Consider the following 72,089-nt stretch of genomic DNA (forward strand, 5'->3'; position numbering starts at 1 on the left):
CTGAGGAACTTCATTAAATCAGAATTGGCAACCATCTCTGAAAAAAGAAGACAGCGACCACAGAAACAATTATGCAATGAACAAATAAAAACAAAAACAACAAAGACTGCCTTATAAAGAAGTCGGGCGCTACCTAATTCAAAACGAAGGAGAGAAGGGTCTCCTAAAAACTTCTTCGTGTCCAAATGAGGAGGCTCTCCCCAGTGCTCCTCCAAGACACCCACAAAGGCGGGCACAGAAAAAAATAATAATAATAATAATAATATGACAAAGAAGAGGGTACAGAAAAAAATAATAATAATAATATGGATCCTTTATACCACGGTATTGGGATCCCTTTGTGAATGGAAGAAGAGAGGGAGACAAAGAATGTAATGTAATGGAAGAAACACAACTGTGAGGAGGGTAGAGATGTGAGATGAGATGTTAGTAGATGAATAAATAAATAGAATAAGATGGGAGAGGGAGAATTTTCGAAAATAATTTTTGAAAAAGGGTTAGTGATTTTCGAAAATAGTTTTTGAAAAAGGTTAGTAATTTTCGAAAAATTTTGAAATCAAAAATAAAAATAATTAGTTAATTAAAAAGAAATTTTTGAAAAAGAGGGAAGATATTTTCGAAAATTAGGGAGAGAGAGTTAGTTAGGTAGTTTTGAAAAAGTTAAGAAACAAACAAAAAGTTAGTTAGTTAGTTGAAACAAATTTGAAAAATACTAAGAAGTTAGGAAGTTAGAAAAGATATTTTGAAAATTTTTTTTTTGAAAAAGGTATGATGAGAAGATATTTTTGAAAAGATATGATAGGAATTAGTTTTGAAAAAGATTTGATTTTTAAAATCACAATTAATGACTTGATTCACAAGAAATCACAAGATATGATTCTAGAACTTTAAAGTTTGAATCTTTCTTAACAAGCAAGTAACAAACTTGAAATTTTTGAATCAAAACATTAATTGTTATTGTTATTTTCGAAAATTTGATATAAAAATAAGAAAAATGTTTTTGAAAAATATTTTTGGAATTTTCAAAAATAACTAAGAAATTTGAAAAAGATTTGATTTTTGAAAAAGATTTTGAAAAAGATAAGATTTTCAAATTGAAAATTTGATTTGACTCATAAGAAACAACTTGATTTTAAAAATTTTTGAAGAAGTCAATCCAAATTTTTGAATTTGATGAGAGAAAAAGGGAAAGATATTTTTTTGATTTTTGAATTTTTATGATGAGAGAGAAGAACAAGAAAAATGATGCAATGCATGAAAGTTATGGATCAAAACAATGAATGCATGCAAGAATGCTATGAATGTCAAGATGAACACCAAGAACACTATGAAGATCATGATGAACATCAAGAACATATTTTTGAAAAATTTTTAATGCAAAGAAAACATACAAGACACCAAACTTAGAATTCTTTAATGCTTAGACACTAAGAATTCAAGAATGCATATGAAAAACAAGAAAAGACACAAAACATGCAAATGCAAAGATCAAACAAGAAGACTTACCAAGAACAACTTGAAGATCATGAAGAACACTATGAATGTATGAGAATTTTCAAAAAATGCAAGATGCACATGGAATTGACACCAAACTTATAACATGACTCAAGACTCAAACAAGAAACACAAAAAAATATTTTTTATTTTTATGATTTTCTTATTTTTTTGGAATTTTTTTTTTCGAAAATTTTTGTGAAAAATAAAAATAAGGATTCCAAAATTTTTAATATGAATTCCAGGAATCTTGCATTCTTAGTCTAAAGCTTCAGTCCAGGAATTAGACATGGCTCAGTAGCCAGCCAAGCTTTCAATGAAAGCTCCGGTCCAAAACACTAGACATGGCCAATGGCCAGCCAAGCTTCAGAATGTAAATCAGACATGACATGCCTGACATACCCTACAGTCGTGTAACAGCTGATGGTTGGAAGCCTCAGTCCAAACGAATTTAGACATGGCTTTATAGCCAGCCAGGCTTCACATGCTTCATGAAACACTAGAATTCATTCTTAAAAATTTTGAATCAAAAATTTTTTTTCGAAAACAGGTGAGAAAATTTTGAAATATTTTTGAAAGATTTTTTTGAAAAGAAAACAAAAAAAAATTACCTAATCTGAGCAACAGGATGAACCGTTAGTTGTCCAAACTCAAACAATCCCCGGCAACGGCGCCAAAAACTTGGTATGCGAAATTGCTACTCAGGTTGTGAATTGTTGTTCGAAATTGATTCCCTGGCAATGGCACCAAAAACGGATGCACAGAACCATGGTCTAAACATATCTTCACAACTTCACATAACTAACCAGCAAGTGCACTGGGTCGTCCAAGTAATACCTTACCTGAGTAAGGGTCGAATCCCACGGAGATTGTCGATATGAAGCAAGCTATGGTCACCTTGTAAATCTCAGTCAGGCGGATATCAAATGGTTATGGAGTTTTCGAAAATAATATAATAAAATAGGGATAGAAATACTTATGTAATTCATCGGTGAGAATTTCAGATAAGCGAATGGAGATGCTTTCGTTCCTCTGAACCTCTACTTTCCTGCTATCTTCATCCAATCAGTCTTACTCCTTTCCATGGCTGGCTTTATGTGATACATCACCATTGTCAATGGCTACTTTCGGTCTTCTCTCGGGAAAATGATCCAAATGCCCTGTCACGGCACGGCTAATCGTCTGGAGGCATCACCCTTGTCAATGGCTTCATCTTATCCTCTCAGTGAAAATGGTCAACGCACCCTGTCACGGCACAGCTATTCATCTGTCGGTTCTCGATCATGCTGGAATAGGATTTACTATCCTTTTGCGTCTGTCACTAACGCCCCGCAATCGCGAGTTTGGAGCTCGTCACAGTCATTCATTCATTGAATCCTACTCGGAATACCACAGACAAGGTTTAGACCTTCCGGATTCTCTTGAATGCCGCCATCATTCTAGCTTACACCACGAAGATTCTGGTTAAGAGATCTAAGAGATACTCATTCAGTCTAAGGTAGAACGGAAGTGGTTGTCAGGCACGCGTTCATAGGGAATGATGATGATTGTCACATTCATCACATTCAGATTGAAGTACGAATGAATATCTTAGAAGCGAAACAAGATTAATTGAATAGAAAACAGTAGTACTTTGCATTAATCTTTGAGGAACAGCAGAGCTCCACACCTTAATCTATGGAGTGTAGAAACTCTACCGTTAAAAATACATAAGTGAAAGTCCAGGCATGGCCGAGAGGCCAGCCCTCAAATGTGATCTAAGATAGCATACAACTGATCAAAGATGGTCCAAAAGACTTCTAATACAATAGTAAAAGGTCCTATTTATAATAAACTAGCTACTAGGGTTTACAGAAGTAAGTAATTGATGCATAAATCCACTTCCGGGGCCCACTTGGTGTGTTCTTGGGCTGAACTTGAGTGTTGCACGTGTAGAGGTTCTTCTTGGAGTTGAACGCCAGTTTTTGTGCCAGTTTGGGCGTTCAACTCTGGTTTTGGATCCTTCTCTGGCGCTGGACGCCAGATTTAGGCAGAGAGCTGGCATTGAACGCCAGTTTGCGTCGTCTAAACTTGGCCAAAGTATGGACTATTATACATTGCTGGAAAGCCCTGGATGTCTACTTTCCAACGCAATTGAAAGCGCGCCATTTCGAGTTCTGTAGCTCCAGAAAATCCACTTTGAGTGCAGGGAGGTCAGAATCCAACAGCATCAGCAGTCCTTCTTCAACCTCTGAATCTGATTTTTGCTCAAGTCCCTCAATTTCAGCCAGAAAATACCTGAAATCACAGAAAAATACACAAACTCATAGTAAAGTCCGGAAATGTGAATTTAACATAAAGACTAATGAAAACATCCCTAAAAGTAACTAGATCCTACTAAAAACATACTAAAAACAATGCCAAAAAGCGTATAAATTATCCGCTCATCACAACACCAAACTTAAATTGTTGCTTGTCCCCAAGCAACTGAAAATCAAATAGGATAAAAAGAAGAGAATATACTATAAATTCCAAACTATCAATGAAACATAGCTTCAATCATATGAGCGGGACTTGTAGCTTTTTGCTTCTTGAATAGTTTTGGCATCTCACTTTATCCATTGAGGTTCAGAATGATTGGCATCTATAGGAACTCAGAGTTCAGATAGTGTTATTGATTCTCCTAGTTCAGTATGATGATTCTTGAACACAGCTTCTTTATGAGTCTTGGCCGTGGCCCTAAGCACTTTGTTTTCCAGTATTACCACCGGATACATAAATGCCACAGACACATAATTGGGTGAACCTTTTCAGATTGTGACTCAGCTTTGCTAAAGTCCCCAATTAGAGGTGTCCAGGGTTCTTAAGTACACTCTTTATTTTTGCTTTGGACCTTGACTTTAACCGCTCAGTCTCAAGTTTTCACTTGACACCTACACGCCACAAGCACATGGTTAGGGACAGCTTGGTTTAGCCGCTTAGACCAGGATTTTGTTCCTTTAGGCCCTCCTATCCACTGATGCTCAAAGCCTTGGGATCCTTTTTATTTGCCCTTGCCTTTTGGTTTTGAGGGTTATTGGCTTTTTGCTCTTGCCTCTTGGTTTTAAGAGCTTTTGGCTTTTTCTGCTTGCTTTTTCTTTTTCTATTTATTTTTTTTTCGCCTATTTTTTTTCTGCAAGCTTTGTTCTTTGCTGCTTTTTCTTGCTTCAAGAATCATTTTTATGATTTTTCAGATTATCAAATAACATGTCTCCTTGTCATCATTCTTTCAAGAGCCAACATATTTAACATTCTTTAAACAATAACTTCAAAAGATATATGCACTGTTCAAGCATACATTCAGAAAACAAGAAGCATTGTCACCACATCAATATAATTAAGCTAAGTTCAAGGATAAATTCGAAACTCATGTACCTCTTGTTCTTTTGAATTAAAACATTTTTCATTTAAGAGAGGTGATGGATTCATAGGACATTCATAACTTTAAGACATAGTTACTAACTACTAATGATCATGTAATGAAGACACAAACATAGATAAGCACATAACATAGAAAACGAAAAACAGAGAAAGTAAGAACAAGGAATGAATCCACCTTAGTGATGGTGGCGTTTCCTTCTTGAGGAACCAATGATGTCCTTGAGCTCTTCTATGTCTCTTCCTTGTCTTTGTTGCTCCTCCCTCATTGCTTTTTGATCTTCTCTTATTTCATGAAGGATGATGGAGTTCTCTTGATGTTCCACCCTTAATTGTCCCATATTGGAACTCAATTCTCCTAGGGAGGTGTTGATTTGCTCCCAATAGTTTTGTGGAGGAAAGTGCATTTGAGGCATCTCCGGGATCTCATGGTGATGAGCTTCATACGCCTCTTGAGCTCCATGAATGGGCTCTCTTGCTTGCTCCATCTTTTTCTTAGTGATGGGCTTGTCCTCTTTAATGAGGAGATCTCCCTCTATGTCAATCCCAGCCGAATTGCATAGGTGGCAAATGAGGTGAGGAAAGGCTAACCTTGCCATAGTGGAGGACTTGTCAGCCACCTTGTAGAGTTCTTGAGGTATAATCTCATGAACTTCCACCTCTTCTCCAATCATGATGCTATGGATCATGATGGCCCGGTCTATAGTAACTTCAGACCGGTTGCTAGTGGGAATGACTGAGCATTGAATGAACTCCAACCATCCTCTAGCTACAGGCTTGAGGTCCAATCTTCTTAGTTGAACCGGTTTGCCTTTTGAGTCAATCTTCCATTGAGCTCCTTCTACACATATGTCCATGAGGACTTGGTCCAACCTTTGATCAAAGTTGACGCTCCTTGTGTAGGGGCGTGCGTTCTCTTCCATGTTTGGCAAGTTGAACGCCAACCTCACATTTTCCGGACTAAAATCTAAGTATTTCCCCCGAACCATTGTAACATAGTTCTTTGGATCCGGGTTCTTACTTTGATCATGGTTCTTGGTGATCCATGCATTGGCATAGAACTCTTGAACCATTAGGATGCCGACTTGTTGGATGGGATTTGTTAGAACTTCCCAACCTCTTCTTTGAATTTCATGTCGGATCTCCGGATACTCATTTTTTTTAAGTTTGAAAGGGACCTCGGGGATCACCTTCTTCTTGGCCACAACATCATAGAAGTGGTCTTGATGGGCTTTGGAGATGAACCTTTCCATCTCCCATGACTCGGATGTAGAAGCTTTTGTCTTCCCTTTCTCCTTTCTAGAGGATTCTCCGGTCTTAGGTGCCATCAATGGTAATGGAAAAACAAAAAGCTTATGCTTTTACCACACCAAACTTAGAATTTTGCTCGCCCTCGAGCAAGAGAAGAAAGAATGGATGAATAAGAAGAAGAAATGGAGGAGAGGGAGAAAGTGATGTGGTTCGGCCAAGAAGGGTATAGAGGGGTTGTGTTGTGTGAATTTGAAGAAGAATGGAGGGCTTTATATAGGGAAGGGAGGGGGGAAGGTTTCGGCCATATGGGTGGGTTTGGGTGGGAAATTGGTTTTTGAATTTTGAAGGTAGGTGGAGTTTATGAGGTAGGTTTATTGGGAAGAGTGGATATATGTGAGTGGTGAAGAGGTGATGGGGAAGAGAGATTGAGGTGATTGGTGAAGGGTTTTTGGAGAAGAGTGTTTATGGGGTTGTGTGAAAGAGATTGGTGAGAAGAAGTGAGTGGAGGTAGGTGGGGATCCTGTGGGGTCCACAGATCCTGAGATGATCCTGTGGGGTCTACAGATCCTGAGATGATCCTGTGGGGTCCACAGATCCTGAGGTGTTTAAGGATTTACATCCTTGCACCACATTAGGCATGTAAAATGCCCTTGCACACAACTCTAGGCGTTCAGCGCCAGGTTGGTACCCATTTTGGGCGTTCAACGCCCATTTATTAGCAATTTCTGGCGTTGAACGCCAGAACCATGCTTGTTCTGGGCGTTCAGCGCCAGAATGCTGCCAATTTTGGGCGTTCAGCGCCAGAACCATGCTCTGTTCTGGCGTTGAACGCCAGGCAGATTGATGAGCGGATATTTTATACGCTTTTTGGGGATAATTTCATATAGTTTTGAGTATGTTTTAGTTAGTTTTTAGTCTATTTCTAGTAGTTTTTAGGAAAAATTCATATTTCTGGACTTTACTATGAGTTGTGTGTTTTTCTGTAATTTCAGGTATTTTTCTGGCTGAAATTGAAGGAGCTGAGCAAAAATCTGATTCAGGCTGAAAAAGGACTGCTAATGCTGTTGGATTCTGACCTCCCTGCACTCAAAGTGGATTTTCTGGAGCTACAGAACTCGAAATGGTGTGCTTCCAATTGCGTTGGAAAGTAGACATCCAGGGCTTTCCAGCAATATATAATAGTCCATACTTTGCACAATAATAGACGACGTAAACTGGCGTTCAACGCCAGTCCTCTGCCCAATTCTGGCGTCAAGCGCCAGAAAAGGATCAAAAACTGGAGTTGAACGCCCAAACTGGCACAAAAACTGGCGTTCAACTCCACAAATGGCCTCTGCACGTGGATTGCTTAAAGTCTCAGCCCCAGCACACACCAAGTGGGCCCCAGCACACCAAGTGGGCCCCAGAAGTGGATCTCTGCATCATCCATCATAGTCCACTCATATTTTGTAACCCTAGGCTACTAGTTTAGTATTTAAACAACTTTTAGAGACTTATTTTGTATCTCACGACATTTCAGATCTAAACTTTGTATTCTCTGACGGCATGAGTCTCTAAACCCCATTGTTGGGGGTGAGGAGCTCTGCTGTGTCTCAATGAATTAATGCAAGTATTCCTGTTTTCCATTCAAACACGCTTGTTCCTATCTAAGATGTTCATTCGCGCTTAACTGTGATGAAGGTGATGATCTGTGATATTCATCACCTTCCTCAAACCATGAACGTGTGCCTGACAACCACCTCCGTTCTATATCCGATTGAATGAGTATCTCTTAGATTCTTTAATCAGAATCTCCGTGGTATAAGCTAGAACTGATGGCAGCATTCATGAGAATCCGGAAAGTCTAAACCTTGTCTGTGGTATTCCGAGTAGGATTCAAGGATTGAATGACTGTGACGAGCTTCAAACTCCTGAAGGCTGGGCGTTAGTGACAGATGCAAAAGGATAGTAAATCCTATTCCAACCGGATCGAGAACCAACCGGTGATTAGCCGTGCTGTGACAGAGCGCGTGAGCGTAGTTTTCACTGGAAGGATGGAAGGTAGCCATTGACAACGGTGATCCACCAACACACAGCTTGCCATAGGAGGACGTGCGTGCGTGAATCAGAAGACAGAGGAAAGCAGAGATTCAGAAGACAAAGCATCTCCAAAACTCCAACATATTCTCCATTACTACACAACAAGTAACTTTTAATTTATGCTCTACTGGTTATTCATAATTCAACTGATAAACATAATTGACTTCCTGACTAAGATTTACAAGATAACCATAGATTGCTTCAAACCAACAATCTCTGTGGGATTCGACCCTTACTCACGTAAGGTATTACTTGGACGACCCAGTGCACTTGCTGGTCAGTGGTACGCGTTGTGAAAAGTGTGATTCGCAATTCGTGCTACCAAGTTTTTGGCGCCGTTGCCGGGGATTGTTCGTGTTTGAACAACTGACGGATTATTTTGTTGCTTAGATTAGGAAAAATCTTTCTTTTTTTTTGGTTTAGAGTCTTTTATTAATTACCCCTTGTTAAAATACTTTAAACTTATAGCTCAGTTATTTAGAACGTGGTGTTTATGTTCATGATAATTGGCTATCATATTTTTTTAAAAACCTTTTTCAAAAATAATTTTTCTATTAAATCCTGTGCCAAACTTTAAGTTTGGTGTTTTCTTGTTGATTCCCCTTTGATTTTCGAAAATTTTGGTTTGGTTTTCTAAAAAATTTTAAGTTTAGTGTTCTTCCTTCATGTTCTTGTGTTCTTGTGAGTCTTCAAAGTGTTCTTGAGTTTTCCTTGTGTCTTGATCTTAAAATTTTTAAGTTTGGTGTTCCTTGGTGTTTTCCCTCCAAATTTTTCGAAAACAAGGAGCATTAGATCTAAAAATTTTAAATCTTGTACTATCTTATTGTTTTTCTCTCTCCTCACTAAATTCAAAAAAAAAAAATATCTTTTCAAAATATCTCTTCTAACTTCCTAACTTCTTATCTTTTCAAAATTTGTTTCAACTAACTAACTAACTTTTTGTTTGTTTCTTAACTTTTTCAAAACTACCTAACTAACTCTCTCTCTCTAATTTTCGAAAACATCTTCCCTCTTTTTCAAAAATTTCGTTTTTTTAACTAATTATTTTTAATTTTTTTTTACGAAAAAAAAAATTTCAAATTCTTTTTAGTTATTTTATTTTATTTAAGTATTTACTTCTTATAAAATAAAATAAATAAAAAGATAAATCAGTCCAAGTTATATCCATAGATCCATCATGGACATAAGTGGAGATGGACAGTCCAGGAGGACTTTGGGGTCATATTCTAACCCCTCTACTGCTTCATATGGGAGTAGCATCTGCATACCCTCCATTGGAGTTAGTAACTTTGAGTTGAATCCTCAGCTCATTATCATGGTGCAGCAAAGTTGCCAGTATTCCGGTCTTCCACAGGAAGAACCTACAGAGTTTCTGGCACAATTTTTACAAATTGCTGACACAGTACATGATAAGGAAATAGATCAGGATGTCTACAGACTATTACTGTTTCCATTTGCTGTAAAAGATCAAGCCAAGAGGTGGTTAAATAACCAACCTAAGGCCAGCATAAGAACATGGAATCAGCTGACAGAAAAATTCCTGAATCAATATTTCCCTCCAAAAAGGATGACACAGCTAAGGCTGGACATCCAAGGCTTTAAACAAGGAGATAATGAATCTCTTTATGATGCCTGGGAGAGATACAGAGAGATGCTACGAAAATGCCCCTCTGAAATGTTTTCAGAGTGGGTTCAGTTAGACATCTTCTACTATGGGCTTGCAGAAGGAGCTCAGATGTCTTTAGATTACTCAGCTGGTGGATCTATCCATATGAGAAAGACAATTGAAGAAGCTCAAGAGCTCATTGATACAGTTGCCAGGAATCAGCATCTGTATCTAAGCAGCAACCCTTCCATGAATGAAGAGGTTAAAACAGTAACTGCTGAATTCAGTACTGTAAAACAAACTGCTGAATTCAATCAGCAATTAGATTTTCTAACAAAGCAGCTAGCTGAATTCAAAGACAGGTTACAGGAGACAAGGATAGCTAATATGCATATGGAAGAACAGTTTAAGCAAACAAAGCAGTAGCTATCAAAGCAAATAGCAGAAGAATGCCAAGCAGTTCAATTAAGAAGTGGGAAAACATTAAATACCCCACCTCAAGGCATCAAAAATTCAAGGAATGAGCAACCCACCAAAAATTCCCCTGAGGACAGTAAGAGCCCAGGGAAAAATAATTCTGGCACTAAAACGCCAGAAAATAGGTGGAAGGCTGGCGCTGAACGCCCAGGCCATGCCCAAAACTGGCGTTCAGCGCCGGAAACAAGGCAGGATTGGCGTTCAACGCCAGAAATGGGCAAGAATCTGGTGTTGAACGCCCAAATGGGGCAGAATCCAGCGCTGAACGCCCAACAGGGGCATATTTCTGGCGTTCAGGCGCCAGGAACAGACAGTGAGTTGGCGTCTAACGTCACTCCAGCTTCTAACTCTGGTACGCAATTGCCAGTGAGGGATCAGACACACATAAGTGCTGATAACAACCCCTCTAAAAAGGCTTCTTTAACCACTAAGGTTGAGGAATATAAAGCCAAGATACCTTATCCTCAAAAACTCCGGAAAGAGGAGCAGGATAAGCAATTTGCTCGCTTTGCAGATTATCTAAGGACTCTTGAAATAAAGATTCCTTTTGCAGAGGCACTTGAGCAAATACCTTCTTATGCCAAGTTCATGAAAGAGATCTTGAGTCATAAAAAGGAGTGGAGAGAAACAGAAAGAGTTCTCCTCACTGAAGAATGCAGTGCAGTCATTCTGAAAAGCTTTCCTGAAAAGCTTAAAGACCCTGGGAGTTTTCTGATACCATGCATATTAGAAGGTGATTGCACCAAGACAGCTCTATGCGATCTTGGGGCGAGCATCAACCTGATACCTGCATCCACTATTAGGAAGCTTGGCTTAACTGAAGAAGTTAAACCAACCCGGATATGTCTCCAACTTGCTGATGGTTCCACTAAATACCCATCAGGCGTGATTGAGGACATGATTGTCAGAGTTGGGCCATTCGCCTTTCCCACTGACTTTGTTGTGCTGGAAATGGAGGAGCACAAGAGTGCTACTCTCATTCTAGGAAGACCCTTCCTAGCAACTGGACGATCCCTCATTGACGTCCAGCAGGGGGAAATAACCCTGAGAGTCAACGATGACGAGTTCAAGTTGAACGCTGTCAAAGCCATGCAGCATCCAGACACATCAACAGACTGCATGAAAGTTGACCTTATTGACTCTTTGGTAGAAGAGATCAACATGGCTGAGAGTCTCGAATCAGAGTTGGAAAACATCTTTAAAGATGTTCAGCCTGATTTGGAGGATTCAGAGGACATGAGAGAGCCTCTGAACTTTCTTCTGAAAGAGGAAAAACCTCCTAAACCAGAGCTCAAGCCACTGCCACCATCCTTGAAATATGCATTTCTAGGAGAAGGTGACACTTTTCCAGTGATCATAAGCTCTGCTTTAAATTCACAGGAAGAGGAAGCACTTATTCAAGTGCTAAGGACACACAAGACAGCTCTTGGGTGGTCCATAGGTGACCTTAAGGGCATAAGCCCAGCTAGATGCATGCACAAAATCTTATTGGAGGATAATGCCAAACCAATGGTTCAACCACAGAGGCGGCTAAATCCAGCCATGAAGGAAGTGGTGCAGAAAGAGGTCACCAAATTACTAGAGGCTGGGATTATTTATCCCATTTCTGATAGCCCCTGGGTGAGCCCTGTTCAAGTCGTCCCAAAAAAGGGAGGCATGACAGTGATTCATAATGAAAAGAATGAACTGGTTCCTACAAGAACAGTTACAGGGTGGCGCATGTGTATTGACTACAGAAGGCTCAATACAGCCACCAGAAAGGATCATTTTCCTTTACCATTCATAGACCAGATGCTAGAGAGACTAGCAGGTCATGAGTATTACTGCTTTTTGGATGGCTACTCAGGCTATAACCAGATTGCAGTAGATCCCCAGGATCAAGAGAAAACAGCATTCACATGTCCATCCGGAGTGTTTGCTTATAGAAGGATGCCCTTTGGGCTATGCAATGCACCTGCAACCTTCCAGAGATGCATGCTCTCTATTTTCTCTGATATGGTGGAAAAATTTCTGGAAGTCTTCATGGATGACTTCTCAGTATATGGAGACTCATTCAGCTCCTGTCTTGATCACCTGAAACTTGTTCTGAAAAGATGCCAAGAAACTAACCTAGTTTTAAACTGGGAAAAGTGTCACTTCATGGTGACTGAAGGAATTGTTCTTGGGCACAAGATCTCAAACAAGGGAATAGAGGTGGATCAAGCAAAAATAGAGGTAATTGAAAAATTACCACCACCTGCCAATGTTAAGGCAATCAGAAGCTTTCTGGGGCATGCAGGATTCTATAGGAGGTTTATAAAGGATTTTTCAAAAATCGCAAAACCTCTAAGCAATCTGCTAGCTGCTGACACGCCATTTGTGTTTGACACAGCATGCCTGCAGGCGTTTGAAACGCTGAAAGCTAAGCTGGTCACAGCACCAGTCATCTCTGCACCAGACTGGACATTGCCATTTGAGTTAATGTGTGATGCCAGTGATCATGCCATTGGTGCAGTACTGGGACAGAGGCATGACAAGCTTCTGCATGTCATTTATTATGCCAGTCACGTTTTAAATGATGCCCAGAAAAATTACACAACCACAGAAAAGGAATTACTTGCAGTGGTTTACGCCATTGACAAGTTCAGATCCTACTTAGTAGGATCAAAGGTGATTGTGTACACTGACCATGCTACTCTTAAGTATCTACTCACAAAGCAGGATTCAAAACCCAGGCTCATCAGATGGGTATTGCTTCTGCAAGAGTTTGATATAGAAATAAGAGACAGAAAAGGGACAGAGAACCAAGTAGCTGATCATCTGTCCCGGATAGAGCCAGTGGAAGGGACGTCCCTCCCCTTCCTTGAGATCTCTGAGACATTCCCTGATGAGCATCTATTTGCCATTCAGGAAGCACCATGGTTTGCCGATATTGCAAACTATAAAGCTGCAAGGTTCATACCCAAGGAGTACAATAGAATACAAAAAAAGAAACTAATTACTGATGCAAAGTACTACTTGTGGGATGAGCCCTATCTCTTTAAGAGATGTGCAGACGGAATTATCCGTAGGTGTGTCCCCAGAGAGGAAGCACAGAGAATCTTATGGCATTGCCATGGATCTCAATATGGAGGTCATTTCGGAGGTGAACGAACAGCCACCAAGGTCCTCCAATGTGGCTTCTATTGGCCCACACTCTATAAAGATTCCCGAGAGTTTGTACGTAATTGTGACAGTTGCCAAAGAGCTGGTAATCTGCCCCATGGTTACGCCATGCCTCAACAAGGAATCTTGGAAATAGAGTTGTTTGATGTATGGGGAATTGACTTCATGGGACCTTTCCCACCATCATACTCAAACACTTATATTCTGGTGGCAGTTGACTATGTATCAAAATGGGTTGAAGCTATTGCCACACCCACCAATGACACTAAAACAGTGCTGAAGTTCCTCCAGAAACATATCTTTAGCAGGTTTGGTGTCCCTAGAGTGTTAATCAGTGATGGGGGCACTCACTTCTGTAATAAACAGCTTTACTCTGCCATGGTTCGGTATGGAATTCGCCACAAGGTGGCCACTCCATATCATCCACAAACCAATGGGCAGGCTGAAGTCTCTAACAGAGAATTAAAGAGAATCCTGGAACGGACAGTAAATACCCGTAAAAAGGATTGGGCAAGGAGCTTGGATGATGCTCTGTGGGCTTACAGAGCAGCATTCAAGACCCCTATAGGGACCTCTCCATACCAACTCGTGTATGGTAAGGCATGCCACTTGCCCGTGGAACTGGAACATAAGGCCTACTGGGCAACCAGATTCCTAAACTTAGATGCCAAATTAGCAGGAGAAAAACGATTGCTCCAGCTAAATGAGCTAGAGGAATTCAGATTCACAGCTTTCGAAAATGCCAAGCTTTATAAAGAAAAATAAAAAAAATGGCATGACAGAAAGCTGTCATCTAGAATCTTTGAACCAGGACAGAAGGTCCTGTTGTTTAACTCTAGACTCAGGCTGTTCCCCGGGAAACTGAAATCCCGGTGGAGGGGACCATACGTGATTACAAGTGTGTCACCATATGGTTATGTGGAGCTTCAAGATATTGATTCTGATAAGAAGTTCATTGTCAATGGACAGAGAATCAAGCATTATCTTGAAGGCAACACTGAGCAAGAATGCTCAAGGCTGAAGCTAGATTGAAAGCTCAGCAAAGTCCAGCTAAAGACAATAAAGAAGTGCTTGCTGGGAGGCAACCCAGCCATGGGGCAACAATCCTCTAAGCATTTTGCCCTATTTTTATTTTTATTTGTTTATATAAAGTTCACTGACACTAAGGTAAAGAATCATTTGCATAAGTTTACAGGGTTACAGAAGGAATCTACACACAAAACAGAGATAGGGAGCTTACTGGCAAGAAAACGCCAGTGAAGGCCATTTTGGGCGTTCAGCGCCCAAAATGGGCATCCAGTGGGCGCTGAACGCCAGTAAGGATAGCTATCTGGCGTTCAACGCCAGAAAAGGCAACAACTGGGCGTTGAACGCCCAGGATAGCAGCATTTGGGCGTTGAACGCCCAAAACAGGCAGTGTTTGGGCGTTCAAACGCCAGGATGGTGGGGAGGAGCTCTCCTTCTACCCATCTCCTTCTTTTTCTTTTGCTTGAGGACAAGCAAAGCTCTAAGTTTGGTGTGCTTATCCGTGATCACTAAGATCATGGCCCCTAAAGGAAAACAACCCACTCCAAGAGGAGCAAGGGCGTGATTTAAAGGAACTGAAGCGCCAGAAATTCTCTCTTGAAGGACCAAGCACCTCACAGACTAGAGGAACATCCACTTCCCAAACCTCAAGGTTGTTGAGTTCTAATCTTAGCCTTAACTCTGTGATAACTGTTCTTATTTTAATTTTACCTTAGAAGTCATATAATAGTAATTAGTATCTATTTGATTTTATCTCCAATTAAGCTATAGTTTTTTTTCTCATCATCATTAAAAATGAATAAAATAGTAGATCTTTTGAATAAGAAGCAATAAAATTTCGAGTTTAATAAAAGAAATTCTAATTGGTTAAATGAGGTGGCAATGCTTTCTGTCTTCTGAATGAATGCTTGAACAGCGCATATGTCTTTTGAATTTGTTGTTTAAGACTGTTAAATATGTTGGCTCTTGAAAGAATGATAAACATGAGACATGTTATTGATAATCTGAAACATCATAAAAATGATTCTTGAAGCAAGAAAAAGCAGCAAAGAACAAAGCTTGCAAAAAAAAAAAAAGAAAAAAAAAAGAAGAGAGAAAGAAAAAGAAAAAGCAAGCAGAAAAAGCCAATAACCCTTAAAACCAAAAGGCAAGGGCAATTAAAAAGGATCCCAAGGCTTTGAGCATCAGTGGATAGGAGGGCCTAAAGGACTGAAATCCTGGTCTAAGCGGCTAAACCAAGCTGTCCCTAACCATGTGCTTGTGGCGTGAAGGTGTCAAGTAAAAACTTGAGACTGAGCGGTTAAAGTCAAGGTCCAAAGCAAAAAGAAGAGTGTGCTTAAGAACTCTGGACACCTCTAATTGGGGACTTTAGCAAAGCTAAGTCACAATCTGAAAAGGTTCACCCAGTTATGTGTCTGTGGCATTTATGTATCCGGTAGTAATACTGGAAAACAAAGTGCTTAGGGCCACGGCCAAGACTCATAAAGAAGCTGTGTTCAAGAATCATCACACTGAACTAAGAGAATCAATAACACTATCTGAATTCTGAGTTCCTATAGATGCCAATCACTCTGAGCTTCAATGGATAAAGTGAGATGCCAAAGCTGTTCAGAAGCAAAAAGCTACTAGTCCCGCTCATCTAATTACAATCTGAGCTTCATTCAAAAACTCTGAGATATTATTGCTTCTCAACTTATTAGTCTTCTATTTTATTTGTCTAGTTGCTTGAGGACAAGCAACAGTTTAAGTTTGGTGTTGTGATGAGCGGATATTTTATACGCTTTTTGGGGATAATTTCATATAGTTTTGAGTATGTTTTAGTTAGTTTTTAGTCTATTTCTAGTAGTTTTTAGGAAAAATTCATATTTCTAGACTTTACTATGAGTTGTGTGTTTTTCTGTAATTTCAGGTATTTTTCTGGCTGAAATTGAAGGAGCTGAGCAAAAATCTGATTCAGGCTGAAAAAGGACTGCTGATGCTGTTGGATTCTGACCTCCCTGCACTCAAAGTATATTTTCTGGAGCTACAGAACTCGAAATGGCGTGATTCCAATTGCGTTGGAAAGTAGACATCCAGGGCTTTCCAGCAATGTATAATAGTCCATACTTTGCACAAGAATAGACGACGTAAACTGGCGTTCAACGCCAGTCCTCTGCCCAATTCTGGCGTCCAGCGCCAGAAAAGGATCAAAAACTGGAGTTGAACGCCCAAACTGGCACAAAAACTGGCGTTCAACTCCACAAATGGCCTCTGCACGTGGATTGCTTAAAGTCTCAGCCCCAGCACACACCAAGTGGGCCCCAGCACACCAAGTGGGCCCCAGAAGTGGATCTCTGCATCATCCATCATAGTCCACTCATATTTTGTAACCCTAGGCTACTAGTTTAGTATTTAAACAACTTTTAGAGACTTATTTTGTATCTCACGACATTTCAGATCTAAACTTTGTATTCTCTGACGGCATGAGTCTCTAAACCCCATTGTTGGGGGTGAGGAGCTCTGCTGTGTCTCAATGAATTAATGCAAGTATTCCTGTTTTCCATTCAAACACGCTTGTTCCTATCTAAGATGTTCATTCGCGCTTAACTGTGATGAAGGTGATGATCTGTGATATTCATCACCTTCCTCAAACCATGAACGTGTGCCTGACAACCACCTCCGTTCTATATCCGATTGAATGAGTATCTCTTAGATTCTTTAATCAGAATCTCCGTGGTATAAGCTAGAACTGATGGCAGCATTCATGAGAATCCGGAAAGTCTAAACCTTGTCTGTGGTATTCCGAGTAGGATTCAAGGATTGAATGACTGTGACGAGCTTCAAACTCCTGAAGGCTGGGCGTTAGTGACAGATGCAAAAGGATAGTAAATCCTATTCCAACCGGATCGAGAACCAACCGGTGATTAGCCGTGCTGTGACAGAGCGCGTGAGCGTAGTTTTCACTGGAAGGATGGAAGGTAGCCATTGACAACGGTGATCCACCAACACACAGCTTGCCATAGGAGGACGTGCGTGCGTGAATTAGAAGACAGAGGAAAGCAGAGATTCAGAAGACAAAGCATCTCCAAAACTCCAACATATTCCCCATTACTACACAACAAGTAACTTTTAATTTATGCTCTACTGGTTATTCATAATTCAACTGATAAACATAATTGACTTCCTGACTAAGATTTACAAGATAACCATAGATTGCTTCAAACCAACAATCTCTGTGGGATTCGACCCTTACTCACGTAAGGTATTACTTGGACGACCCAGTGCACTTGCTGGTCAGTGGTACGCGTTGTGAAAAGTGTGATTCGCAATTCGTGCTACCACAGATGCTCCTCTAGGGTGTGATTTTTCTTCTGCTGTTTTTGATTCCGTTTTTGATTTTTTTGTTTATTTTGTGACTCCACATGATCATGAACCTATAAAGACATATAACTAAGAAAAATATTGTTAGATAAATAAAAATTGGGTTGCCTCTCAACAAGTGCTTCTTTAATGTCAATAGCTTGACAGTGGGCTCTCATGGAGCCTCACAGATGTTCAGAGCATTGTTGAGACTCTCCAACACCAAACTTAGAGTTTGGATATGGGAGTTCAACACCAAACTTAGAGTTTGGTTGTGGCCTCCCAACACCAAACTTAGAGTTTGACTGTGGGGGCTTGGGTTGACTCTGCTTTGAGAGAAGCTTTTCATGCTTCCTCTCCATGGTTGCAGAGGGAGATCCTTGAGTTTTAAACACAAGGGAGTCCTCATTCCATTGAAGGACTAGTTCACCTCTGTCAACATCAATCACAGCTCTTGCTGTGGCCAGGAAAGGTCTTCCTAGGATGATGGATTCATCCTCTTCCTTTCCAGTATCCAGGACTATGAAATCAGCAGGGATGTAAAGGCCTTCAACCTTTACTAACACGTCCTCTACTTGTCCATATGCCTATTTTCTTGAATTGTCTACCATCTCTAATGAGATTTTAGCAGCTTGCACCCCATAGATTCCCAGTTTCTCTATTACAGAGAGGGGCATGAGGTTTATTCCTGAACCAAGGTCACACAGAGCCTTAAAGATCATGGTGCCTATGGTACAGGGTATTATGAACTTTCCAGGATCCTGTCTCTTCTGAGACAATGTCAGTTGATCCAGATTACTTAGTTCATTGATGAATAAGGGAAGTTCAACTTCCCAAGTATCAATGCCAAATAATTTGGCATTCAGCTTCATGATTGCACCAAGAAACTTGGCAGTTTGCTCTTCAGTAACATCCTCATTCTCTTCAGAAGAGGAATACTCATCAGAGCTCATGAAGGGCATAAGGAGGTTCAATGGAATCTCTATGGTCTCTAGATGAGCCTCAGAGTCCTTTGGTTCCTCAGAGGGAAGCTCCTTATTGATCACTGGACGTCCCAGGAGGTCTTCCTCCTTGGGATTCACGTCCTCCTCTCCCTCTTTGGGTTCGGCCATTGTGCTTATGTCAATGGTCTTGCACTCTCCTTTTGGATTCTCTTCTGTATTGCTTGGGAGAGTACTACGAGGGATTTCAGTGATCCTTTTACTCAGCTGGCCCACTTGTGCTTCCAGATTTCTAATGGAAGATCTTGTTTCATTCATGAAACTTACAGTGGCCTTAGATAGATCAGAGACTAAGTTTGTTAAATTAGAAGTATTTTTTTCAGAGTTCTCTGTCTGGTGCTGAGTGGATGATGGATAAGGTTTATTATTGTTAAACCTGTTTCTTCCACCATTATTAAAGCCTTGTTGAGGCTTTTGATCCTTCCATGAGAAATTTGGATGATTTCTCCATGATGAGTTATAGGTGTTTCCATAAGGTTCACCTAAGTAATTCACCTCTGCTATTGCAGGGTTCTCAGGATCATAAGCTTCTTCTTCATAAGAAGCCTCTTGAGTACTGTTGGATGCAGCTTGCATTCCATGCAGACTCTGAGAGATCATATTGACTTGCTGAGTCAATATTTTATTCTGAGCCAATATGGCATTCAGAGTATCAACTTCAAGAACTCCCTTCTTCATAGGCATCCCATTACTCACAGGATTCCTTTCAAAAGTGTACATGAACTGGTTATTAGCAACCATGTCAATGAGTTCTTGAGCTTCTGCAGGCGTTTTCTTTAGGTGAATGGATCCACCTGCAGAAGTGTCCAGTGACATCTTTGATAGCTCAGATAAACCATCATAGAATATATCCAGGATGGTCCATTCTGAAAGCATGTCAGAAGGACACTTTTTGGTCAACTGTTTGTATCTTTCACAAGCTTCATAGAGGGATTCACCTTCTTTCTGTTTGAAAGTTTGAACATCCATTCTAAGCTTGCTCAGCTTTTGAGGAGGAAAGAACTTGGCTAAGAAAGCCGTGACCAGCTTGTCCCAAGAGTTTAGGCTATCTTTAGGTTGAGAGTCCAACCATATTCTAGCTCTGTCTCTTACAGCAAAAGGGAAAAGCATGAGCCTGTAGACTTCAGGATCTACTCCATTAGTCTTAACAGTATCACATATCTGCAAGAATTCAGTTAAGAACTGAAAAGGATCTTCAGATGGAAGTCCATGAAACTTGCAGTTCTGCTGCATCAGAGAAACTAATTGAGGTTTCAGCTCAAAGTTGTTTGCTCCAATGGCAGGAATGGAGATGCTTCTTCCATGTAAATTGGAATTAGGTGCAGTAAAGTCAACAAGCATCCTCCTTGCATTATTATTATTTTCGGCTGCCATTTCCTCTTCCTGTTCGAAAATTTCTGACAGGTTATCTCTGGATTGTTGTAATTTAGCTTCTCTTAATTTTCTCTTCAGAGTCCTTTCAGGTTCTGGATCTGCTTTAACAAGAATGTTCTTGTCCTTGCTCCTGCTCATATGACAAAGAAGAGGGCACAAAAAAAATAATAATAATATAGATCCTTTATACCACAGTATTGGGATCCCTTTATGAGTGGAAGAAGAGAGGGAGACAAAGAATGTAATGTAATGGAAGAAACACAACTGTGAGGAGGGTAGAGATGTGAGATGAGATGTTAGTAGATGAATAAATAAATAGAATAAGATGGGAGAGGGAGAATTTTCGAAAATAATTTTTGAAAAAGGGTTAGTGATTTTCGAAAATAGTTTTTGAAAAAGGTTAGTAATTTTCGAAAAATTTTGAAATCAAAAATAAAAATAATTAGTTAATTAAAAAGAAATTTTTGAAAAAGAGGGAAGATATTTTCGAAAATTAGAGAGAGAGTTAGTTAGGTAGTTTTGAAAAAGTTAAGAAACAAACAAAAAGTTAGTTAGTTAGTTGAAACAAATTTGAAAAATACTAAGAAGTTAGGAAGTTAGAAAAGATATTTTGAAATTTTTTTTTTTGAAAAAGGTATGATGAGAAGATATTTTTGAAAAGATATGATAGGAATTAGTTTTGAAAAAGATTTGATTTTTAAAATCACAATTAATGACTTGATTCACAAGAAATCACAAGATATGATTCTAGAACTTTAAAGTTTGAATCTTTTTTAACAAGCAAGTAACAAACTTGAAATTTTTGAATCAAAACATTAATTGTTATTGTTATTTTTGAAAATTTGATATAAAAATAAGAAAAATGTTTTTGAAAAATATTTTTGGAATTTTCAAAAATAACTAAGAAATTTGAAAAAGATTTGATTTTTGAAAAAGATTTGATTTTTGAAAAAGATAAGATTTTCAAATTGAAAATTTGATTTGACTCATAAGAAACAACTTGATTTTAAAAATTTTTGAAGAAGTCAATCCAAATTTTCGAATTTGATGAGAGAAAAAGGGAAAGATATTTTTTTTGATTTTTGAATTTTTATGATGAGAGAGAAGAACAAGAAAAATGATGCAATGCATGAAAGTTATGGATCAAAACAATGAATGCATGCAAGAATGCTATGAATGTCAAGATGAACACCAAGAACACTATGAAGATCATGATGAACATCAAGAACATATTTTTGAAAAATTTTTAATGCAAGAAAAACATACAAGACACCAAACTTAGAATTCTTTAATGCTTAGACACTAAGAATTCAAGAATGCATATGAAAAACAAGAAAAGACACAAAACATGCAAATGCAAAGATCAAACAAGAAGACTTACCAAGAACAACTTGAAGATCATGAAGAACACTATGAATGTATGAGAATTTTCAAAAAATGCAAGATGCACATGCAATTGACACCAAACTTATAACATGACTCAAGACTCAAACAAGAAACACAAAAAAACTATTTTTGATTTTTATGATTTTCTAATTTTTTTGGAATTTTTTTTTTTCGAAAATTTTTGTGAAAAATAAAAATAAGGATTCCAAAATTTTTAATATGAATTCCAGGAATCTTGCATTCTTAGTCTAAAGCTTCAGTCCAGGAATTAGACATGGCTCACTAGCCAACCAAGCTTTCAATGAAAGCTCCGGTCCAAAATACTAGACATGGCCAATGGCCAGCCAAGCTTCAGAATGTAAATCAGACATGACATGCCTGACATACCCTACAGTCGTGTAACAGCTGATGGTTGGAAGCCTCAGTCCAAACGAATTTAGACATGGCTTTACAGCCAGCCAGGCTTCACATGCTTCATGAAACACTAGAATTCATTCTTAAAAATTTTGAATCTAAAATTTTTTTTCGAAAACAGGTGAGAAAATTTTGAAATATTTTTGAAAGATTTTTTTGAAAAGAAAACAAAAAGAAAATTACCTAATCTGAGCAACAGGATGAACCGTTAGTTGTCCAAACTCAAACAATCCCCGGCAACGGCGCCAAAAACTTGGTATGCGAAATTGCTACTCAGGTTGTGAATTGTTGTTCGAAATTGATTCCCTGGCAATGGCACCAAAAACGGATGCACAGGACCATGGTCTAAACATATCTTCACAACTTCGCATAACTAACCAGCAAGTGCACTGGGTCGTCCAAGTAATACCTTACGTGAGTAAGGGTCGAATCCCACGGAGATTGTCGGTATGAAGCAAGCTATGGTCACCTTGTAAATCTCAGTCAGGCGGATATCAAATGGTTATGGAGTTTTCGAAAATAATATAATAAAATAGGGATAGAAATACTTATGTAATTCATCGGTGAGAATTTCAGATAAGCGAATGGAGATGCTTTCGTTCCTCTGAACCTCTACTTTCCTGCTATCTTCATCCAATCAGTCTTACTCATTTCCATGGCTGGCTTTATGTGATACATCACCATTGTCAATGGCTACTTTCGGTCTTCTCTCAGGAAAATAATCCAAATGCCTTGTCACGGCACGGCTAATCGTCTGGAGGCATCACCTTTGTCAATAGCTTCATCTTATCCTCTCAGTGAAAATGGTCAACGCACCCTGTCACGGCACGGCTATTCATCTGTTGGTTCTCGATCATGCTGGAATAGGATTTACTATCCTTTTGCGTCTGTCACTAACGCCCCGCAATCGCGAGTTTGGAGCTCGTCACAGTCATTCATTCATTGAATCCTACTCGGAATACCACAGACAAGGTTTAGACCTTCCGAATTCTCTTGAATGCCGCCATCATTCTAGCTTATACCACGAAGATTCTGGTTAAGAGATCTAAGAGATACTCATTCAGTCTAAGGTAGAACAGAAGTGGTTGTCAGGCACGCGTTCATAGGGAATGATGATGATTGTCACGTTCATCACATTCAGATTGAAGTACGAATGAATATCTTAGAAGCGAAACAAGATGAATTGAATAGAAAATAGTAGTACTTTGCATTAATCTTTGAGGAACAGCAGAGCTCCACACCTTAATCTATGGAGTGTAGAAACTCTACCGTTAAAAATACATAAGTGAAAGTCCAGGCATGGCCGAGAGGCCAGCCCTCAAACGTGATCTAAGATAGCATACAACTGATCAAAGATGGTCCAAAAGACTTCTAATACAATAGTAAAAGGTCCTATTTATAATAAACTAGCTACTAGGGTTTATAGAAGTAAGTAATTGATGCATAAATCCACTTCCGGGGCCCACTTGGTGTGTGCTTGGGCTGAGCTTGAGTGTTGCACGTGTAGAGGTCCTTCTTGGAGTTGAACGCCAGTTTTTGTGCCAGTTTGGGCGTTCAACTCTGGTTTTGGATCCTTTTCTGGCGCTGGACGCCAGATTTGGGCAGAGAGCTGGCGTTGAACGCCAGTTTGCATTGTCTAAACTTGACCAAAGTATGGACTATTATACATTGCTGGAAAGCCCTGGATGTCTACTTTCCAACGCAATTGGAAGCGCGCCATTTCGAGTTTTGTAGCTCCAGAAAATCCACTTTGAGTGTAGGGAGGTCAGAATCCAACAGCATCAGCAGACCTTCTTCAACCTCTGAATCTGATTTTTGCTCAAGTCCCTCAATTTCAGCCAGAAAATACCTGAAATCACAGAAAAACACACAAACTCATAGTAAAGTCCAGAAATGTGAATTTAACATAAAAACTAATGAAAACATCCCTAAAAGTAACTAGATCCTACTAAAAACATACTAAAAACAATGCTAAAAAGCGTATAAATTATCCGCTCATCACAAAACAACTGAAAAATCTTCATAAAAGCCCAAGAGTTTGGGTGAAGCAGAGAAGGGGTCACGTTACAGTTCCACAGAATGTCGGTCTCAAACGCGGTAAAAGGAAAGGTAATATCTAACTGGGTAAAGAAATAGTCATAAGCATAAAAGAATGGACGCTCTGTTCGACTTAAGGGAGGGAAACTAACCCTTTCCTCGGGATCGGGCGACACCAACTCGTAGTTTTTTTCATCCTCCCTACTCCCACAAATCCTATGAAACCTCCTAAGCTTCTCATAATACTTCGGGTCAGCTACAGTAACATACATTAACACTATGGAATCTAACTAGTCATCCATACCAGGAGGGACCTTTGTAGACATCTCAACAATATTCTTACGAGAAGACATAAGAAACTACACCTACAGCAAGAAAACGAAAGACGCATCACCACCAAAGTAACTCGGGAAAAAGCAAAAAAGTAAATGCTAAACAAAAGGACGCTACAAGGTTCACAAGAAAGTAATCAAAACCCAGGGGCACCCTTTGGAGGCAACAATGCAGAATACAGGAAGGAAGAAATGCTGCGAGTTAAAACCCTAACTCTCTTAATAAAGAAACTCAAAGAAAAAATCAAAAGCCCAGGCGACAACATTTCTTCAAAGGTACACCAAAACAAAAGATCAAAACTTTTCAGAAAATAAACATGCAACATCACCAGGAGGCAATGCAAGGCAGGATCGAAACTATCAACAAATACAAAAGTACGAAAAGCATGAAACAAACACCAACCTGCGATGAACAAAAAGTGACAGCAGCAGATGAAGTGAGATGCAAACAATCCACACCAAAAAGCTTTAGAAAAGAAGAAAGCCTGGGGCAAAGTCGAAGGAACCAGAGGAAAAGACTTTTTTCGCAGAGAAGCGAGAAGCAAAATGAAGCAAAAGGGAACAAAGGAAATTGAAAGGGGCAAAAACCCCTTCTTTGATTTCAATCAAAGTTTAAAGAGGGAAAAAGAAACGGCAAAAACAAATAAAAGCCCAATCAATAAGGCCTTAAAGACGTTCGCACACTCCCAAGGAATTAAACCCCTCGAAAGTAATGCCGCAATTAAGGAGCGAAGGGAAAAGCGCTTCGCATTACTAAAAGAACGCAAGACTCGCGCGAGAAAGAGCTAGCGAGGAACAACCAAAGAATGATGCTTGAGCACGACTTCCACAAAGAGGTCGAGGCCCACAAAGCACGATCTCATGGAAAGGTCAAAGCTCAAAGTAGGGGCACTCTTCATACCCTAGACCGAGCTAGAAGGTCCGGGTCGGACTAAAACAAATCGACCGACCTCTTTAGAGGTTAGCTCGCCACCGACCTCTTCATAAAGAGCTCGGATAAACGCCGCAGGGGCCCAAGAAAGCCCAGAATGAAAGGACCACCGACTACTAGAAAAGCGGTTGGCCAAAGCTATGATCTCACTCACAAAAGATAAGATAAGAGAACAAACTTATCTCAAAGGAAGATCGTCAAACATTACTATAAATACACTGGAGCATCCAGGTATAACATATATTCCAATTCTACAAAAAACCTGCCTAAAGCCCGTACTGACTTAAGCATCGGAGTCTCTTGCAGGTACCACCACCCACCGGTGATCAAGAATCGAGCGAGCGTCTCCCACTCCAACACTTTGGACACGGCAGTCCTGACCAGACCAGAAGATCTCGTCCGAGATCGACCTCCCAGCTTCAGGTAACCCTCGGAACATTGGCGCCGTTCCCGGAGAACTCGGAAGTTACCCCATCGTCATGGCAAACAACCCTCTTAACAACGACCACACCTATGGATTAGAAGAAGGAACGCCATTGCAAAACACATAAGCTACACCAACCTCCCAAAAGGATGCACACCACTCCAAGGGAGAAAAGCAACCCCAGAGCACATAAATCATAGAGGCCATTCGTGAACAGCAGGATCACCTCAAATAGCTCGAACAAGAAGCTGAACGACAACGAGAAGCCGAGCGAAAACTCTGGAGAGAAACAAGACGGCGACGGGAGCTGGAAGACAAGCTCCTAAAACTCGAAGCCGACCTAAAAACTAAAACCACTCGATCTGACCGCGAAACTAGCCCCCACAAGGACCAAGACCCGTTCACGAAAGAAATCATGAAGCTAAGGTCCCAAAAGACTTCAAAGCCCCCGACATGACCCCATATGATGGCATGTCCGACCCAAGCCACCACCTCAGCAATTTTAGGAGTCGAATGTATCTCACGGGCGCCTCGGATGCAACTCGTTGCAAAGCCTTCCTGACTACCCTGATTAAAATGGCAATAAAGTGGCTCGACAGCTTGCCCCCGAGATCAATCACAAGCTTCGACGACCTCGCCAAAAAATTCTTAGCCAGGTTCTCCATACAAAAGGACAGCCAAACATGCTCCAAGCTTGCTAGGAATCAAACAGGGAGATCGGGAAAGCCTCTGCAGCTACATGGAAAGGTTCAATAAAGCGTGCCTAGACATTCAGAATCTCCCCACAGAAGCAGCCATCATGGGACTTATCAACGGTCTACGAGAAGGACCCTTCAGCCACTCCATATCTAAGAAACACCCCACATCCCTGAATCGAGCGAGCGCCTCCCACTCCAACACATTGGACACGGCAGTCTCGACCAGGCCAGAAGATCTCGTCCGAGATCGACCTCCCAGTTTCATGTAACCCTCGCAACACACAGTATAATACTCTAATTTTATGATTTAAGAGAAGTGCGTGTTCCAAACCATAATTGTCATGGCACACACAAGACTCTTTAGACTATGTACATGTTCCAAACCATAATTTTCAATATGGTAACAGTGCCTAATATCTAAGATGTAAGGTTCCGGGATACCAAAGGCAAACCTAGAACTTCACACCAAACAGATATTCAAGCTTAACGAAAAAAAATAACTTTACCATAAACCATAAATAGGGTTATCTAAACTTAGGAGATTTTTAACTAATACCAATCACACCACTTTATCCCATAGCCTTCGCCAACCTACCCTCCACGTGATCCCGTCACCGCTGCCTACCTAACCTCCTCAACACCAAACAATCACAAGTATATGCAAACAAGTAATACATAGGTAATATTCATGTATAGCAAGTAATTCAAGAAGCAGGTAGGCATATTATACAATTAGGCAAACTGCAAGTGATCAAAGCAAACAAGAACATAAGAGATGCATATGATGAATGCCTGTCCTATTGGCTGTGATATCACATGTCGGTTATAGTGCCAAACCCGACACAAATCCGGTCGGTAACTCCCGGATTAGTCTCTCTGTTGCACATACTCAGGACGAATAATTCTGAGGGATGAGTGCCCTACCACCTTCTCCATTAAGAGAGAAACGTTCCGAGGGAGAGTGCCCTACCACCTTCCTCTGGATGCTGCATGATTCCGTGGGATAATGCCCTACCACCTTGCAACCAGAGAGAAAACGCATACTTCGGAGGAATAATTCCGAGCGATGAATGCCCTACCACCTTCTCCATGAGAGAAAAATGTGAGTGGGAAGCCTAGCTTCAACCCTTACATCCGAACGTAGACGGGAGACTGCCACATCCCCTACGACGGAGAACAAAGCATATCACAATCACATAACCCATCTCAGAGACCACTGCTCATAGCACACTATCGTGCATACTCATTCCATTAACCATAATCATTCATTTTCAAGTTCCAACCCCATCATCCATCATTAATATCTCAAGTTCATCATCAATCCGGCTCTCCATTAGTTCACAAGATAAATCCACCCAACTAACATACCAAGACTAAGTCACCGTCTTCTAAACTCATGCATAAATTACCAATTTAGTTTACTAACTCATCTCTATTAGTCTTAAGGCCTAATTACCAGTTAGCAATCTTAAACAATAGATAAAAAAGTTTGGAAGGCTAGAGAACCCTTGAAAATAGAAGAGAAACCATTTTCAACAAAACAAGGTCTATGCATACGGACGCCATGTAAAACAGAGTCTGTGCGTACGCACACGCCAAAATTTGGACCATTCTGCGTACGCATCCATGCTCCGCGTACGTGGGAGGGCCAGGCAACGAGAAATGCCCGCGTATGCACCATGGTGCCGTGTACGCATGTGCTGCAGAATTCAGAAAAAATCAAGTTGCAGAAATTTCAATTTTAAACTTTAAACGTTCATAACTTTCGCTACAAAAATTCATTTTCAACAAATGTTATATCATTTTAAAGCTCTTGAAATCATCTTTAATTTAAAATAAAGATCATTCAATTTTACTGTCTGAGGCTCAAGTTATGATATGCCAAAATTTACCAAAAATCAAGTTTGACACCAAAAACATCAAAGTTCTCTAGTTTCCAAATTCCAAAACCAAACCAAAGCAAAACATACCTAATCATCATAAAGCACTACCTCCTACATCAATTTACCCTTTCATAGTATTTTCATCACTTCCACACCTAATTCACTCAACCCTTCCACCATAAATCAACACAAATCTATAATTCCAATTCAATATTTCCATATCAACAATTTACACAATCTAATTCCTTGTATACACCCTTCATCAATTTACAACATCATCACATCACAATCATTATATCACAATTATCATCTAGACAATCAATACTCATTTTATCAACTACATTCATTACCCAACATCAACAATTCCCATCATAATTCATCAAAATCATCATATTCATCAAAATCATCATACATCATCAATCTAACAGTTATCAACAACCATTTCAATCATATCCTATGGTCCACTAGCCTAAGTGTCCAGAAACATTACATATTACATAGAGAAAACTGAAACCATACCTTAGCTGATTTTCAAAATGCACCAAACACCAAAACAAAGCCACCAAACTCGATCCAAAAGCCTCAAACCAACTCCAACAAACACCAAAACTCAATCTAACATCATACAACATACCAACATCAAATCTAGGATTCACAAAAATAATTAAACACAAGGGTTTAGTGAGACCTTACCTTACCCAACAATATTAGGAGCAAAATCCAACAATATTCCAATGCTAGATCACCCCTAAACAAACAAAACCACAAAATCTACTCAAAAACCAAACGTAAAAATGTGAAATCACTTAGGGTGGAAAATTGGAGTAGAAGACACGAGTTCTTACCAGCAAAGCTTAGTTAGAAATGACGGGCTCAGCGACGGCTCGTCAATCGGAGCTCCGTAACTCAAGTTATGGCTCCCAGAAGATGGTGATGAATAGTAACTTCTCTTCTCTTCTTTCTTCAAAACCAACAGCGCCCCTCTCTTGCTTTAGGGCTAGAAATGAGTTGAAATGCTCATTAGTTGTGTTTATATATGTTGGGCTCGGGCCCAACTTGGACCCGGTCCAACCTGTTAGCATTTTAGGTCCGTTTGGCCCACTTTGGGACAAAACCTTTAAGATTAGCGTCCGGTTTTTTATTCTAAATTATTTTTGTCCTTTCAACACAATAAATTTAATTTCCAAAATCTTATTTTTATCAATACGTGGTACCAGTCAGACTAGAGCCGGTACTGTTGGCTTAAGTGCCGGTACGTGTTTTTACAAAAATTTTTCATAAAAGATACATTTTCCCACTCAAAAAAATCTATTGAATTCAAATTTTACCTTTATATTTTAAAAAGAACACTTCTATATTTTTGAACATATTCCAGACAATTAAATTATTGTTTTATTAAAGTGATTTTACGTAAAAACTCTGGTTCTTACATCCTCCCCTCCTAGTTAGGAATTTTGTCCCCAAAATTCGAATCGTGTGATATATCCTCCACGAAGCATTTTACTACCAATGTTGCAACCCAAACAAGTCGTCAAAGCGTCCCGTCCATCATAGTTCTACCGTGTCGATGTTCTCTCGCACCTTCCGCTGCGTCACTCTGATTATTCGTCACTAATAACTCGAATTACTCCACTACATCAAACAGAAATTTTCCTTTAAACCAAATACTGCATTTATAACATTTTTCAAAACTGTAAAAAAAGTTCAATCTAAACCAGATCATTGTTAAAGCTTTTTCAAAAGAGTAAAAAATTATTTATTCGTAAATCAATCACTTTAAATCATGATTTTCTTAAATTCATTAAAATCCTTAAATCATAGCTTAAATTTCAAACCAAATTCACAAATTAACAAAATCGTAGAACTCACTTTTTTTGTAAACCATATTATTCAAACCAAGAGTTCCGACCCAATTTCAAAACCAAACATTTAAACCAAAAGTTCCAAACCAAATTTGAAAATCATTCTAAGCTATGAAACTTTTTTCAACATGATTCAAAGCCATACTGGTTAGAAATAAAAAATCTTAATTAAAATCACAAAAGCATTCATCCTCATTCTATAGCTGCATAGTTGGCACTTCCCCTGCCACTAGTGCTGAACCTCACCCATCAACTGATATGCCACAAACTCCACGAACTGATTTTTCCAGAACATGCTGAGCTCAAACGTATTGGCTAGGTTAATCATTCTCACTATCTCTCTGTTAACGTGATTGACCTCATCCGCGAGTTGCTATTTGGGGTCTTGTCTACACCAAACACTCAATATCGAGGTGATCAGTCTCAATATCTCAAGCCTAGTGCTTCAATTATCCCCAAAGGCACTCACAAACAAGCATGCTATGCATATCAAGCAGATAACCTAAATAGCATGAAAGAAAAACGACCCAGAGTGTGCAATGAAGCACAATCGGTCCAACCCTCAGGCTCACGAGGACGAACCGTTCTGATACCACTAAAGGTAACACCCCATTACCTTAAGCCTTACCTCTAGCCGTAAAGCAAAAGATAACAAAGTGCCACGACGGTTCTAAAGCTTATAATAGATAATATATATCCACAAATTTATATAACTAGAAGCCCAATGAAGAAATAAAGCTCAAAGTCGCATAAAGCAGAATTACGAAACGCGAAGCGTTCACACATGATAACTAAACGTGTAAGCACAGACATAATTTTGACACTAATTTTAAAAATTTTGGCACGGAAGAATTCATAAAACTATGCTATTTTATTAAATAAATGTAAGAAAAGTTGATAAAATCCACCAAATTCAATATAAGATAAACTATAAAATTGTGGTTTATTAAAGATCTAAACAAATGGAATATGTTCACAGCCACAGCTAAAATTTAGCCTGTGCAGGAAGATATTCATTGAATTATGGAATAATTGAAGAAATACAAATATGCATTATGTTGAGCTAAATCCAATTTGAGTTTTATCTCTTAAAGTCTTATACATCTAGACTACATTTTTGTGCTGATCAGATTTCAGTTTCATCATGAGAATAACTAATAGCTTTAATTTCCATTCTCCTGTTGTTAACCTTTTAAAAAAATTATAATTCATGACATGCCTCAAAGCATCTATGACAGAGTGACGTAAAATTTCATTCTAGATACCCAGTTCTATATAAAGTTCAGTACAAGTTAAGGTGAGCCTATTCAATGCCCACACTCCACGTTATGATATGTACTATAATCAATATATAAAATATGTAAGGCATCCAAATTGAAACCTACCTGCATCCATCCTTTTCGTTCCTCTGTTTGATGTCGATTAAGATAAAGTATGGTTCTTCCAGAAAATGCTGATGAGTCATTATGTTTCTTTAAAGAGGTCATGGCTAAAACTAGAATCAGAAGAATGTACAAGAAGATGAAAAGATCCCGAATATAATTCTATCATGAGAATAGAAAAGGAAAATCTAGTTAAAAAGAAGCTATTACAAGCTATTTCAGTATAGTTAAATCATTTTCAGTATTGATCTAAAAAAATAAAGATTGGGTTACCCAATAAAATGAGCAAATGCCAGCATTTTGACCAAGGATTTAATTTATGCAATAAGTTTTTAGGTTGACTAGTTCTTTGTCAGCACCAGTATCAAAATCATAAACATCATTGCTGTCTTAAGTCATTAACAATTTTAAATATGTTTTTATAATATTCAGTCACTAATCCTTGAAACAGCATAGAAAATCATCTCAAATTAATCTAGGTAATAACAAGAACCGAAGAAGCCAAGAGCACAAAATAGGTCCGAGCAGAGAACATACCCGTCTGCAAATAAGCTACTGCACTGGCTACCTATTTGTGGCAACAGCAAAATTAGAGAAACTCTCTGAATTAAAGGATTGAAGGATACATGAATTTTGTAATTGAAATACTCACAGTTAGAGGAACCAAAGCAACAGCGTAAATTGGCAACTTGACTGCCCTCCAAATCAAGGTTTTTCCTGAAACAAAAAACTCTTCATCTTGTTCCTCTTCAAACCCATTTCCTACCTATTTGTGTCACTATATTTACATACAACCAGTCTTAGTTCAGCACATGGTTACCTTTTCAAGAGTGCCTTTGGTAAAATAAGAAGTTACAGAAGTTATTTGCTCGAGCCAAATAATTTACAGAGTGCTTATTAGACAATATACTTTTATCAATTTACATAAGACTGGGTTATTTACTCATTTTATAGATTTGAATTAAAAACTAAATTTAGAATTCTAAAAAGACAACCAACAGATAGGATTGTAACAAAATTTCTATTACTAAAGCAGTCGGAACATAGATCAAAATCTACCTGTCAGACACATCACACGACTGGTGAAATATAACATGAAACAAAGATGTAAATAAATAATCATCAATGGAACAAGCATTCTAACAATGCATGTTTTTCATAATAGAAATTTTTCTATCAACCTCAGTGCACTACTAATTAAAATTTGAAAATTTAGATAACATCTCAAACTATACTCTCATCACACTATACTAGGTAATGCTACTGCATGTCGTTGGACTTTGGATATTGTCCTTGTTGTACAACCTGTTCTCCACGGTACAAACAAATTTAAGAGAAAAAGAAAGGACTTCAGCACATCATAATGTGATCTCAAATAATTTAAAAAATTACTAATGACTAAATTTTAACAATGCAATAATTCATCGTTATTAGTTATACCTGTAATAACCACTGATGACTTTCATATGGTGGGATGGGAGCCCCATGACTATTATTCAATCCTGAATCACCTAGCCCAAACCCTAGCTGCACAGAAGTATCTACTTCTGTATTTGGCACTTCTTATGTCCCTTGGGAAGCCACAGGGTCTCTGGAAAGTTCTTATGAAAAAAGAAGACATGCAGTCAAAATTGCTATCAAGTATAACTACAACATAGAATTTATCAGTTTATTTTTATTCAAGTAACCCCTACTGTAATATTGTATCTTACTAACCTCTTCTTTACCCAAGCTAGCTTGTGTGCCACTACCAGTCTTATCACCCGAATCACCACCGTCATTCCTCACAGGACATTTCTTCTTTACATGACTAGCACTGCTGCATTTAGTGCATTTTCGTTTACTTTTCTCTTTTCTTCTCTTCGGTGCACCTTTTGTCTTGACCACTGAAAGGTCACCAACAAAGTTCGACATGGGAGAATCTCTTGTTTATCTTTTCAAGCAAGATTTTTGCTCTAGCGTTTTGGTCAACTGACAAACTTCATTCATAGCGTCATGGAAAGAAGGACCATCTTATGCTCCTAAGAATACCATCCATGTAGTTGCCGCTGACAATGCGCCATAGCGCATTGAAAATTCTCTTTCTCTGTCTTGCGCAGTGCCTCCAGCAGAATTTTCGTCCAAATACTTATTAGCATCCTTGGACCATCTTTTCAAAAGAAGACTTTTTGGCAACTTCTGTAAACCTACCCTTTTCATGGCACAAAACATGTGGCTGCAAGAATGCCTTCACTACTCCACGGATTACATTCACACTCCATATTCTCAGTATTACGATCATAAAGTACGTTGTATATATGTTGCCTCTTTTTTACACTCCTTAACTTTTAACACAATAATAGTTGATATGTTTTTCTCATTAATTATATCTAATGCGACCACTCCTTGAATCTCCATTTTTATTTTTCCAAGAATCTCCTTTGTGTAAAAATTTGCAGCACAAAGCTCCAATGCTTCTACCCCAATAGTTAGAATGGGATCTCCATACACCATCTTAAATTGAGAAACCAATTCATTGTGTCTGTAGTCCCTAAGAGCATGTCCAAGAATTTATACCAACTCTAGAAGACTTTGGCGAATGCCAATAAACCTCTTGATGAAGTTGTTTATTGCCTCACACCTTGATGTTGTTCTAAATCTAGCACAAAATTTATCCCTCAAGTAAGCACTTGCCCACCTTTTCTTCTTTTCATATTCATTTAGAACCCAACAATTTTCTTCCAACTCATACTTTTTTAGCTTATTCTTCCAATATTCATCAAATTCATCAAGATGCCATGGAGCATACAAATATTTTCTGAAGTTGTCAGAAAAACCTTTGGTTTTTATGTTTGTCGTTATATTTTTCTGAATGTGCCAACCACATAATCGGTGAGTTACATTTGGAAAGATTTCTTAAATTGATGCCTTCATTGCCTTGTCACCATCTGTGACCATGGGAGACTTGTTTAGGATGACTTCTAGAAAGTTTTGCAACAATCATGTATATGTTGTCGTTTGTTCACCCTCTATTAAGGCAAAGCCAAATATGCATGTTTGGCGGTGATGGTTACAACCTGAGAAGATTACGAATGGCCTTCTGTACTTATTCTTCCAATAGGTTGTATCAAATGCAAACACCTCTCTAAAGCACTGATAATCAGCCCTACAAATGCCATCTGCCTAAAATAAATTCGCCAGTCGATTTTCATCAGTAGCACTATACCTTGCCATGGCCATGGGTCAACATCGGCTTTTCCAAGTAGATAGCTTATTGTCGCATTGGAATCCCCACCAATGAGCTTTGCGCGATGAGTTCTTTAAATGTGGTTATCCAAGTCCTTCTTTGTGAATCCAACATTAGCATACCCACCAGCTTGGCCTACCATGAGTCCCATTATTTTAAAGGTTGGAAGACCATTATCATGCATGGTGTTCGCCTGAGCTTTGTGTGATTCAGTCAACTCTCGGTGGTTTGGAATTAGGTGTACCAAGCATTGTGGGACAAGATCGTGGTTGTGCTTCTCAACTAATTTTTTAACCCTCCAAGTCGAAGTTTTTGTGTCAAAGTACACCGCAAGCATGGCTTCACAACCAGTACGAGTCAGCGGTCTATGCTCCCTCTTCCTATTCGAATTAGAGATGTATTTCTCGACTCACTTTCCTTCCTTGTTGCAAAAAAATTGCCTTCTACGCTGTGTTCCATCTTTTCCACACAGTGTATCACCCTTGCGAACTCGAAACCCGACACACCTCGCATAACTTACGTACAAGTTATAAGCTGCATATATACAAAAACGCACTTCCTACTGTTGACACCACAATCACAAATGCAATTCACATTCTCTTCCACACCAGTCATCATGCAATCTTTAACGTTGTCTTGTGAACTGAGTGGTTCCGAATCAACATCCATTGCATGCTAATGAGATGAAATAAACAAAAGGCAATAAATAACAAAAGGCAATCCCAATAAATAACAAAAGTCATTGTAAATTTCATTGATAATCAACCAGAATTTTAAGTTATAGTTATTGTCTCATTAAATTACAAATTATTTAAAAAAGATTAAAAAAATAAGGGACCATACCATTGTTTGATAAAATATCATTTAATTTATATTATGCAAGAATATATATTCTTGCACACAACTATCAAGTGACATAAAACAAATAATAAAAAAGAAATTATGTGAAGTAAACGAACTTATAATATGTTGCATTCAGTTTTACTTTTGTATGTATTGAACCACTAGACTATAAAATAGAATAACAACGATCAAATCTTTTCCAATTATGTGGATCAAAAGATGTCATCAAGAATTATCAGTCCATCATAACTGTGCACAGAGTATAGAGAAGTGACTAAATTTAAGTCTTCCGTAATAGTTTTGTTATAGTTTTTGCAATTTGCCTTTAATACACTTAAATTGCATATGTTAAAAAGAGATGCCATATAATTAGGATATATTTCCTTTTACTGGTTGATACAGTTTGCATGCATGATTTATGAAAAATCAACACATCAAAGCAATACTCCTATTTGTAGCATCTTTATGTCAAGCACAATTTTGACTAAGCAATAGCAATAGCAATTCAAATAGGATGTTTGTAAACTATAAATCCTTTAAATTTCAATACATTCGAAATCTTAACAGCAGCAATAGTTCAGCTTACAAATTAACCTTACAATACCCTATAAGCACCATTGTGCATTTGTTCTTCAATGAAAAAGCATATCATTAAAAACCAAAAAAGACCCTTGTGAATTCAAATTGACAATACTTAAATATCAACAGTCATTCAACGAAAGGACAAAACTAAGATATCAAAGGCTCTCTAACTACATATATGGACACATCAAATATAAGGGAAAACTTACTTCGGTGCCAACATTTATTACATGTTGATATATTATTGATATAATTACAAAATCACAAAAGGGAAGCATGACAGAATGCCATAATGCTGAGAGCTAGACATCTTCAGAAAGAATTTACGCATAATTGTCATATACCCAAGATCAACAATAATATTCTAATTAGATGAACACAAAATAGGCTTATTTTAACCAAACAAATAAGCAAGTTTATTATCCTAAATCATGCTTGTGCAGTAACAAACTCTAAAATGTAGATTGTCATTTTAGAAAACTATAAATTAATAATTACGAACTGGATAAACAACACATTGAGCAATATAAAATATCTTGTCTAAGTAAAATAAATAGATTTAATTGATTCCTTGAAAATATTTCTATGATTATCAATACGCTACTAATTAAAATCCAAAAATTTAAATAACAAATTCAAGGTACAATCACTAACAAATTGAATTTAGTGATGATTTTCAGCAATGAAAAGATTTAGCTAAGTAATTATTTGAGTAGAACAGCAACAAATTCAAAATTCAGTGAATGTTATCAATAACAAATTTATCTCATTGATTCTTTAGCAACAAAAAAGAAACATGCTCAGTGAATTTTCATCAACAAATTATTCAAGGCTCATGATCAGCAACAAATTCATGTCAGTGATTATTTTCAACAACAAAGAGACTAATTCATTGATATTTGCAGCAATAAAATCAAAGGCAGCAACGAAACAGAAAAGGAAAGAACAGGAGAATTTGTTGAAACTCACCAAATTGGGACCAGCTTCTGGTTGCGTGAAAGAAGCTGATGGTGAGTATTGCTGACGATGAGAGTTGCTGACGGGGAGGAGGAAGCGCCGGGACCTGCTACTTCTGCCGCCGGCAACGACAACGGCAGGAAAGGCGCGCGAGACCGTAAGAGATACCCGATTTGAGAGAATGACAACGAGCTTGATGTGAGAGAGACCGGAGCCGAGAGAGGGAGGGAGTTTGGGTGCGACAGTAGTGACAAGGATGAGAGAGCTCCAAGTTCAATATAGTAACGTTGAGGGAGGAATGTGAGAGTTTAGGGATGCCAAACGACGGCGTTTGTGGAACAAAAAGTGAAAAAACAAAAAAAAATGGGGAGTGCTAGGGGAACAATGAAAATTTTGAACAACATGAATAACCACCGATCAAATGAAAATACACTACACCATAATTTAATGTTACTAATTAAATTTACTCTTTTAACCTATTAATTCACATTGTTTACACATTGTTCAAAAATCTTGTTTGTTACCTATACTTTTCCAAAAAAATTGATCCAATAGGTCATGTAAATTAGTCCGTTTGATGGAGTCTGATAACAATTGAGTTTATTGTTATTGTTATAGAAAATTGGTTTTATTTTGGTTTATTAAGAAATTCAAAAATAACAGATTCATTAATACGTTCAATAATAATGTGACACGTAAGCGCCTTTAAAAAAAAGATATTTTACGCGTCTTTATGGAAGTATTTGCTAAATAGAAAATATTTTCACAAACCAATCAATTTTTTAAATTTTTTATATTTTTAATAATTTTTTTTTAATTTATAAACTTAAAATATGTCTTTTGGCACAAAATAGATAAACCATCATCATTATTATTATTATTATTATTATTATTAGAGTAATTACCAAATTTAATTGCTGGAAATTTTAAGATGGAACATTTTAGTTTCTTAACTTTAATTTTGACAGACAAATTAACCTTTAGTCTTATTTTTCTGCCAATAACAAATAAAAAAAATACTCACATGGAGACTTAGTCTAATACACGTGACCGTCAATTATTTACGTCATTACGTGTACAAACAAGAAAGTGAAGAAACATTAATCATTGGGCTTACGGTTTCAAACTGACGCACCCTTCTCTGTGAGGCCCCAAAGATCACCCGTCCTTACACAGAGTGCAGCAAGAGGTTATGATCTGGAAGGATCTCTTCGGTCACATGCACTGCCACCCAGAGCGCCATTGGCAAGGGATCATCAGACCACCACCGCAAGAAGGGGAAGGAGGACCACGAGATTGCGACATGTCTGCTGTTACTGGCGAGTGGGAAGGGGAAGGAGAGGGGGACCTCAGCAGGGTGTCACTGGGAGAAAGCCGACCCCGATGACACTGTATCCTTCTCCGTTGACATCTATTTGACTGCTTCTCTTGATCAACAACACCACCATTGCTCTTTGGATTTGAGGTTGGGTCTTTAGTGTAACCCTACTGTGCTGCCCCTTTCTTTTTCTTTTCTAATTCTGGCTGACAGTGGCGGATTCTTCCTGAAAAAGGATGGCTATCGTGGCTGCCGGAATTGCGAAGGTGTTGGAAGCACTTATTGGATATGCGAAGGGAAGTGGGGGAAAGAAGATTTGGGATGAACAACCTGGGGCTGGGACTGTAACACCTACTTCTAAAGTTGAACATAGAGAGAAAGGTGAGTCAGTTTTGAAACCCTATTCCCAGAGACTAATTTATCCATCTTGTTTGCACATATGGATAACTGACTGCCAAGTGTATTAGTTCAGGCCTCTGTGTCATTATTTTTCGTTTGTTATTGAACAAAAAACAAGGTGAACAGTAAACAGTAAACAGGGCAGCTACATCCCTAACTGCCGAATTCCCCTTCTTCTTCTTCATCAAACATTCGAACGGCGGCCACTTCTTTCTCTTCACTGCGGCTTCTGCTATGTATTCTATCTCCGCGTCGATGTTGCTATATAGTCTCTCTCTATTGGAGCTGCAACCCTGCAACCTTTCAACTCGTCGCCGTCTGTTCTCCTGCTCTCTACTCACCCACTCTCTCTCGCTACCTCTGTACTCTCTCTCCAACCATTTGCTTCGTCTCCGCACACTGCCGCTGTTCTATCCACTACCAGACTCCGCCGCCGCCTGCAAACTCTGCTGCCGGTACCGCAACGAACACCGCCTCCTTTAGAAACTTAGGTATGCGTTCTCGCTCTTCATGTCCTATTAGTTGTCCTTTTCTCTTTCTGGAACTTAAGTCTCTTGTTTTATTTTATCCAAATATTTGTTATTTTTTTTTTCTCTTCCTGTGTAAATTGAATGTATTTATTTCAAACGATGGTACTTTGTATGGTGTTTTGTGTCATTTTCTGAAAAGATAGAACTTTGGCTTTAGAATTTCCCTAATGGAAGGGGTATTGATGGTGTGTTGTGTTGTTGCTTTGATAAGTTGTGTTTCTTGTTCATGGGCTAGGTATTCATATATGCATTATTTCTATTTTCGACCCCACAAAATTCCATACTTTTATACCAAAAAAAAGACACCAAAAAAAGGAGAAATTGTGATGGCTAATGTGCTTGTCAGTATGTTTTTTTTTGTAATTTTTTTTTTAGCGAGACTTTTTGGTGATGGTGGTGGTGTAGTGTAAGATGTGCAATTTGCTGTTTGCTACCTATGAAGTCTGGTTTACTAATTGTTCTTGTTGGGGCTGGCTTAAGTGTGCAAGTGCCAGAGGTACTTTAGTTATTTCCCCTCTATATAAATAGAGCGTCACAATTCACAAGGGTCACCAAGGTGGTGCTAACCATCATGACACCAACTTCAGCAATGGCTACAACAATGATATGACTTGCATTAGTGTAGATTAACCTCAAACTTTTCTTAAGCATGAGGCATTTCTGGTGTATTATATCAAATCATTTGGTTCCTTAGGATAACATCATGTGCCCTGTATAATTTTAACCTGTATAATTTTTGGTTATTTTATAAAATGTGAAATGTTTTTTTCTTTTTTCTTTTTTAAAAAGAGGAGAGAAAAATAAATAACCAAACAAAGAGAAAACAATAGAAAGGCACAATAACTAGATTGTCAAGGCATCATCAAGAACAACCAACCACATAGTTGGAGGGATCAGGGATGGCCTATTGAAGCATGGTTTATGATGTGTTTGTAGACAGGGAATTTTTAAAAAATATATTTATAAATTTGTAATAATGATTTTAAATTAAATTTTGAATATTTTATCGATATTCCTTCTGCTGTCCATTGCCCAGCTAAGAGATAGTATTTGAGAAACTGAGAATTGAAATTCTGATTTTCTGCTTTAATGTTATTGCATTTTCTGCATTTCTTTTTGCAATTGTTGTGGCCTGTTATTTCTCTCATGCTGGCTGATTGTTATGCTCTGCTGAAATTTTGGAGAAAGATCAAGCATTATTATTTGAACGAGCATGTGGCTGCTGACTGCCATCATCATCAATAAACTATTTAGACTTGTTTAATGCTGAAATTGATGTGTTTTCTATTTTATTATATAAAGTTTGTCAAATTTTTATAGAAACACACGCATGCTTGTAGGTTGTACCCCACCGGTGATTGTTGCTGATATACACTTACATTATGGTAATGCCTTTAATTGTGCTTCTAATTCTTTGCAGATTGGACAAAAATGTGAAGTCACTTGGTTGTGTCTTTCCAGTCTCATCTACATTAATGGCCAGATGGGATGCAATTTTGTCGCTTCCCGTCCAAAATCCTCCCACATTGGAGTTCTCTTCTGCTGACCTAGTATGGTCGAAAGTGGAAGGTTGGCATGATAAACTAGATAGAGTTGCTCTAATTCCATTTGCCAGAGCTGATGATTTTGTGAGAGGTGAATCAAATAATAAAGAATGTCCAACAAGATTTCATGTTGAAGCAAGGCGTCGACGTCATCCATCAATGCCTCTCAAGCCAAAGGTTGATGGTATACTAGAGTATATCCTGTAAGTTGTAAACACTTCATGTCCACTATTTGTTTCTATTGCTTCCTGTATTCCACTGCAATGTGAATTTTTATACTATATCAATGCAGGTATTGGTGTTCCTTTGGTCCTGATGACCACAGAAAAGGTGGTGTTGTACGGCCAAGTCGTACTACATATGCTACAAAGAAGAAAAATGCTGGTCGGCCAAATACTAAGAGAGGTTGCACCTGTCACTTTATTGTGAAACGCCTCATAGCTGAACCTTCAGTTGCCTTGATCATATATAATGATGATAAACGTAGATAAAAAGGGTTTGCCATGCCATGGTCCACAAGACAAAAAGGCTGCTGGAACACGTGCAATGTATGCCCCATATATCTCGGTAGATCTTCGACTTCGTGTTTTATCTCTCCTATATGTTGGAGTCTCTGTGGAGACTATTATGCAGAGGCACAATGAATCGGGTGAGAGACAGGGAGGTCCTAGTAACTGTGATGACCTTTTGACCCACCGATATGTTCGGCGACAGGAGAGGGCAATCCGTTGATCTACATATGAACTGGATGATGATGATGCTGTTAGCATCAAGATGTGGGTTGAAAGCCACCAAAGTCATGTTTTCTTCTATGAAGATATTTCTGATTCAGATCCATTTACTTTGGGGATTCAAACTGAGTGGCAGTTGCAGCAAATGATTGAATTTGGGAATCGAGCTTTGCTTGCCTCAGATTCAAGATTTGGTACAAACAAATTAAAGGTCTTTTTCTTTCCTTTTCCTTGATTTCAAATTATGAAGCACTAACACTTTGTTGAATTGCAGTATTTACGCACATCGGATATATTTTAGACACGATACTTGTTTAACACTCGTTGGGCACGCATGTCCAACCGTGTCTTAATAGAATTAAAAGTTTTTTTCTTTGAACACATTTGGCCACACTCAAATATGATTACGTGTTAGCGTGTCTAACTTTATTCTTGACTATGCTTGAAATGAGTTTAGAAATACTAGTTATTATTAATTATTAATGCAAAAAGTTATCTAAAATGATTTATATATTTAAAATTGGTATAAAAAACATTTAAAAAAGTCAGTTTGTGTTTCGTGCATCATAGATTTTAAGTAACCGTGGAACATATTTGTTTCCTGTTGTTTCAACAAAAAGCTAATAGCAAACACATTGATTATTTTGTCCAGTACCCCATTCACAGTCTTCTTGTGTTTAACTGTGACAAGAAGGCCATACCAGTGGCTTGGATAATAGCTCCAAGGTTTTCGAGTTTAGATGCACATCGATGGATGAGGGCTCTTTACACTCGAGTTCACACAAAAGATCCTAACTGGAGATTGGCGGGCTTTATAGTAGATGATCCGCTTTATGATATCCTGGCAATCAGGTTAGTGCAATTTATCAATGAAGCTAATATTGTAAAATATGTAAGATTTATAAAGAATATTGTCGATTTCTACTACAATTTCAAGATTCTAAATTTCTAATGTCAAAAGTAGGATGGCTTCATTTATAATTTCCTTTATGTAGATATGAATCATTTGAAGTCAATAATGTTTGAAATGTTTTTACAGAATGTACTGAATATTTTTTATACTGATGCTTCTTGGTTTAGGATTTCTAGTGACATCTTCTTGTGCTCTTTTCTTTCAAACCCAAGAATCCAAGAGTAAAACTATTATTTTACTTGAGGATGATTATTTTTTAAAAAAATTGAATTTGATTTGTATATTAGGAGTCCTTTATCCATGTCATAAGATATGGACTGGTCCTTACATGGTTTTAATATTTGAGCATGATGAGTGGTTCAAATATTTGATATAGAAATCTATTTTGCATTGTGAATCCAAACTACGAAACTATATTCTCAAATAACAATTACTATATTCTATGTATTTGCCAGAGATGTTTTTCAGTGCTCCGTATTGATAAGTTTCTGGAGGGTTCGTCATCTATGGCATAAAAACATAGTGAGGAGTTTGGAAATTGATATGCAAGTAAAGATATCCAAACAACTCGAGTGGATTGTGGAGAATATTTGCCGCCTTCAAGGGACCATGTCACTCTTCGAAGATTTCATTGAAGACTTTATTGATGAATCCAATTTTATGGACTATTTCAAGGCTACATGGTATCCTAGAATGGGTTAGTAGTATCTACCTATATCATGGAATGCTTTTTTGTTTTATAATGAAATTGAGAAATAATATTATGCTCACAACCAGTTATCATTGTCCTTCATTTTCATTACCCTTATGCCCACAGACTAGTAAAGATCAGCATCTATTTCAAGTATAGTTTTATAGGCAAATGCTTGACACTTGTCCAAAATTTTGCATGAATTTTTTGAAGACATTGTTTGGTATTTTTGCTAAGTGTACGGTGTGTTCAACAACATTAGGTCAGTTCCCATTGACAACTTTGTGGGTTTTGAGAAAAGATCAAAAGAAAAGAAGCCAGACTTTGTGGCAGTGTGTTTCTGCTACATTTTAGTTTTTAGCACATGTGGTTTTGATACTCTTTTCTCATGTTCCTTTTCTTATAAAAGGAATATCTGTTTCTCCTATCTATTTGTAATTTTCCCTTTTTCTCTTTTAATTTGTAATTGTAAATAAAAGTTGATGATCATTTTAAAGTTGTTCTGTTTGTAATTTAGTATTATACTAATTTTCTTTCTATAAAAAGAAAAGGAAAGGAAAGTATTAACTCTTGATACTTTTTTCTCAATACATATATAATAGTTTATTGAATACATAATTAGTTATGTTGTGTGTCTTGGTTACAAATGTTTTTTTAGAACGGTGCATAGATTGTTGGGAGTGTATTTTCAATCAAGATGTTAAGTTCTTCCCCCTCCTAAATAATAACATTCATTATTATTCTGGTGAAGATTTGCCAACGTATACCAACATAATGAGCCATTATATTGTCATGATGACTTACAATCACCAAATATAATAGTCTTGAAAGGCTATGTTGTTTTATCGAATGGGAAAAACATCTGATTATGATGGACTTGATACCTATTTGCATTTATCTTTTTATGGGTATTTATATATATGAAGTTGATGCCGTTGAAATTTTGTCCCGTTGATGTAGGAGCTTGGATCAATGCGCTTAAAACTTTGCCGCTTGCTAGCCAGGAAAGTTGTGCAGCAGTGGAATTTTATCACAATCAACTGAAGATCAGACTGTTCAATGAGAAGGACAACAGTGTTTTTCAGCGAGCTGATTGGTTGGTTGACAAGTTGGGTACGAAAGTCCATTCTTATTTCTGGCTTGATGAGTACTCCGGAAAAGATGATTTTGCTCGCTATTGGAAAAATGAATGGATAAGTGGTTTGACATCATGGTGCAAGGCACTGAAAATTCCAGATACTGATGTCCTATTGGAAGATGGGTGTGCCAAGGTTACTGATCAGGATAATCCAGAAAAAGCTTATGTTGTCCACAATCCCGGTTCAATGTTTAGCGTATGTAATGTAGTTGGGTGCAAGTTGGGAACCTCTGTGAGCATGTCCTGAAAGTTATTAGCATCTATCGAAAGAGAGGGTCCATTCCGCCTTCTGTTGGCTTTTTTTTGGTATCAGAAGGCTCTAAAGAACATGCTGCATTGCCCACCCTATGACTCTCTAATTCGCGATCATGCAGTCTCCTTGGCAGTTTCTGTTCAGCAACAGTTAAACACCCTGCTTGATAAAGAAAGTATTGCAACTGTTATGGATCCTAATGAGAAAAGAGTAGTTGTTGATATCTGCTTAGAGACATCAAAAGTAGTCTCAAGATCCGACGGTAGATAATAAACAGCTTATAATCAATGATGATATATCTCGTGATGGTGATGAATCTGATGATGGACTCAAAATTGCTGATCAAGTTGTAGATTGTGGCAGCAATGAAAATGAAATCCCATCTGAGAGGGTTAGAGAAGACAGTCTACTTGCTGACATGGATGTTGATCCATCGTCAATTTATATTTCCCCTCCTAGATTGTGTTTTATCGATGAGAATTTTTCAAGTAACGAGTTCCGAGAGAAAGCTTTCGCTACTAAATTGAATGAGGTTTCAGCTTCTGAAAATGGTGCTTTGTGCGATGATAAGGATAAAGAACGCAATTTAGATAAGGCTGCAAAGAATATGCAATGGATGTGGATCCCCCAGTCTTAGATGTCTCGTCGGAAACAGCAACTCCGAAAAACACTGAAACCCATTAGAATGGGTTCAATGATGTTCCTGGAATAATTTCTTGCAGAAAAGAAGCTGAGCTATAACATTTCTTCAATATCCATGGATGTTGTTTGTTGACCTACAGGATGCTGTCGAGAAACAAGGTCTTGGTACAATTGAACCAAAAGTATAATCAAAGAAGATGCAAAATTTGGTTCAAATACAATAAAAGGAACATTAATTAAAATTCATCTATTCTTGACGGCTATTGATGATATGACCATATTTGAGGTTATCCAGCCAGCCTGAAGTGTCAATAGCAATTAGACATATTCACAAAACTGTATCAGGATTCAGGATATCGTATCGAGTGGTAGATAATAGTTACAACACTTGCTATTAACTGATGGCGATTTGTAAATTGGGGCTTTCTTCGGATTCTCTCCTTCCGAACTACTAGCGGGTAAGCATGAAATTGTATTTATTCTTTTTTCATTACCAAATAATAAGTTTGTTCTGCTTAACTTGGCTAATTTTTTTGTGGTGCTTCATATATGATTATATACTCTAAATTTGAAGTCTGCTCATGTTATATGGAGTTCACATCTAATTAACCAAGATATTCTGATCTGTCTAGGATGAAAAAGAAAAAATCTCCGGATTGCTTCATTCTTTTGTTCCCTTAATTACATGGAAGCAAAGAATTTATACCCTTACTAATGTTGAGCACATCGCATGGTTTAAATTGTAAACGCAGTGGCGGTCGTGGTTGTGGTTTCACTACGATGAAGGAATTGTGAGGAAAATGTGTAACAGCCATAATTGGTTCTATGATGCCCATATAGTGGACACTGCAGAAACATTGTGGTAACTACTATAGTTGATTAACCTGTTATTTCTTAGGGTTATTATTAGATCGGAGTATGTGAGATATTAAACATTTTCTCTCTTATAATCCTGATACAGTTAGTTACTTAGCATGCTAGTGTATGTCTCGCGCATAGGTGCAGGTTGAGTGGTTAATCCTGTTTATTATATAATTTTCGTTAGATAAATCAATTTTCGTTTAAATTCTTCTAATAAATATAAAAATAAAAAGGGTTTATTAATTACTTTTTTAATTTAAATTAGATCTAAAAATTTTTAAATCGTCCTATTAAATTTAATTGGGCAAAAATTTGTAGTGCAATTAAAGGTTTAGCCAATAAATTTCGAATTTGATAAAGTATTTGAAGCCCGATAAAATAATTTTTATCAAGCCCATGAGTTGATGTAACACATGTAATTGAAAATGTTTTGGTCAATCTAATACCTCTAATGGGTAAAATGAAAAAAGGAAAATAAACCCAAAAAAAGTATTTTGTAAATGGACTAGAATAGATACTCTTAAATATCTAGTGTATATAAATTGTTAAAAAAAGAGCTTATAAAAGAAAAAAAATAACAGAAAAAAAGTCGTCTTGTTTTATTAGCACTAATAATATTTTACATTTAGCATTCCTTTCTTAATCATAGGTCCGTTTCAATGCCATTACTTAGCTTAGAGGTTTCTGGGCAAGTCAAGTGAGAACCGAGAAACCTCCAATTTGAAAGACGGACTTCTCCAAGCAGCCATTACTGCGTTGTTTCTCTGACAACTTCCATTTAAATTCCATGTGGTACTGGTAGTTGCTACCAACCAAACCGCTGGCTTGTTGACTTATGATTATTATTTTGCTTTTTGAATACGCTACTAATATTATATTTCAAACAATTTTGGAGGTAGCAATTTCAAAAATTATTTTTAATATAGAGATGAAGATAGTGTTTTAGTTGAATATTAATATTTAAAGTATACGCATTGTTAGGATGATGACACGTGTCTAATATGCATTTTTCTTGTTGACTCTCCAAGTCTCCACCTATATGTAATTACACTAAATAATTTTATTTTTAACAAAAATATTAATATTTTTTTTATATACAAAAAATTAGCCTAACAATTTTTTAAAATTTTGGTCAATATTTATTCAGTATAAATTAATTTATTTGTTAAAATTTTGATAAATATAAATATTAATTATAATGACTTATATATAAAATTTTTGATAAATATAAATATAAATTACAGATATATTTTTTAACTGTAAAAAAACGTTTAGGGAATCAATGTTTTTATTAAAATTTGGCTTGTATTTAATAGCAAAAAAAATGAGTACTTAATAATTACAAATAACAAAATCAGCGTTTTTATTAAATATAATTTTAAACTATTAAAAATATTAATAATGACTAATTACAAATAACAAAATCAGCATTTTTATTAAATATAATTTTAAACTATTAAAAATATCAATGATAATTAATTAACACAAATCACAAAATCAGCGAAAAAAAAAAAAAAAGTCACCAAAAAAAAATCACAAAATCAGCGAGCTCCTGCACTTCTTTTTAAATATAACTCACTCTCCTCTCTTCTCAGAAGTCAGAGCTTCCACCCACAAGCCACAAAGTCACCTTCTCTTCTGTCACGACAGCTACGCCACAGCCCCGGCCTCGCTGCAACGGCCACCTCGGCCTCCCTGCCTCTGCCTCAAAGCTGCTCCTCTGCCCTTGCCTTGCTGCCTTGCTGAGTCTGCTCACCCTTTTCTTTCTTCACCACAGATTCAATTGAAGCCCCGAGCTTATTAATGGCGTCACGACTAGAGCCATGGAACTACCTTGCGGGAAAAGTTGTTATGGTCACTGGCGCCTCATCAGGCCTTGGCCGTGACTTCTGCCTCGATCTTGCTCGTGCGGGCTGCCGGATTGTCGCGGCAGCTCGCCGCGTTGATCGGCTGAAGTCCCTTTGTGACGAGATCAACAGAATGACGACGCCCCTGGGTAGAGGCAGTGATGACGGGGCCCTCCGAGCAGCTGCAGCGGAGCTTGACGTGACCGCCGACGGCGCCACCATCGAGAAGTACGTGGAGAAGGCGTGGAATGCATTTGGCCATATTGATGCGTTGATCAACAACGCTGGTCTTAGAGGTAATTGGAACATCACTGAATTTTGAGGTCAAAACCTTGTTCTATGAAGATTGAAGAATCAGAGATGCTTTTTTTTAAAAAAGTAAATAAATAAAAATAAAAATATGATTTTTTACTATATATGCATCTTTTTTAACCTCGACAAGTATCAGAGGCTTAAGGCTTGTCCTCGTGTTGAGCTAAACTTTGAGCCCTTAACAATGGTGGAGGGAGTCCCGATTTTGAGGTTGGAATTCAACCTCTCAAAAAAATCCTAAAAGCCTCACAATTACCTCGAAAAATATCAAGGATTTCAATAAAAAAATTTTTACTATTCTTTTTACATAGAAATTTTAAAAAATCTTAGAGCCATCAAAAATTATTATTTTTAGTCATTATTTGGTCTTGGATTCAATTATTTTAGTTTAATTTTTTTAATCTAGTAATTCAACAAAATATTTTATCCTATACTTCTAAACAATGATAACCGCTAATTGATGGCCAAGAACAATAAACTTTGATTGCCTTCTAGCATTCTTTAAAAGATTTTATTATGTATAAATTTGTCAATTTTTTAAATTTTCATAGATAAAAATAATATTTTTTATTTTTTATAGATATAAAAATTAATTTCATTTATTCATAGCCATATATTTATTAATATTCTAAATCTTTTTTGGATAGAAATAATACTTTACACAAAATTTAATAAAAAAACTTAAGTTTTTTTTTACTTTTATTAAATTTTTAAAATATTAAATGCATAAAACATACTATTTTTTGTGTCTTCAATTTCATATTTTAAAAAAATTAACTAATTAAATATATCCCCCCCCCAAGAAGAATGAAAATGAAATTGGTCATACATATCGATGAAATTCTATTACTATATTTTATTTAAGTATATATATTAAAGAAATGATTGAAATAATTTTAATTTCAAATAAATTAAATTATTTATACAATATTAGTTTGATCTTTTTTTCAAACACTTATTCTTCTTCCTAGTTGAATTCTAGTTGAATTTCTACTTAATTGCACATTTATTTAACGAAGTTACTAATAAAAAATTAATATAATCTATATTTTGAATAAACATTTATTTAAAAATTAGGGATGAACGAGAATCGGATCGAATTGGATATGGCCAAAATTTCGATCCAATCCGATCCGTACATTTACTATCGGATTGGATATCGGATATAGCTGTAAAATATAAATATTTTTTAAAACTTATTTTTATTAAAAAAATATCAATAAATTTTTTTTCTACTCTTTAAAATATGTTTATTCTTAAAATAAAATATAAAAAAATATTTATTTATTTATTTTTGTGAATTTACAGATAAATATATCAGATCCAATTTATGAACACCCCTATTTAAGACCAAATAAAATGTTAAAAATAAGAACACAATTTTCTTTTTCAAACAATTAGTAAGTCTTGCTTCTGCTTCAATGATTAAGATTAGATTTAGGTGTTTTTGGACTCATGTGCTGCACCCGAATTAATGAATTATTATAGCCGCGAATAATGCATATGCAAGTAATGCAACAAGTTGCTATATAAGCCCATGAAAAGTATCGGTATCGAGATTCGAGACAATAACACAGTTAGGAAGAGAATAAAATAAAATCATTTTATTTAACTTAACATCTTATTATAATTATATGTTTATTATATTTAAAATTATTTATTTATTTAAAAAATAATTAATAAATATAAAATAAAAAATTAGACTACTTTAGACTAACTTTTACTGCCTTCTAAATATTTTTGGCTTTTATTTATGGTTTGTTGAGAGATCATAATATTCTAAACATAAATAAATGAACAAATAATTGATATTAAAGAGTAAGTGAAATGATTGATTTCTAGCCATAATAATAATTTGCTCTGTTTTCTTACTTTTGTTGTGCGTAGGAAATGTGAAACCGGCTTGGGAATTACCTGAGGAGGAATGGAATCAAGTGTTCAAAACTAACGTAACTGGGACTTGGTTAGTGTCAAAATATGTATGCGTACGCATGCGTGCTGCTAAGATAAAAGGATCCATTATCAATATCTCATCAATTGCTGGTGACAACAGAGGCCAGTTGCCGGGGGGTGTTGCCTATGCTTCTTCAAAGGCAGGCGTCAATATGCTCACCAAGGTAAATAAAATATTATTTGACGTGCAATTTATTTTGAAGAATTTAATTTTTATACACTTATATTACTAATGTTAATATGATTTATTCAAATGTTTAATTATGTGTTATCACTTTATTAAAAATAATTACTGCATTACATGTTCATCTTAAAATTAATGCAAAATAATTTTGATATTGTGCAACTATGTATGATAGAAACGTTTTCATCAATCATCAAATGTGTGTATCACAATAATTTGGAGGTAGAAATTTGTGCCTTCAATTTCTTTGAGCTTTTGGCAGTGGTGTGAAGAAATCGCACCCATCAATTTGAAAAGAAAAAAAAAAGAGAAATTGAGCCTTCTAATTTTTGTTTTTCAAAAATAAAATATTTTTAAATATTTTTAAATTGAAATTAGATCTTTTGATTTTTATTTTTGGAAAATTAAAAAATTTAAAATATTTTTAAATTGAAATTTGATAAATAAAAAATAAAAAAAGACAATATACTTGAAAATATTATATTTTAACCCATATTAAATATTTTTTCCCCTAAAATTAACACTGGCTGTCAAAGAGAGGCACCAAATAAAGGGAAGAGAAGCTTTTTCTTGAATTTTGATACACGGTCAAAGGCTACCACAGAAAATCAAGATTATTTTTACAAGTATCTATGCTAAATTGCTAATTATGGTGGTTCCTAATCGTGACTAATGTTCAAATGATTATTTAAGCTAACTTTTCTATGTCTAGTCACACGTTAAATATGTAAATATGTAATAGTTAAGAAATGTATGATATGGAGAAGTTAATTTTCAGTTTCCTCAGAGATAAAGACATCAAAATTAAATAATTGTCTTTGTGACATTACCCAATTGCTGGCTTGCTGCCACCCTGATAGACATGTTGGAAAGCTTTAACGGTTGACATGAAAAACCGTTCGGTAAAAATCAGGAGAAAAATTTGGTCGGATCAGCAGTTCTCTGTGATTAGGGCTTGGTTTAGTAAAGTTTTTGGGTATTTGTATTTTTTAAAAGTTCAAACTCTTTATTTTGTGTTTGGTAAATAAAAAAGATTATGTGTTTATGCTTTCCGTTTTTAAAAATTTGAGGTACTTTTAAAAGCACATAAAATAAAATTTTTTAAAATTAATTTGTGCTTTTCAAAATTTAAGAGTCTAATATAATCTCATATGTTAACTAATTTTTAAATTTAATGCTTACATTTATGTCTATTATAATATTTTTAAATTTTAAAACCTATTTTATCAAATGCAATTGTTGTTGCTTATGTTTATTAAAAGCTAATTTTAATTTGATTTACCAAACATAAATGTTACGATTTTTAAAAGTCATCTTTTAAAAATTAGCTTTTATAAGCTACTTTTAAAAAATAAAAACTTTACCAAACTAAGTCGTATATGATATTTTGAGAATTTTTAGTTTAAACTTTTTAAAATGACGCGGTTTGAGGTTTTTTTTTATAAAAATATAGTTTTTCTCTCTTTTAAGGTTTAATTAATCCAATAACCTTCAAATTTGTGTGAGTTGTTATTATTATTATTATTATTTTTAGTTATAAATTTTGATGTTTGAAGTTTAAACTTATTTGTAAATTTTTAATTATAATTATAAACAAGATATATGTAAAACTGTAAAATTTTGATTTTTATTAATCCAAAAATTTTTGAATTTAAATATTAAAAATTATATATTAAATTTTTGAAAATTTATTTTATATTTAATTAAATCAATTTAACAATGATTCAATTCTACTTGAACCATTAAACTGTTGAATCAGTAACTATATCAGTTTATTGATCGATTTGGTTCTCGCAACCTTAGATTTAAACACTAATAAAAAGATAAAAATTTACCTTTATAACTAGTTAGATAATTTTAAAAAAAATATGTCATTTATTTTTATTAATTCTTAAAAATAGACTGTACACACTATTTTTTATTTTCTTCACTCAAATACTTTTTCATTACAGAATTATCCTAATTGTTATCTACTATCTTTTATATTCACATATATAAAAAGCAACTTCTTTTGTTTAATTATACTAACTTTATGCAATTCTAAAACAACGGTATATTTTTTTTTCTCTTATATTGATAGGTTATGGCATTGGAATTAGGAGTACATAAAATCAGAGTGAATTCTATATCACCTGGACTTTTCAAATCTGAGATTACTGAAAAATTAATGGAGAAAGATTGGCTGAATCAAGTGGCCATGAAAACCGTACCTTTGAGGACATACGGCACTTCGGATCCAGCATTAACAACACTTGTTCGTTACTTAGTTCATGATTCTTCTGATTATGTCACCGGCAACAATTTTATTGTTGATGCCGGAACAACCTTACCGGGTGTACCTATTTATTCATCTTTATGATTATTGTATGGGAAAGTTTGGGATGAAGTTTCCTATGAGATTGTTTATGAAGTTTTTTATTTTTTGAGGAGGAGAATAAAATAATACTTAAAAAAGCTGTAAAATTATGCCATTTTTGTCATTTGGTGTAATAAATCTGTCAACTTAAAATCCCAGCAAATTCTGGTGTTACAACAAATGTAAATGCAGGGAAGGGTATAATATATAGCAGCTTTTCAAGTGTCACCTGCAAACAAATTTCATAAATTTTTCATCATAGAAAACTTATATAATAATTGCTTAATAGAGTGACAAATTCAGGAATTTTAAATTGTGTAAATTCAGGAATTTTAAATTGTGTAGACAAACATATAGAACATAATATTCTAAGGTATATCTTGGAACAGGTAGTGTATAGATAAGTTTGGTTAAAAACATATCTCGGTTTTTTAGGTTTGTTTTTGCTTTTTGCATGAATTTTTGGGTTTGTTGAATAAAATGGTAGTTGAGTGTGATAATTTTTCCACAACAAGTTCAAGAGATGCTAACTCTTGAGGGACTTGATATTCCACATTGAAATTGTTTTGCTGTTGGCATGGACAGTTGAAATATCCTTGTCTTTGATTTTTTCAGTTAGGAGTTGGGTAGCTCCTCCATTCAGGAAAAGAGTAATTTCATGGTTTGGGAGAATAACTCAAATTCTCAATGGCTTGTCCTGCCTTTGTTTCATTTGTTTTGTGAGAAAGAAAAGTCGTTGCATCATTCGTTCATTATTTGTTAGTATTTTATCCACAACTTTTTGCTCCATCATTCCTTTTATACATAAATAAGAAAAGATCAAACACACTTTTCGGTAGACGAGAATTAAAGGAATGAGAAAGATAAAGAAACTAACAAAAGTAAAAAAGAAAAATAACGTAAGGAAAGAAGTGTAAACTCAAAGAAATTAAAAAAAAAACTGATAAAAGAAAAAAGAACGTAGAATGGAAGAAAATAAAATAAAGAAACTAAATGTGAACAAAAGAAAAGAAGAGAAAAGAAATTAAACAAGATTTAAATTAGGATTTAACTGAACGTTATGTTGTCAATCTCAATTAATCTCTGACAATGATGCTAAAAATTTGATGAGAGAAAATTGAAGCTCACAGATACCGGTAAATGAACTAGATCGCTCAAGTAATATCACGGTGAGCAAGCAAATATCAGATTAAATACCTAATTAGATTAAAAGAACCTAGATGAAGAGGGCAAGATTGAGTCTTGTTGAGAACTTAGAACTTAAATACTTGAATGTTTACGAACAGAGAACTTGAATGTTGATTTGAGAGAAGACAATAATGGTGAGAGTTAAGGATTTCGGAGATGCTTATGCTCTTAAAAAGATCAAAACTTGTTTACTTATTTTAAAGTATGCAAAGATCTTTCATAACAAATCTTTAGTAACTGATTTCCAATTCTTTAGTTCCACAGTTTCTCTTTAATTAAATAGTTGTCAGTTAAATAATTAAAGATGTTAAGTACAAAAACTTATTTAGATTCAAATAAGATTTAAAAGTAGTCCTTAGATCGAATTATATGTCACGTATTTAAGCTAGTCTCATCCAATTAAGTCTTAGAAGAAAATATAATTTTCAAAAGTTATTCTAATCCGTTATATGTCACTTATTCAAAATTAGAGTGATTGAAAATCATGTATATATCGCACACTAATTGAACCACTATTCCTAGCTGAATTCAAAGAGTCATGTGAAAGAGTTTTCAATCTTTAATTTAAATATCAAAATTTTCAATTATAATAAAAGAATTCAAAAGAGATTAGCATACTTTTCGATACCACTAATTCGAATGAAGAACGAATAACTCAATCATAAAATAGATCAATGAAAGATTTCAAAATAAAATAAACATAGATTAATAATCCATAGAAAACATAAACAAAGCTCCTAACCATTTGACAGAGGATTAGTTACCCATGGAAAATGAAAGAAAACAATGAAAAGAAATTAAGCGGAGGAACTGAATGTCCTTCTCTGTGAACAAGGTTCACTTATTTATATCCTAAATTCTAGAATTCAAACTCTCTTAATCTTATCTCTCGAAGAGAAAAATAAGATAACTACTTACTAACTTCAATTTCAAATTCAAAGCAATAATTCAAATCAAATCCTAACGAACCAAATTCTTTATATTTCTAGAAAGAATTAATAACTAATTTTTTAGAGTCTTTAATATTTTGGATGTGATTAAGACTTCAAATGAAGGAGATAATTAAGCTTAGGTCTTAATTGTTGCTTCTTGAGAGTTGTAATTATGTTTAAATCGAGCTTGTATTAGAGAAAATGAGCAAAAGCTCGAAATTCACCTTCCAGGAAGGGGATTTGCTAGGCGCAGGAGCTAGCCGTCGGGGGTGCGTAGGAGAAGAGGGGTCCGTCGGGCGTGGTCCCTTGTCCGACGGGCATGTGCCTTGCGTGCTTGCTTGGTTGCTTCATTTCTTTTTTCTTTAGGGAACGCTTTTGTTCTTTAGGCTATGCTTTTGTTGTATTTGTGTTTTTCTTATGAAAAGGCTTTGATTCTTACTATTTTTGAGCCAAAAACTCTTGAAAACATAAAAATACTATCTCAACTCTAAATATTTAATTTTTTTTTTTATAAAATTTCTTTAGAAAACATAAGGAATTCGATTAAAACCTAAGAAAATGAATGAAAAAGAACCCTAAAATTTGCTTAAGATGAGGTGCCATCAGCAGCAACAGCTCTTTTGATGGTGACAGAGATAAAGAGAGGAACTCCATTTGAAGCGACAAAACAGGATCCAGGCGACTTCACGCAATTTTTGGAGGAGAATGTAGATGGTCAGCATTGATAAATGATTACGGGAGAGACTGTCAATGGTAGTTGCAGTGAAGAGAGAAGAGAGAGGAAAGTAGTGCAAAGAGAAGAGTGTTTCCAAGAGTAAAGAGGGAGGGTTGGGCATTTTAAATTTATTTCACTTTTACTATCCGATTTACCGGTGAATAAATTCGATAGTAACTAATTCAAGTAGCCAAAATGTAGCGTCACACTAAATGAATTTACCGTCTGACGGTAAATTCGCTCCAAGTTTTCGCCCCTATTCTTTTATTTTTTTTTCTCTAATAATTATAAGTGAATTTACCATCAGAAATACAAATCCACCAATAATGATTTCAACTGACGAATTTGTTACAATGAACGCTGATAAATCCGACAATAAATTTACCGCTAATGTACAATACTAAATTCGACGGTATTTAGCGCTTATCCTGTAGTTCTAACCACATAATTGAAATCCAAGTGTTACTGTCCATAACTAATTCAATATTGTTAATGACCAGGTAGCATATCTTCATAGAAAGAGTTGAACACATGAGGCGTATCATGCATGTTAATTTGATTACAAATATATAATCCAGGTACAACTAATAGAATCTCATGCATAAATACTCCAATGTGCGAATATATTGTTATAATAGTCATTGGCATCTTTAATAAAGTTGGAGATCACATTTACATATCAAATGTAGAGTTGAAACCATTTTGGCTCTGAAATTTTCGACCGGCTTTAATTTCGATCTCAAAATTTATAGTTACCCAATTAACACCTCCAAATATTGGATTGTGCTCCACGCTTGTCCCTGTAGTTATCTCCGTTAACGAAGATTTGATGTGGCACGTTAAGTTGATAGAGTGTGTATCCACATGGAACCCAACTTACTAGAATGGATGTGTAATGAGTGAATGACGTGGCAAAAGTTGAATGAACTCAATTTGCGATCCTCTTTTCCCAATATGTTTGAGACTTTACTGGAGAAATTGAGTTCATTCAACTTTTGCCACATCATTCACTCATCACACATCCATTCTAGCAAATTGGGTGTCACGTGGATACACATTATGTCAACTTAACGTGCCATATCAGATCTCTGTTGTTCGGTAGGGCGGCTACCGGACGGTTCGGGTCAGGACCCTGAGGTCAGCGTTTGGGATGATGGGGAGGCTCGTCTAGTCGTGATCTCCTGGTCCAGGGTGTGCGAGGTCCCGAGCACTTCGTATGGAGAGGGGGGTGCCACCTGCAAAGACACTCCGACGCTCTTGTCAGAATATGTGCAGGCGGAGGGGGGTGGTGTAAGAATGTGACGTACCTCGGGGAGAGAGCCAGTCTCCCCCTTATATACATGTCAGTAGTGGGCCCCTCAAGTAGACAGGCCCATTCCCTCAAGGACGCTGTCCCACAGCTGTGTGCAAGCCGTACGGGACGCGTGTCCGGGTCGGGTGGAGGGCGCGTTGCTGGGCCGGAGGGAACTCGGGTCGGGTTGACCCGCGTGAATTTGGGCCAGGCCGTAACAGTGCCCCCGACGCGTCAGCGATGGCCGTGAGGGCCATTGGTGGCGCGTGATGTCTTCGTTCGTGCGTTGTCGTCGGGTCGGCTGACCATGGGAGAGACGCGTCTCTTGTGCGCGTGTCTCTTGGTCTGCTGTGGCACCCGTTTGCCGTTTCGTTCTTCGCACTGGGCATTTAATGCTCATAATGATTCGAAAAAACCCGCGCGCAAAGACTATCTTGCCCCTGCTTTCTTTCGCGCTTCTGGCGGTGGTTTTTAAACAGTTTTCTCCCTATCCACCTCCCACTCTTGCTATTTCCAACTCCTTCTCTCCCTAACATCCAAAGCTTCCAGTGCGAACTCCCTCCTGCTTCAACTTTCAGTCCAAGTTTCTTACATCATTCCAGGTAATTTTTTGGTCTCTATCCTTTGGTATCTGTGCTATGTCCTGCTGCTGTGCGATTGCTGCTTGCGTTTGTTGCATGGCTAGTTTATTTTTGCCGAAAGGTTTTTCAATGTTGGGGTAGGTGAGTTAGGGGAGGGGTACCATTCTAGGATAGGTTTTTGGGTGGTTTATGTGGTAGGCGTAGTTTTTAGCCGTGTTTGGTCACGATTGAGTTGAAAAGGCGTAGTTTCTGAGTTTTTTTCGGGCTCCCGACCTCATAGACTAACGGAGTGGTACCCCGCTGTAGGTATGCCTCGCGTTGTCTCCCGGTCTTCTGGAACTGGTGCGGCTTACGACCCGTATGCTTGGGTGACTGACGATATAAAGGAGTCGCCCAACCAAATGAGTTTGGAAGAGTTGACCGAGTTCCGGCAAGCCGGCCACTTGTGCGGTGGGACGGACGAGGAAGCCAACTATGAGGTCTCCGTTCCTGCCCCCCGCGAGCGTATTTATGAGCTCAACTTCTATTCTCCTCGGGTCCCCGATTGGATTTGGTTTTACAAATCCATGTTCACACAAGTCGGCGTACGGATACCGTTCTCGGATTTCCAAATGGCGCTCCTCAACCGGATATCCGTTTCCCCTTCTCAGCTCCATCCGAACAGTTGGGCTTCGATCCGCTGTTTCGAGATGGTTTGCGAGTACCTGGAGTTGCCGGTATCAGTAGACGTCTTTCTCTTTTTCTTTACCCTTACCAACCCTTCCAAGCAGGGGAAGGCGAGGAAGGGGTTTCTCTCTTTCCGTTCTGCCCAGGGTAGGAAGATATTTGGCCTCTTTGAGGACTCCTACCACGGCTTCAAAGACAAGTATTTCAAAGTTCACCCCGTCAAAGGTCGTCACCCCTTTTGGTTGTCGTTAGAGGGGGAGCGCCTTATCCCGACGTACTGGAGTTTCGGGGCGGGGTCGAACTCCTTCATCAAGGTGACGTACAAAAGGTTGTCGCCTGTAGATAAACAAATAGCTGACGTTCTTTTTGCTATTTTTGAAAAGAACCCCGTGAACCCTCATCTTCTTATGGGTGAACGGGAGGCCGGCAGGAGCTATATCCGTGAGTTGTCTTGTTTGCTTGTCTTTGCGTTTACTGTTGTTTCGTTTATCCGTTTTGACGACTAACGCGTTTGTTGTTTGTTGTAGTGGAAATGTCTGCCACTGTGGTCGGTCTTGAAAACTTGATGAAGACCTTTTTTGAGGAAAGTGACGACGAGAAAACGGAGAAAGATGCTGGGGAGGGGGAGGATCAGACCGGGAAGTCAGAGGGTCCGGCCGTGGGGGTTGAAGGTCAGGGTGAGGCTTCTTCTCGGGAGGCCGTTAAGGCGGGGAAAAGGCCTATCGGGGATCAGGGTTCCCCTGTTCCCGAGGAGGCAACTGGCGGGCACTCAACCGCTTCTCACCAAGAAGATGATGACGTGGAGCTTATTCACACCCCCAAGAGGCGGAGGTCGTCAGCCAGCCCGGAGGGGGCCCTTAGTATCATGGAGAGGAATTTTGATGCAACCAGGTTTATAGATTCCCAATTGATCCCCGGGACGGAAGAACATTTCCTTGGCACTGAACTGGCTGGGCAGGCTAGATGGATGTATCGGACTTTGCTCCGGGGAGCCGTAATAGCCCGAAAGGCTGAGTTCGAGTTGTCGGGGATGCAAGCTCTCCGGAGGAAGCTCGAGTCCTCCGTTAAAGCCAATAATGATTTCAAAGTCCAAGTTGAGCAGCTCCAAGGTCAGTTGTCCGAAATGACGGAGAAGCTCAAGGTTTCGGAGGAGAAGGCGGCGTCCACTGCCAAGAAGTTGAAAGTTTCGGACGAGTCGGTGGCCCGCCTAATCGAGAGGGAGATGACCTTGGAGGGCCAGCTGAACTCTGCCCAGGGCCGTGTGGCGACCTTGGAGAAAGAGCGTGACGAAGCTGTCTCGTTGGCTGAGGTCGCTAGGTCGGAAGTTGAGGGGCTCAAAAAGAAGCTGAAGGCGACCAAGGATCAGGGAAAGAATGCAATTACTATGACTGAGGATGCCTTGAAGGCTCAAATGAAGATTGTGGCTCCCGACTTCGACACCTCTGCTATTGGGGTCTTCAAAATGATTCAAGATGGCAAGGTTGTAGATATGCCGAGGAAGTGATTCCTTGTAATTTTGTGTATTTGTCGTTTTGTTTGTTTTGAACAATTTGCTTGTCCGTTCCATATTTTGACACTTTATAAGTTATCCTCATTTGGTTGCTTTGTGATTTACGCTCGTTTCGTTGTCTTGTCGTGTTGCCGTTATCGTTTTACCGTTTATTCTGGGCGAGCTTATTTCTTGTGCCCGTCTCGCCGTTTTCACGTTTGGCAACGGTTCGGACCGATTTGGTCGCGTCGTCGTCGAATTGGTTAAGGCTTATGACCCGTCTGGCTCCTGGGGTGATCAATCCCGGGGTGCCATTTTAGGTATCAGTCGTGTGAAACAGATGTGAAGTAAGAAAATTTTAACAAGTAAAAAATTTGAACAAGTGAAAATTAATCGTCAGCTGGGCAAGTATTTGACAAAGTAAGTAAACAAGATGAATTAACGTGGATAGGGCAAATATCAACTATCTGGCTAGGCTCCCTGGTCGATGAGCTGGTGGGTCAAGAGTAGAACCTCTTTAGGTTACCTGCGTTCCATGTTCTGGGTATTTCCTTGCCGTCGAGTCTTTCGAGTTTGTAAGCGCCTTTGCCGAGTACCTCCCTTACCCTGTAGGGACCTTCCCAATTTACCGCCAGCTTACCTTCCCCTGGGGTCGGGACGCCGATGTCGTTGCGTCGCAGGACGAGGTCCCTTTCCTCGAAATCTCGTTTGAGGACTTTTGCGTTGTAACGCAGGGCTATTCTTTGTTTCAGCGCCGTTTCTGTTAGGTAAGCCATCTCCCTTGTTTCTTCAATCAGGTCTTTCTCGACCGCTTCGCTCATGCCCGCGAGTAGTAGTCGGGGGCTTGGTTCGCCGATTTCGACTGGTATCACCGCATCGACCCCGTATGTTAGGCGAAAGGGAGTTTCCCCCGTAGCGCTTTGCTCGGTTGTCCGGTAAGACCATAAGACGGAGGAGAGTTCGTCAGCCTAGTTTCCTTTCTTACTGTCTAGGCGCTTCTTTAGACCAAGAAGGACGACTTTGTTTGCGGCCTCTACCTGCCCGTTTGTTTGGGGATGTTCTATTGAGGAGAACTTTTGCTTTATCCCTAGGCCAGAGAGGAATTCCATGAACTTCTTGTCGGTGAACTGGGTCCCGTTGTCTGAGATAACGACCTCCGGGATACCGAAACGGGTTATCACCTGCCTCCACATGAACTTCCGACAGTTGGAGGACGATATCGTGGCTAGTGGTTCAGCCTCCACCCATTTGGTATAGTAGTCAATGGCGACAATGAGGTATTTGACTTGTCCTGGGCCGACCGGGAAAGGTCCCAGGAGGTCGATTCCCCATTGTGCAAAAGGTCGTGTAGTCGTTAGCGAGCTTAGCTCGGAGGCCGGCGCCTTGTGGAAGTTGGCGTTTTGTTGACACTGTGTGCATTTTCTGACGAATTCCTTTGAGTCCTTCATCATTGTCGGCCAGTAGTATCCTGCTCGGATGAGCTTCCTTGCTAGGGCTTTGCCCCCGATGTGGTGTCCGCAACACCCCTCATGGACTTCTCTAAGCACGTAGTCCGTTTGGTCGGGGTGCAAACACTTCAATAGGGGCTGGCTAAGTCCCTTTTTGAATAGTTGTCCCTGTATGATTGCATATCTGGCCGCCTCCCTTCTTAAAGCTTTGGCTGCTTTCTCATCTTCGGGTAACTTGCCGAGTTCCAGGAAGTTGGTGATGGGGTCCAGCCATGAGGGACTCGACTTCGTCAAGTGGAGGACGACCGTTGGTTCCTTCACCATGCCTTGGATGAGCGACAGGTTACCCGATCCTGGCTTTGTGCTTGCCAGCTTCGACAGGAGGTCTGCCCGTGTGTTCCTTTCTCTTGGAACGTGCTGGACGATGACCTCCTGGAACTGGCTTGTCATTTCCTTAACCTTTTCCAAGTATTTTTTGAGGAGGGGGTCCCGGGCTTGGTAGCTTCCGTTTACCTGCGAGGTGACGACTTGGGAGTCGCTGCATACTTCGACCCTCGTCGCCCCGACTTCCCGAGCCAGCATTAGTCCGCCCAGGAGAGCCTCATATTCTGCTTGGTTGTTCGACACTGGGAACTCGAACTTGGTCGATTGCTCATAGATGACCCCTGCTGGGCTTTCTAAGATGACCCCTGCTCCTCCGGACGTTTGGTTGGAGGCTCCGTCCACATGAAGCCTCCACCGTGTGCCCGTTTCTTCGGGAGGGTCCCCTGTTACCTCCACCAAAAAGTCTGCCATTGCCTGGGCCTTGATTGCATGTCGGGGCTCATACTGTAGGTCATATTGTGAGAGCTCGATGGCCCAGGTCATCATCCTACCAGCCAAGTCAGGTTTTTGCAGTATTTGTCGAATCGCCTGATCTGTCCTCACGACTATACGGTGACCCTGGAAGTATTGTCTTAACCTTCAGGAGGACACTAGGAGCGCCAGCGCCAGTCTTTCCAGTTTGCTGTACCTCAGCTCTGGTCCCTGGAGTGCCCTGCTCACGAAGTAAACGGGCTGTTGTGTCTTTGCTTCTTCTGTAACGAGGACCGCGGCAAGCGCTTCCTCGGTTACTGACAGGTAGAGGTAGAGCGGTTCTCCGGCCCTGGGTTTCCCGAGAACTGGTGGTGCCGCCAAGATTTCCTTGAAGTGGTTGAATGCCTCTTCGTACGCTGGGGTCCATTCGAACGTCATTCCCTTTCTCATTAAATTGAAGAAGGGTAGGGCTCTTGCTGCCGATGCACCGAGGAAACGGGATAAAGCTGTCAATCTTCCGGCAAGTCTCTGGACGTCTTTGATGCAACCCGGACTCTTCATCTGAAGGACCGCTTGGCACTTTTCGGGATTGGCTTCCACTCCTCTTTGAGTGATCATGAAGCCCAGGAACTTTCCGGCCTCCATGGCAAACGCGCACTTGAGCGGATTAAGCCTCATGCCGTGTTGCCGGAGGGACGAGAAAACGCCGTTAAGGTCGCTCAGGAGATCGTCGGGTCGTGCGGTCTTTGCGAGTATGTCATCCACATAGACTTCTACTGTTTTGCCCATGAGTTCGCTGAATATCTTATTCATCAACCTTTGGTATGTGGCCCCAGCATTTTTTAGACCAAACGGTATTACCTTGTAACAATAGATGCCCCCTGGCGTTATGAACGCCGTTTTTTCCTCGTCGGGTCGGTGCATCGGTATCTGATTGTACCCTGAGTAGGCATCCATGAAGCTTAGATACCTGTACCCCGCCGCTACGTCGACGAGTGCATCAATATTAGGCAGGGGGTAGCAGTCCTTGGGACAGGCCTTGTTGAGGTCAGAGTAGTCCACACACATTCTCCATCTCCCATTGTGTTTTTTAACCAGAACTACATTCGACAACCAAGTCGAGTAGTCCAGTTCCCGGATGAATCCCGCTTCTAGGAGGCTGGCCGTTTGCTTGGCCACCTCTTCCGCCCTTTCCTGCGACATTTTTCTCCTTCTCTGGGCCACTGGTTTGGCTCCTGCCTTTACGGCCAGGTGATGCGACATGAGCTGGGGATCTATCCCGGGCATGTCAGCAGGTGTCCAGGCAAAGAGGTCGGCATTGGCCCTGATCATTTCCATCAAAGGATCCTTTATCTCGTGGGGGAGGTTTCTGTTTATGAATGTGAATTTATCGTCCTCCTCGCCGACTCTGAACTTTTCCAAGTCTCCTTCTGGCTCTGGTCTGGGTTTGTCGTCTACCCTGGCATCCAGGTCGGCCAGGAAGACCCCTGACGCTTCTTTGGATTTTTTCCTGAGAGAAAGGCTGGCGTGGTTGCAAGCGACCGCCGTTTCCAAGTCGCCCCTGAGGGATCCCACGGATCCGTCATCGGTGATGAACTTCATCACCAGTAGTTTCGTACTGATAGCTGCCCCCGGGTCGTTAATGGTCTTTCTCCCCAGGATGATGTTATAAGCCGTCGAATCTCGTAATATTACAAAGTCTGCCATGACTGTTCTCCGTCTTTGCCCTTGTCCCACAGAGGTCGGGAGTGTGATGATTCCGTCCGGCTTGATGAAGTGGTCTCCTAACCCTACCACACCGTGCTGGTGGGTCGTCAGGTCGGAATCTCTCAATCCCAGGGCATCGAAAACGTTTCGGAACATGATATTTGAGTCTGCCCCCGTGTCTACCAGGATTCGTTTGACGAGGCCAGTTCCGACCCTAGCCGTGATGACCATGGGCGGACTTTCCGGCACCTCGTCAAACCATTGGTCCTCCGGGCCGAAAGAGATAGGTGGGAGACCCTTAAGACTTCTAACGGGTGAGGTGGAGACCGCTAGGACCTTGGCATCCTTCTTCTGCGCCGATTTCGACCTCGGGGCGGTATTCCTGGCCGTCACCACGTTTACCACCGTGAGACCGTGGTCGTCACCCTCTGGTTCTTGTCGTCGCCTCGTTGGTCGGGATCTGTCTTCACTGTCGTGGTCCTGGTTGCGTCTCCTTGGTTCCCTTATAAGGTGGGAGAAGTCGGCGAGTTTGCCGTCCCTGATAGATTGCTCAAGGGCGTCCTTTAGGTCAAAGCAGTCTTGGGTCTTGTGCCCGTAACCCTTGTGATACTCGCAGTAGAGGTTCTTGTTTCCTCCCGTCCTGTCCTTCAGTGGTCGGGGCTTCGACAGTATCCCCTTTTCTGCTATCTGTTGGTAAACTTCAGTGATTGACGCCGTGAGGGGGGTATAGTTGGTGAACTTCCCAACTCGGGGGAACGGTTTGGGTGGTTTACTCGGACCGCCGTCCCTGGCGTGCTCCTTTGGTCTTTCTCTACCTTCAAAGTGCCGGGCTTGGTTGTAGGCGGGCTGCCGTTTATTGGCAGCCACAACCCGGCTGACTTCCTCGTCATTGATGTATTCTTTGGCCACGCACTGGATCTCTTGCATTGTCCAGACGGGCTTTGTGGTGAGGTGTTTCCTGAAGTCCTCATTCGAGAGCCCGTTCGTTAAGCACAAACTTGCCACCGAGTCCGTCAGACCGTCAATTTCTAAGAACTCGTCATTAAAACGGTCCAGGTACTTCCTGGTCGGCTCTCCGGGTCTCTGTGTCACCCCTAGCAAATTGATTGGGTGTTTGGCTTTGACAATCCTGGTCGTGAACTGAGCCAAGAAGGCGTGGCTGATGTCGGAGAATTGGGTCACCGAGCCTTGCGGGAGGTTGTTAAACCACCGTATTGCCGGGCCCGCTAAGGTGGCCGGGAAAGCGCGACATCTGACCTCGTCTCCCACTGCTTCTAGGTTCATCCTGGCCTCAAAGGCCGTCAAGTGTTCCAGGGGGTCTTGCGTTCCGTCATACTTCATGTCCGTCGGCTTGTCGAAGTGTTTCGGTAGCCGGACCTCGAGTACGGAACGGTGGAAAGGAGTCGCTCCTATTATGACGGGTCCTCGGGCAGTTCTTCTCGACTCGTCGTTCTCGCGGCGCACCTCCTCGTCGCCCCTGTTCGACGCTCGTCGCCTTTCGTGTCGGGCGTAGATGATGGGGTCCCGACTTCTTCTTCTGGGGCGTACCCGTCCCCCAGTGCTCTCCGACTCGTATTGGGGGCTGGGCGTGCGCCTCGAGCGGCTCCTTGAACGGGAACGGGTGGGACTCTGCTTTGGGGAGCGTTGGTCGCGCTCTCTCTCTGCTAGCCTGCGCTCTAAGTCCTGCATTCTGTGGCGTAGCTCTTGCATTATCCTGGCGTGGTTGTCACCTGTCTCCCCGAAGGGGCGTCTCTCGTGAGTTTGCGTCGCATCCCTTGGGGGCGACCTCTGTTGTTGCCGGGTTTCCGTCGCAACGACGCCTCCCCCGAGCACGGGAGGCGCTGTCTCGGAGCCTGTCCCAGTTTGGACCAGCACGAAATCCATGGACGAGTGGGTCCCCACAGACGGCGCCAATGTTCGGTAGGGCGGCTACCGGACGGTTCGGGTCAGGACCCTGAGGTCAGCGTTTGGGATGATGGGGAGGCTCGTCTAGTCGTGATCTCCTGGTCCAGGGTGTGCGAGGTCCCGAGCACTTCGTATGGAGAGGGGGGTGCCACCTGCAAAGACACTCCGACGCTCTTGTCAGAATATGTGCAGGTGGAGGGGGGTGGTGTAAGAATGTGACGTACCTCAGGGGGAGAGCCAGTCTCCCCCTTATATACATGTCAGTAGTGGGCCCCTCAAGTGGACAGGCCCATTCCCTCAAGGACGCTGTCCCACAGCTGTGTGCAAGCCGTACGGGACGCGTGTCCGGGTCGGATGGAGGGCGCGTTGCTGGGCCGGAGAGAACTCGGGTCGGGTTGACCCGCGTGAATTTGGGCCAGGCCGTAAACATCTGTTAATGGAGATATCTACAAGAACAAACGTGGGTCACAATTTAATATTTAGGAATGTTAATTGGATAACTATAAATTTGGGAGTCGAAATTGAAGCCGATCAAAAATTTCAGGGCCAAAATGATTTCAACTCATTGTTACTTGTTTTATGTCATCTAATATGACCTTTATATTTAAAAACAGAGCAACTAAAAAAATCGGATTAGCTAGTGATTTATTGGAAAGTTTATTTTCTGGATTTTTATTCCATTAAACTTGATTGATTTTTATTGGGTAAAATTATTTATTTTTTAATTGTGAAGTACAATATTTACAAATTTAATACAATTCAAATTATTGTGAAGATAATATCTTTTTAAAGCAGTAAATAATTCGATATTCAGAAACTGACTTTTTTATTATAGAAGTTTTTAAAATATTAGTTAAATTTTGATTAACAAAAGTAGATATGACATTTAAATAATACATAGATAAACAGATTAAATAAACATTTAAGATGAATTGGAGTATATTACATCCTCGTGCTTCAAATTAATCTGTTGTCGTAACCTGGCTATGTAAGGTTATTCTCTTCATGAATGATTGCCCACTAAAAATCTTGGAATGGCAGTACAAAACATTTATTAAATTATACACAAAGTATATTTTAAATAGGACAATAATATTTAGGGTTTACTATTAGGGTTTAGGGTTTATAAATGTTTTTATTCATAAAATATAAAATAACGAGGTTTAAAATTTATAAGTCTATGATTTAGGGTTTAATTATTTAACATAATTTTGATTATATTACATCTTTGTCCTTCAAATTAAACTGTTATCGTGTCCTATTTATATAAAATTATCGTGTCCTATTTATATAAAATTGTTTGTTCAATCCTAATTACCCAATAAAAAACAATTTTGCTAGCACTCTCAAGAGCACATTTTTGCTCTAATGTTCAAGACCACAATTTTTTTTTTTTTTAATTTCAACAAACATACATCACCCATCCAAAATTTGATATTTTGAACTTTTGATTTTTCCCATTGCATACCAATTAACATGTTAAAAAATCTCTTAGAATTAAGAAACGTCTTTTAAAATGAGTTATATATTAGAAAAATATGAGTCAAAAAATTGTACAACTATTTTTACTTGCATTAGATATTAAAATGAAAGAAAATTCAACATGAGCCAAATCTATTAACACATTACACATGAAACAAAAATAATTTTGGATAATACACATCTAAACATGAAGGACCATGTCATAGCTCACACAGATGGATTTGATGAACACATCAAAAGGATAATCCATGATATTAATGATTCTGGTAATGCGAGTTCTTGGATTAGCACCACCTAATCCGATTATTGTCCTCCTACTATCATTGGGAGGCCACTGTCTAATGTAAGATACCTCTTTAAGCAAAATTAGTTCTTTACCAACAAACAACTCCAATTCCATGACCCCTCATTGCACGATGCCATGATACGTACCATATCCAAGACTATAAATGGAAACAAAACAGAGTTGTCCATTTATTTTAGGATTTTGTGAGTGCTACTACTGGCCTTTTGGGGAATTATAATGTAGACAAACTCATTAATCTCTTGGTAGCAAGATGATTATTCCAATTCAAGCTATCATGGCAACATATTTAGGATATGGTGGACACGGAACATATCTATCCCAATGACCATTAACTGATGAATAGGTTGCATATTAAAAACTTAATCTTGTATATATTGACCAACATATATTCATCACAGCCTTGGATATAAGTAAGTGCATAATTGAAGGCAGGGATATTTGAATAATCAATAGTAAAATCGTTCCAAACAATAAGGGAAGAGTACCCAACTACTATAATCCCATTATCAGAACTGATCACTTCCTCAGAAAAGAAATTCTCAAATCTTCTCTGTTCCCAGTTTCAGGATTGATCTTGAAAACCTAGCTTGCACCTAAAGCTAGATTATCTCCACCAATCTCAGCATAAATACAAGTACAAACTCTCGGAGAATCAACTTTTCCTTCCAAAACTTGCAAAGAGTTCGGTTCTGCCCCACCGTTTTAGAATCTTGTCTAGTGAAGATATCGAAAATGATATCATTTGGAATAACATGTAGGTTTTTTGTTTCATCAGGTGACATGGACATTGTAAATGGCTTCCAAAGTTTTTGAGCAGGACTGGGGAAAGAAATGTATCGAGATGGTTCAATAAGTATTCAGCACTTTTTCTAGGTTATCCAATATGGTGTTAAAGAGTGGAACATTTGACCATTTGGTTTGAATGCAGTACAATGCTTGATGACCATCTGCTTTTTGCTTCCCAATTCTGCCTTGAATTAAAATATGATATGACCAGTTGACCACCATCAATTGTGAAGTGACCGTAGGCTTAACTCTGCAAAAGTTACAATACAAAGTAACCCCCAAGTGTGTTCATACTAAATATATTTTGTCTTTATAAATTATGCAACATTTGTTAAGAACTTCTTAAATGAAAAGAAAAACAAAATCATGTTATTGTAAGTTTTTGTTAACTACCATTTGAAATTTATATTTATAAAGTATTATTATAATTTTGTATTGATCTTTTCTATTTGCAAATTCTCATCTTTCTTATTGAATATGAAACAAATTCTTCAACTAAGAAATAACTTACGATAACATAAATTTGTTATGGGTCGTATAAACCAAATTCAGGGTTTGTTCAACACTATAAAATTTTATGTGTGGTATAAATCCAATTTGTATGGTTCTTTCGATAGTAACCATAAATTGTAAGTATTTAAAAAATAGGGTAATTTTGTTGGATATTAAATTAATGTGAATGAGTAGCAAAGATGTAACACAGAGACTTGTATTAGTATGTGCTGCACACTGCACACCATATGTTTTAAATTCGGATTCAATTAGTATGCTGAATTTATACTGTTGCGAGATATATATTAATTAATACTTCAAGCAAATTCTCATTCATTAACCTTTTTGTCTATAATGTCAAAACAATGGTAGATTTAATTGTTTAAAATCTGTATCACTTAATATATTTATGAAAAAGTTTAGGGATAAGTACTTTTATTAAAATTTGGTTAGTATTTAACTATAAAAAAGTAAGTAATTTCATACTATTAAAAGAAATTTCACTCCATTAAAAATATCAATGATGGTTAATTGATGCCTTGATGACTACAAATCACAAAATTTGCTGGCCTCTTAGCACTCCTCTTTATTTATTTCAGAGAAGTGCTAGAGGCCAACAAATTTTGTGATTTATAAACATCAATTAATCATCAATAATATTTAGAAAAGTATATGAAACCAAGAATAATCAGCCAATTTTTAAAACAACTCTATTTAATAATTAATTTTAAACTTTTTAAATTTAAATTTGAATAATTAAAAGATGATTAAATAAATCCTAATTAAAAACGGTAGAAACCCTTCCTTTTCTCTCTCATTTCCATAGCCGCGCACAGAAACCCTTTCCCTTCTTTCCCTCTCCACCTCCTACAGTCGCGTCGTCCACACTCCTCTCCAATTGGCACAGCCACCGCGACACCCAGAACTGCGCCATTAGGTGACTGATGTGAGAATTATTGTTGGTCTATAATTTCTCAATGGAAAAAGAACTTCGTTGTAAGCATAGTTCCAAACTGTAACACCCTACCACACAGAACTTTACACCTAGGATGTAAAACAGAGGTGGCGAGGCGCTACGACCTCTAAAAATAAAAATTATATACATAATATAGTGAAAAAGGTTTATAACTAGGAGCCTTTGAAGAAAGGGATAAAGCAAAAATCGTTAAATTGAAAAGCGTAACGCTCACGAAGCGATAAAGCAGACAGCGCAAGATAGAATAAGCTAAGGAGTTGATATACCAAGAGTTCCAAAATACATATAACAAAACTCAAGACTCGGCTCGCGAAGATAAACCGGCTCGAGCGAGTAAGTGTATATACATATATATAGATATATAGGAAAACCCAAAATCCAGAGTTACAAAGCCTGAGTCTCCAAAATCACCTCTAAGAGGAATTTAATACAGCATATATATATAATAGGTAAAGATAATAAGTATCTAAGCAAATACAAATAACCAAAATAAACCCAAAAGATAAAGATCTTCACAACATCAGAAGCTTTCAGCATGCCTCAGCGAGGAGCCGCCTGTCCTGCATCTAAAAACCACAAAACCCGCATGGATGAGAATTGGAGGTTCTCAGCATGGTAACAGTGCCCACATATCTAACATATAATGTCCTGGAAAAGTCGAAGGCAATCCTAGAACTTCCAACAGATAATTAAATCTTAAAACATAACTAAACCATGAAACTAAAATAGGCAACTAGCTAAGGGTCTTTAGAGCTATCTAAAACTCCCCTTTCTAACTCCTCCAAACCTCCCCACCACCAACGGAACCAAATGCAACAACCACAATTATTACAAACAGAGAAATCACAAATAGGATTCAAATGTAGCAGATAATCAAGTAGCATTTAGTTATGCAATCACTTAGGCAATCCAAATAAGACATATAGATGCATATGATGAATGCCTGTCATAGTGGCTGATGAGTCTCATCTGTCGGTTATAAAACCAACCCGACAAGTCCTGGTAGCTAACCATTGGACCGTCCTTCTATCGTGCATCTGACGTTAGGATTTTCGCCAGTAAAGAATTTTATAAAAATAGTTGCGTTGTAGATATAGATTCTAAACCAACAGAAATCCCTTCGTACAAACGTTTTGGTTGTCACAAGTAACAAACCCCTTTTAAAATTGATAACCGAGTATTTAAACCTCGGGTCGTCTTCTCAAGGAATTGCAGGGAGGTGTTCTTATTATTGGTTATGAGTTTGTAAATTGGGGATTTGGAGTTTGGGCAATGGGCACAGGTATATTTAAATGACAAGTAAAATAAATTAACAATAATAAAATCTCTTGGCAAGGTATGAAGAACTGGAAGTCCTATCCTAGTTATCCTTATCAATTGTAATGAGAATTGGATTCTTCCCCCACCTTATTAACCTCTAACTATGAAGGTAAGTTGAGCGGATGAATTAATTTCAAATCCTCAAGTCCTAGTCTTTCCTTGGGAAATGCTAGAGTTATTAGATCTCGAATTAATTCTTGAAGAATTCTAATTTTCAATCAACACCTCGAGTTGGATAACTCAAGAGTCACCAATTATTTAACCAAAGCCAAAAGGAAAAATATCTAGATTAAATTAAAAGCATTCATATAAATAAAGCAAAGCAAAATTAAATCTGAAAATACCTCAATTGCATTAATAATAGAAATCAAATCTAACATGAAAATTCATATATTAAATTAAAAAAATAAATAAAGGAACATTGAACCTAATTGAAGAAGATGAAATAATCCTAAATCCTAAAACTAAATCCTAAGAGAGAAGAGAGAACCTCTCTCTCTAAAACTACATCTACTCCTAAAATTGTGAATGTGAAAGCTTGTTTATGAATGGATGCATTCTCCCACTTTATAGCCTCTAATATGTGTTTTCTGGACCGCAAACTGGGTCAGAAACAGCTCACAATTCGCTGGTTGCGAATTCAAACATGCTGATTTTTCGTCACTGCGATGTGGCCACGTGGAGCACGCGTTCGCGTCATCTAGCGTCAGAAAAACTATGTCACATTATATATCAAATCGAAGCCCCAGACGTTAGCTTTCTAACGCAACTGGAACCGCGTCGTTTGGACCTCTATAGCTAAAGTTATAGCCGTTTGAGTGCGAAGAGGTCAGGCTGGACAACTTAGCAATTTCTCCAACTTCTTGTATTCCTTCCACTTTTGCATGCTTCCTTTCCATCCTCTGAGCCATTCCTGCCCTGTAATTTCTGAAATCACTTGACACACATATCAAGGCATCTAATGGTAATAAGAGAGGATTAAACATAGGGAACTTAAGGCCAAAGAAGCATGTTTTCAATCAAAGCACATAACTAGGAAGGCAAATGTAAAACCATGCAAATAGTATGAATAAGTGGGTAAAGAGTTGATAAAATCCACTCAATTGAGTACAAGATAAACCATAAAATAGTGGTTTATCAACCTCCCCACACTTAAACATTAGCATGTCCTCATGCTAAGCTCAAGAGAAGCT

General features: G+C 38.4%; 1 protein-coding gene, 1 non-coding gene and 2 pseudogenes across 3 annotated transcripts; 3 read left to right on the top strand and 1 right to left on the bottom strand.

Annotated features, from left to right (window-relative positions):
• Positions 1–19,683: 19,683 nt before the first annotated feature.
• Positions 19,684–19,791, top strand: LOC148574722 (small nucleolar RNA R71). The gene has a single exon (XR_015905535.1). It is a non-coding gene; the product is annotated as a small nucleolar RNA R71 (small nucleolar RNA).
• A 13,674-nt stretch (positions 19,792–33,465) lies between these two features.
• LOC110268873 (protein FAR1-RELATED SEQUENCE 5-like) lies at positions 33,466–35,431 on the bottom strand (annotated as a pseudogene).
• A 2,821-nt stretch (positions 35,432–38,252) lies between these two features.
• Positions 38,253–45,494, top strand: LOC107625397 (uncharacterized; annotated as a pseudogene). The gene is made up of 6 exons (XR_015904738.1): positions 38,253–39,352; positions 40,812–41,138; positions 41,228–41,877; positions 42,319–42,518; positions 43,035–43,276; positions 44,231–45,494. The product of XR_015904738.1 is annotated as an uncharacterized LOC107625397 (transcript).
• A 2,205-nt stretch (positions 45,495–47,699) lies between these two features.
• LOC107625396 (uncharacterized) lies at positions 47,700–52,979 on the top strand. The gene is made up of 3 exons (XM_016328026.3): positions 47,700–48,307; positions 50,211–50,440; positions 52,541–52,979. The coding sequence occupies exons 1-3, from the start codon at positions 47,968–47,970 to the stop codon at positions 52,817–52,819; spliced, it is 849 nt and encodes a 282-aa protein (XP_016183512.1). The 5' UTR covers positions 47,700–47,967; the 3' UTR covers positions 52,820–52,979.
• Positions 52,980–72,089: the final 19,110 nt, after the last annotated feature.

Source organism: Arachis ipaensis, chromosome B2 (assembly GCF_059453495.1).
Source record: "Arachis ipaensis isolate K30076 ecotype BB chromosome B2, ASM5945349v1, whole genome shotgun sequence".
NCBI lineage: Eukaryota > Viridiplantae > Streptophyta > Magnoliopsida > Fabales > Fabaceae > Arachis > Arachis ipaensis.

What these genes read in the sequence shown, in the direction of transcription:
- LOC107625396 (XM_016328026.3), top strand. Translation starts at nt 47,968, where the DNA reads ATGGCGTCACGACTAGAGCCATGGAACTACCTTGCGGGAAAAGTTGTT. An exon ending in CAACAACGCTGGTCTTAGAG is followed by an intron (nt 48,308 to 50,210) that starts GTAATTGGAACA and finishes TGTTGTGCGTAG; the next exon opens with GAAATGTGAAACCGGCTTGG. An exon ending in GCGTCAATATGCTCACCAAG is followed by an intron (nt 50,441 to 52,540) that starts GTAAATAAAATA and finishes TTATATTGATAG; the next exon opens with GTTATGGCATTGGAATTAGG.